The sequence below is a fragment of the Eptatretus burgeri genome, chromosome 9, assembly GCF_056783735.1.
Source record: "Eptatretus burgeri isolate ZD-2024b chromosome 9, Ebu_testis_v1, whole genome shotgun sequence".
In the NCBI taxonomy this organism is placed as follows: domain Eukaryota; kingdom Metazoa; phylum Chordata; class Myxini; order Myxiniformes; family Myxinidae; genus Eptatretus; species Eptatretus burgeri.
This window is the reverse complement of record NC_140969.1, coordinates 39749464-39821552: the sequence shown is the minus strand read 5'-3', so window position 1 is coordinate 39821552 and position 72089 is coordinate 39749464. Positions and strand designations below refer to the sequence as shown.

The 72089-nt window shown below is 43.3% G+C and overlaps 1 protein-coding gene across 1 annotated transcript; it reads right to left on the bottom strand.

The window, feature by feature from the left end:
* Nucleotides 1–18014: 18014 nt before the first annotated feature.
* Nucleotides 18015–60516, bottom strand: LOC147019956 (NF-kappa-B inhibitor epsilon-like). The gene is made up of 6 exons (XM_085894870.1): nt 60174–60516; nt 53992–54100; nt 39261–39474; nt 38661–38749; nt 30849–31097; nt 18015–19567 (listed from the first exon to the last, which is right to left on the bottom strand). Exons 1-6 carry the CDS (start codon nt 60371–60373, stop codon nt 19532–19534), a joined length of 897 nt encoding a protein of 298 aa, XP_085750996.1. The 5' UTR covers nt 60374–60516; the 3' UTR covers nt 18015–19531.
* Nucleotides 60517–72089: the final 11573 nt, after the last annotated feature.

Below are 72089 nucleotides of genomic sequence, written 5' to 3'. Positions count from 1 at the left end.
GTGTGGAGTAAAGGGGGCACATAAAAATTAAGAGGGAATAACAGAATCAAGGGGAGAGGAAAAGAGAATAGAGACAGAGAAAGGAATAGCAAACGGGGCAGAGGAAAATGAAGCGGATATTCAGAGCAGAGTAGAAATAGCGGCAGGACAGATAAAGTCTGTAAAAGAGGAGGTGCCAAGATGAGTTGGGGCGATAGGGTACGTGGAGTGTGCGGTCCCACAGGTGCAGCCATGCAGGACTCCATGTTGGGAGTGCCGGACGAGAGGCACGACCATCAAATGGAGCTGGCTGTTGCCATGGACAGGTGCGTGCACACACCCAGCCATCATATAAATGGCGAGCAGATACAGTTAATGAAGGTCTGGATGGGGAGTCTTCCCTTTGCGAGGAGAGGGGGAGGATACCTAACCTGAGTGGGTGCAGGGCAGGGTGAAGCCCGCACGTCAATTGCCTGTGCCAGGGCCTGATGCTGCACTTCAGGTGTGCATGGCTGAGATGAAATTGCCGGTATGCGAAGCGTGCACTTCAGTGCCCGGCAAGAGGGCAGCAAATATACAAGGGTGTGTTGGACTGAGAAATAATTCAACCACGGTCATTAACAACTAATAATTTCAATAAGGTATCAGCAATGGTACTAGCTTAGCCTGGTGTTGGCTTAACGGTTAAGTTGGTGGCTGGCTGAAGATCTTCAGGTCTTGAGTTTGAGGCCCCTGTGATGCTGTCAAAATAACACCTGGTGGGTTGACTCAGCCTGTCATTTTTTCAAGGTCGACAAAATGAGTACCAGCTTACTGGAAACGGGCACTGCATCAGTGAGTGGCACAGCCGTGCTTCCAGAAAATGATGCTCCCAGCAGCGACAGACTGCATTCAAAACAACAACAGCAGCACTAGCTTAGGCTATATCGTGGCCATCCCATGTCCTGGCTGTTGATTTCACAGCCCATAAAAGCCCATCAGGGTGCAATGTTTCTTGATTACTCAGTGTGTTTGATCATAGTGGTTTGTTTCAATCCAGACGCATTGTAAGTGCGGTGTACTGCTGATGAATCGGTGCTTGTGCATTTTATAATCATTAAGAAATCTTTTCAGGAATACAAAATTTCGTTACCAAGCTCACAGGGATGGAGGGTGTTCAAAAGTAGCAAAGGGTAATGTTTCAGAAATTATTTTTATTTTTTACAAAACTACTATGTCATAATTTTAATGTACACCCAAATAATTACCCAATTGGTAATAGATATTGGTTGGCAGATATTGTAAAGTTTTATTTTATTAAATGTATCACTTTTCAATGCAAAAAAAAAAGAGAATGCAACGATTTAAAAATGATCCCAGCTATAAGCCTGGCATTGGCTTAGCGTTTAAGCATGAGTCACATTTGCTCTACAGCGAGGATACGGCGGCCGTACCCCCTCTGAATTGACAGAAACGTGCGGCGGCTGCAGAGTTTCTGAGGTGGCCTCAGGGTGGCCCTACGCCGTATGGCTATCTTTTACAGGCCGTAGGGGTCTCTGGAATTATAGCGCGGAGTTATAACTTTTTTCATTTCGAGGTTGGCCGTAGCAATTCGACAAGCCAAGCTATGACGTAGATGTGTTCCACGTCGACCGTACGTAGGGCGTACGGTGGGCTTGCATTATTCGTGCGGCTGCCGTAGGCTCTTATCAATGAAAAATGAATTTTGCCAACCCCCAAAAAAATTACGGCGGCCACACTATTTCCACGGTCGCCGGAGGGTAGTCCTAAGGTGTCCCTGTGTTTAACGTACGGTGGCCTTGCAGTCTGTGTGACTACCTGCGGGCAACGCAGGGTCGACGCACGGTTCCCCTACGCCCGCCGTGCGTCCTACGTACGGCCTTCGTGGCAGTCTGCGTCGACCGTGCACTACCGCTAGAAATCGGAGTATAGGTGTTTGCCACCAGTGTTGGGCACAAAAGCGATAATCCGATAACAGATAATTATCTAAGTTTACTTTTTTATCGGAAGTTAACTTCCATCTATCGTTATCGGACCAGTTAACTTCCGATAACTCGATTTTTGTTTTTTCGTCCCATAATGTCCGTTAATTTTTTGTCCGATAACATTTTTATCGTTTCCGGGTCGCATTTCGCCGAACTAATTAATTATCAATGAGGAGAAAAATGTACATGATTATAGATTACTTGTTTTACAAGATAATGCTGAATCAGGCTGCCGCGTGAAGAAAAATGGAAGAAGAAGAGGAGGAGGAAGAAGAAGAAGAAGAAGCCTTGCAATGGCGACTTCCTCAGCCATGCGGCTGCTAGGCTCTGCAGGTATGGGTACGGTCAAGGTTGGGAAACCCGAAAAATAAAATCATGTGACTGCTACATTGTGTGACCGTGGAAATACTGTGGCCGCCCTAGAATTGCTAGTGGCCATAGATTTTTTTTAGACCCTATGGCCGCCTAGCCAAATGTGACTGAAGCATTAGCAGTGAGAGTGGCCGGCTTGGGATACTTGGGTCCGGAGTTCACGCCCTGTTGGCTGCTGAAGTAACACCAGGTGGGGTTGACTCAGCCTGTCATTCTTCTGAAGTTGGTGAAATGAGCACCAGTGTGCTCGTAATAGGGGCACTGCATCAGTGGCATAGCCTTGTCCATAACCAATGATGCAACCAACAGCCATAAGAGTGTGTGTGGCGTGTGTGTGTGTCTCAGCCTCAACCAACTTATAATATACTCCAATGATCTCTTCCCCTGTTGCCTCCTCCTGAATTAATATCCTTGCAACAGTGTCATGATACCAATCACGTGATCCGATCTGCATATTAAAATGTTGTGGACAACACAAATGTAAAGGCTTTCTACATTATTTGCATCTCCCACTTTCACATCACAGGCAGGTTGTTTACCACCTCTTCTCCAATCCAACACCCTCTGCTCTCAGCCCCACAAACCCTTCCCAGCAACTCCAGGATGTGCACATTCTTCCAGTAACCCTCCTCTTGGTTAAACTCCCAAAATCCAGGATTTCCACACATCTCGACTCTTTTGCTCTGAACTTCTCCCGTTTGTGGAACCACCTACCAGAGACTGTGCTATCTCATTGTTCTCTGTAGGACTTCAAGCAAGCGATTCACTGCCATCTCACATCATTCCCCATCCCTACTCATGTTCTTTTCTACCCCTATTACCTTTCTTCCTCTCCAACCCAATTCTTCTTTCAGGTTACTGTCTTTCCTTCCCTCCTTTCCTCTTTGCTTTTTCAATCATTCCTTTGCTTCTTGTGTGTGAATGTAGCCCCACCACTCCGCTGTTGGTCATGTGTTTCCTCTGTCCCCATCCCCTTGCATGACCTTAGATATTGCATAAAACAGGCATAACTGTGTATTGTATTCAATTATGTTTATGCGAAGAGAAGGATAAACTTATTGTAATGGTCAGCTGGTCAAACCCAGTTACCCAGTTCGAATCCAGTAAGTCGCTGAGTGACTACGTCAGTCCCCCAACTCAGAGACTTCCCGCCAGATCCTCATGTCCAAAGGCCACGTTACCGTGCGGATTGAAGTCTCTGCGCCGAGCGAGTGGCATGCCAACGGCAATCACAATGCAGATCTTACCTTTGGGTGCGCAACCAAATCCCACATGATGCTGGTAACTGCAGTGGTACAAGACCGCGACCAATCTCTATCTGAAACAGATTATATTCGAGCCATGAGATGAAACAGTCGAGGCAAGCAGGGTGAGCCATAAACCAAGTTAGGTTTATACATGTACTAGTTGGAGTACCCAACGTTACCCGGTGCTGTCGTCATCCTGTCGGCATTTTGAAGAATATTTTTTTGTGGGTGCCGAAAACATTTCCCTACACCGACTAAGAAATGTGTTCAGGGATCATTTAACATTACCTTTCACGTAGCTACAAAGGCTTTGGCACCATAGAGTGGTTTTAATAGAATCCAAAAATAGATCTTTTAATAGATCTCTCGGACTCTCTGGAAAATCCTCTATTTCTCTTTGCCGACGACTCCACCCTCTGCCGTACCATCTGTCATCCCTCAGACCGGCAAGCAGCAGCTTCTTCGCTCACTGCAGATCTGGATAAAATCACAAACTGGTCCAACACGTGGAACATGTCTTTCAATCCAGACAAATCTCACACTCTCACTATGTCTCTTCGAAAGGACCGTTTACAAAACCCCCCCATCCACTTTCTCAACAATCCTCTGGAAGAAGTCTTTTCTTTCAAGCTTCTGGGTCTCACTATCTGCCATGACCTTTCCTGGGAAAGTCACATTTCCAACCTCGCCTCAAAAGCCAGTCGCCGACTGGGAATCCTCCGTCGTGCTAAGTCCTTCCTCGGCCCTCTTGAGCTCCTGACCACTTACAAAGCTTTTGTCCGTAGCCTGATGGAGTACTGCTCTCCCCTCTGGGCTGGTGCTCCTGCCTCCCACCTTTCTCGGCTTCACGCTGTCGAAACCAGGGCATTTAAGATCATCGGCATCTCCCGCAATGAAGCTGAGTCTTTGGGCCTCTCACTCAATCACCGCAGGTTGGTCGGTGGTCTTTCTGTCTTCTACCGACTCCTCTCCAGCCTTGCCCCCCTGCTCTCTCTGCGATTTGTCCCAACCACATTTCCACAGGGCGCTCAAGGTCCGCCAACAACCCCCTTCTGGTAAAACTACCAAAATCACGAATCACTGCTCATCTTCACTCTTTCATTCCTCTTTTTTCCCGCCTTTGGAATAAACTTCCTCACTCTATTCTTTCCCATTCTTCCCTCCAAGCTTTCAAAACAGCTGTTCACCACCACCTCTTATCTTCCCCCATCCAAATCCTCGATCTTTTCTACCCCCGATAATCCACCCAAGCCCACTTCCTTCATTTCTCCTGCTTTCCTTCCTGAAAGTCCCTGAAATGTCCATCTTCTCCTCGCCATGTTCCCCGTCCCATCCCCATCCCTCCCCCTTCCACAGTTCACCTGTGTCTGTTCCCCACTGTTTTGTCCCTTCCACTCCCGCCCCTCTTGTCTCATGCCTCCTTGCTGTGAGTTGTGTGTTAGCTCTCATACGAGCCTCGACCAAGGTATACAAAAAAAAAAAAAACCCGCCTTTTTTCAAATTTTTTTTGCATCAACCACTCTGTGGCACTCAAACATGAACCTCTGAAGATCCGTTCAGCTATCTCTGAGAAAAATGGTGACACAGACAATGTTTAAGCAACATTCATAACCTATATTTATGCAACACATGTTAAAGCAACATTCATCGTCTATACTCTCTTATATTATAGATCATAAATAAATCAAACAAGAAACAGGATTTGTACATAAACAATCATTTCAACTCCCCTTACCCCAATGTGACACTCGCACCCACTGAACGGATCAGATTGTCCAGTCAACTTAATGAGATAATTATGGACCTGCATACGCTCAACAGAAAGAGAGGGATACAATTGGGGAAAGACAAGACGGCCCCATGACCTGGTGTAACTGGTTCTGAAGAACCTGCCACGTCCCTCTGGGAGGTAGCACAAGTTTGGAGGCCCGCTGCTCCTGGAGGGTGGTCGAGGTCTCCCTGCGAGGACCTGCATGGGCTCAACAGAAAGAGAGGGATACAATTGGGGATAGACAAGACTGCCCCATGACCTGGTGTAACTGGTTCTGAAGAGCCTGCCACTTCCCTCTTGGAGGTAGCACAAGTTTGGAGGCCCGCAGCTCCTGGAGGGTGGTCAAGGTCTCCCGGCAACTACGGTGAACAGTGCCCCCATGCGCTCTGTTCTTTGGCGCGTTGACACTCTTTCGTCGGGCACTATTCACCAATAGCCCCTATGTTCAGGCCAGCTCCCCTGTGGCACCGAGATGTTATCGGCTGCGCTGCTTTCCTCAATGTCCACACCAGGTCTGTCTCGGAACAACACGGCATGGCACAGCACAGGGACAGCACAGCGCCAAAGTCCAGCACAAACAAAGTCCACGAACAACGAACAAACACAAACAAATAAAAAGGACACAAACAACAAGCACGAAGAACCTTCGTGCTTGTTGTTTGTGTCCTTTTTGATGTCTTTAAAAACAGCAAGTTTCCTGTTTTGAATGATTTTCAATTTTGTTTGAGAGTAAAACTGTTATGGCACTTCTCTCTGCACATGTCCGATCGGGGATATTCATGTTCAAAATATAACAATCAATTTAAATAAGTTGCTCCTCGATCGTAAACTGATAAGATGAGCAGTATCATTTTTGGCCCCTGCCCCTCGGGCAGGGTCAAAAGGTCAAATCCCCCAAAAATGCAATTACGGCCACATTAAAAAAATATTTTAATGAAACTTTGTATATGCAATGAACATTGGGGGATGCATGAAATATGTTGCGATATTTTATTTTATTTTATTTTATTTTATTTTTTTTAGATATGACCCTCGGATCATGCCCCAAGGGGTGGGGACTTTGGGTCACAGGGGTCAAAATGGAAAATCGATTATATACTCAAAATTTGATATTGGGTCATTCCTGGTGGAACTTTTTACCATCTTTCAACTTTGATTTAAGTGGGAAGCTTGGGGGTTTGCGATGGTGTGCCATCGACTTTACTCGAGTTTGTTTTCTTGCATTTAAAGTTACCCCATGGTCAGGGATTCTTTGACCAGTATACAAGTACTGTAGTTTTGAAAGTTGCTTCGTAACTGATGATACATTTGAACATGATAATTTCTTTTTTAAGTTGTTTTTTTTAAAGTCTTCGTATGCGGATCCAGATCTGGATCTTCCCCAATATTGAATTGCTTCGTGCTTGTCACACACCCAACATTTCCACCAAGTTTCGTCCGAATCCGTCCATCACTTTTTGAGATACCCTGCTTAAAAACAGTACATCGTTTTGGTCCTTTCTATCAATGATGAAGAATCCCTTTTAAAAATCTTGAATCCAGATTCGGATCTTCACCAAAATCGAATCAATTATTCCTTCTTACACACCCAACCTGCTCACGAAGTTTTGGCCAAATCTGTCCATAACTTTGAGATATCCTGCTCATAGTCAGACGGAGATGAAAACAACCTCTGCTTACCTTAAGGCCCGGTCACACCTTGACGTTTTGGCCAGCGATGGCAACGTATTAAAATGTATGTAAAACGCTGGCTTACGTTGAACTTTTGATGTTTTTTTTTAAAGATTCGGACGTATTCATAGCGACTTGGTCTTATGTATAACGCATTGGTAACTACACAGAACGTTTCGTTGTGTTATAGATAACTTATACCAACGAATGCTGAACCTGTTGTTGGCCTACACAACCTATGCCCAACGATAGTCTAACTCAGGCATAGCGCGTTGCACGCATCGCCGACGATGTCGTGACGTAGCCTATTAAAAGGCTGACGCACAACGATTCGAATCATAACTGCCGTAGAAATGGAAGTGTCAACATCGCGGTCACACCTTGTAGTCCGGTGGTTGGGCCAGGGAACCTTGCAATGTTTGGTAACATTCATATTTTCAATTTTTTTGATAGATCTTGGGGTCGAGATGAAATTTAGGCTGAGTGGCCACTTGTCACTGTCTTGGCTTTTTCAGAATCCAAGATGGCCACCATATACAATCAAACTATAACTTCGGCTGCAACTCCTGTTCTAAGTACAGTAACATGATGAAATTGGTGTCTAACTATATGTTTTAGTTACCAAGGAAGTGGATTATGATGTTATTGGATAATTTGGTATCCATCTTGATGGCATAAATCCAATATGGCCACCAAAATTACCTGTAAAAATGTCAAAATCACACGCAATCTAATGTAATCGGTTGTAAATGCAGTTGAGTTAAGTTTCTGTACATATGTGTGCTTTGTGAAGCATAGACATGTATATTATGATTCTGAAGTCATTCGCCAATTTATAAGCAATATTTATTTTGATAGCAATGTCGATTTCAAGCAAAATATAAGAACAAAATGTAATTAGAATCGCACAATATTTATTGTATAATTCTCTCAGACATGACATTCACGTGACTCAAAAGTCGACATACATTTAAAGTATATGATACTCCCATTAATAATATTGATAATAATGATAATAATAATACAATAATTTGGCAGCTTCACATTGCTCAATGTTTCAACGCTATGTCAATACAAATTATACTAAAAAAAATTAAGCAAAATTAACACCCCACTGGACAAAATATCTTATATCTCGGAACTATTCATCGTCCTCATCCTCGACATCCATTGCTCGGTCATTTGTCTCATCGCTGTCATCAGGGATGTCGGCATGATCTGTTGCACTCTCATTGATGTTGAATGGATTGAAACAGGCAGTACCACCACCACAGGGGCAGAACATTGTGCACGGAAGTTGGCGCCCCATACATCCACATCTCCCACCTCTACATGCTTGCTCAGATGTGCAGCCACATCTGACCAGCTTCAGAATGTGCTCCGGGGCATAGGGTACCCCGTCCTCCATATTCCGAGGGAAGAGACACTTGTTAGTGTCATCAGCTTCCCATCCGTGTTCCACTGCAGCGAGAGTTGGTGGATCCCCACTCAGGGCACTGTACCAGTGAGCGACTTGATGGTGTGCTCTTCGAACGTTCTGCTCAAACGCTTCTGTAGTTGGGGGCAAACTACACAGCTTAGGTGCTGCTGTTGATTTTCCAGTCTTCTGTGCCCATAGTTTCTGGTGGATCTTGGTCATCGAAGAGGTGGGAGTTGTAATGCCATAGCACGCACCCATGAAAGCTGTTGCTTGTTCGGTGACTTCAACGATATTTGCCAAGGGTTTACCAAGTTGATCCAGAGAGTAGCCTTTTCGAGCGGCCGTGATTGCTTTTGTTTTCCAAATTCCATAAGTCGCAGCAACTGAATCGCAACCAGTCAAAGCATGAAGCGCTAAGAGCTCGGGTACGATTGCTGAATGTTTAAGAGCGGTTTCCTTCACGTCAATGCAAGACCGACCAATGATTGGAGACTGCATAGTTATTGAAGACTGGAGCTTCTCGCTCAAGTAGTAGTACACAAGTAACGCGAACACATCCGTGTCATCACACACCACCCGCACCCGTGATTCTGGATGGTATTTTTGCCAAATGGATGGCCTGTTGTGTCAGGAGGATGTCAGCTTCTTCATGCGTTGATGCTAGATCTAGACGAGGCGACTTATGACCCTTCGATACCTGCGTAGGTGTGTCGTTTTCCCCAGTAACCACCAACTGGTGGTCCTGTGTCGCATGCTGCAGGAAGTTGTCATCACTCAGGATTGATTCGCAAATCAGTGTGTTGAGTTGTTTTTTATTGGCTGAGTTCTTGAGTACTGCGTCCCGAGCCGGCAGTGGAGTTTTCCGTTCGAGCTGATGGACCCGGGTAGCGCTGGCTCGAGCTGATCTGGTGCTGCTTTTTGTAGAGTAGTCATAATAACGATCAAAACACAGGTGGACATCAGATTCAAGCAGCCGCGCGTTGACGCAGACCTTGAACACCGAAATGAACGCGTCAACGGTTCCTTGGGATGGCCATTCTAATGTCCACAAAAGAGCAGAAACATCAATCACCATAGATGTTGGCCTTGTGATAAGGCGTTGTGAAACTTCGACTTGGAGGTTCTTTTTCAGTGTGGATTTTCCCGTTGCCACTCGCATCTGGCCATCAGCTTGAAACATCGAGGGCGGATATGCAGTTAGCTCTGTGGAGAGGACTTGTTCCAGATCGAGATCGCGCTCGCTCACGAGAAGGCCAATCACCTGAGCGTATATAGCCTCTTGATCCATGACGGGATTATCATCGATTGTTAGACGTTTCTTCTTTGCGGCGAAGGTTGTCACCTGTTTTGCGAGTGAGCTGTAAAAGCACTCTGGCCATAATGCTTCAAACTGGATCAGCTGATCAGCTCCAATCTCCACTGCCTTGTCAACATTAACATTCCGTTGAGCTAGTTGACCATTTGAGATGTTGAGCAGACATCCTGCATCGTGGGTAGCTGGATCCAATGGGTCAATGCATGACTCTAGAGTAGCCTTCAGTGATTTACGATCATTGCCATCTCGACGAATGCGACTGGTAGATTCCTCCTTGTGGTTAAGCTGTACCTTCTCGTCAGCTCCAGACATCTTCTTAAGGTCACCAGTCAGGGTCATGGTCGCATCCATACTGTACACCCATGTCGCTATCGTTTGAGGATTTTCTGTGTTGCCAATGATGCCACCCGGCTCGTGCCCCTTCCTCATCCAGTTCGTTTCAATAAACATGTCGCTCCACTGTCCGTTGTAGACACCAGCAGTGTGGTGTAGTGACTGCTCTCCTCTGCAGAACTTGTCCAGAATATCTGGTCCCAACCAAGTCATGGAGCGTACGTAGTAGAGGCCATACCTTGCATAGTTGTACTTGTGGGCTGCGAACATGTATGGCAGCATTGATTCTGCTGTTTTGATGTGGAGTGGCCAGTCGCCTTCATGCATCGCCCGACAAAACATCATCATTAGAAATGTGGGTTTGATGACGTTGTACACCCACAGCTTTGTGGTACGACTTTGAGTGGCGATCTCATCAAGTAGTTTTTCCAAATCATCCATGCTGGTCAGGTGTAGATTCTCCCTCACAAACACTGGTCGAAGCAGCTCCTCTGTGAGCAATCTCAGTGCCCGAACATTCTGTGGATATTTCTTTCCTTGCAACATCTTATCGACGGAGCCGAAGGACGTCATCAGAATCTCTTTCAGGCCGCTGTCTGCCATGAGAGTGCCAACGCAACCCACAAAATCCATGAGGAAATGCATCCCACCAAGAACCACCACTATGTTGGTGAGCAGATCTGGTTGATGAAATGTGATGTCAACGGCGATCTTATATATGGCCTGATCGCAGGTGAGAGCGAGAATATCCTGGTTGGATGCTCGGGTGACTTCGAATCCTCGGGTGATGGAAGTTAGGACAGTAGTTGGGTCCCCTGGCTTCATGTTTATCATTCTTGTCATTTTTGTCATCTTTTCAATGTCATTCTTGACCATGTCCCTTGTCAGATGCAGAGCTTCGATGCAGCCGAAGCAGTTGCTCACCTTCAATCCTGGCCAAGCCTCCACTCAGACCCAGCAAGTCAGGACAGGAATTTGTAATTTGTTCAGGGTGCTGGCGATAGCTTGCCTTCTCTTCAAAAAAGTCTTTAATGCCCATCAACTAATGTCAGCAGACAGGATGCCCTGTTTAATGTCCATCCGAGGATGACGCACCCATTGATGAATAACCCCGCTGTGAAACATCAGGATGACAGTTTATATACTGTAGTTGGGTTGGGATTCGAACCAAGGCTAGATAGCTTTGAGGTAAGTGTGCATACCTGTCGGCCACCCTACCAGCCCTTGACTCAATAGGTTAACAACATAAAGTCACCTTCCAGCATTTACTGGAGTCCATGGCAAATTGAGTTCATGAAAGCTGCAATTAGAGCAAATTATGGGCAACCAGGGTTAGGTATTGCGGTGCAGCACTAAGGAGGCCGGTTCGGTACTCGGGTACGAATTGATGTTGGTATTAAGGAGGCAGTTGATATGCACCTTATTCCCTGTGATTGAGTAAAAAGGCATCACTCAGTGTGTACCCCCAAACAAGGTTCAATTAATACTTACCACTCCACAACCTTTCTCGTGCAACTTGTCTTATAACCATAGCATAGTACTGCAGCCTACTCATTCAATTAATAAATCAAACAAACCATAGGTAGCTCTTTACAGAGCGTCAGTACCACCAAAGGAGTTTCTTGGCTTATGTTGTGCTGGGTGGTAACTACCATTGACTTTCCAGGAGTCATTGACTGGAACTTGGCCAGGGTACCAGCGATTAATCCGACTTTACAATTGGGTCTGGAATCAAACCTACACTAGACGGCTTCAAGTTTGTGTGCTACATCTGTACTATGCTGTCGGACTCTCCAGCTCCCTGCATACGGAATACCAATTGTATTCCTTTGAATCCTTTCTTTACCCTCTTGCTAAGTCTCCTTCCCTCGGGAGCATACATACTTCCCCATGAGTTGTGTATCTTGGGTTTGATTCCCACCTATCACAAACGTCCGTTGGTATTAGTAGACAAGGCATTTTGGGGGAATATGTTCATTGGAGCGACTTTGACATCGACTCGCACTTCTTGCGCACTTTTAAGAACCTTTCCTGATTCATCAAGGTGTGTGCCGTCACTCGGAGGGACGATAAGCTGGCGTCCCCATCTGCAGGGATCAGTTGGTCGACGTTAAAAGATCCCACGGTGTCCTTTTGCGAAGAGTAGGTGAGCTATCGTCAGCACCTTGAACAAATTACAAATTCCTGCTTCAACCTAAAGGGGCACTGCATCAGCAACCAAATCCTGAGCAAATTATGCCACCCACAGCCAAGTGCTGTGTACGAAAGTAGGGGGACCTTGCATTACCTTTCAGAGTAGGCCATTAAGCGTGTTGTTATCCCTACCATCGTGTTTGTTGCATCACTTTCAACCCGTTATTTCCACTCGTTTCGTACATTTCATCCCCCCCACCCCCTGCACAATCCTGCGTGAACAGACTTCTCTGAAATCGTTTAAATCTTTAGATGAAACGTTCCGTTTCCAGAGACAGGTAATTGAGCCACTTTCAGTTTGAAAGAGAATTTCCCCAAAAATTCCCTCCAAGTGCATTTCCGGATGCGGACACAAGGAAACTACTTTGGTGGTAGTGCTTACCGATTCACCCTGGATGGACAAGCTGTTCAATCTTCAGCTGACAAAGCAAGACCCTTTTGACCATTCGGCATCCCATCCGATGTGCCGGACTCTGTTAGAGGGCGTTGGTTCTGCCGAAGCAGTTTCTTGGCCAACGGTGTTGCTGGGCAGTTTGCCATCCCTCTCCCAGTGGTAGTTAGGTCAGGAATTTGGAATTTGTTCAGCATGCCGGTGATAGCTCACCTACTCTTCGGGAAGGACACCGTGGGATCTTTCGCGTTCACTAACTGTCGGCAGATGGGACACACACATTGGTGAACCACCCTGACTGTGAAATCTTACCGCTTTAGGTGGTCGTACCGCTTTTACAAAATACGTCTCATCAAAGTTTTTGATAGATTTTCATGTTGTGACAAGGTTGATGTTTGCTTTGAGATGTAAATTCATCAAGAAAACATGATTATTCTCTTTAATTTTGCCAAAAAAGAGTCTTGGAATGTACAATTTTAAAGTTAAAATTACATTTCCCAACCATGAGATGAGAGGAGAGGGTGAGGTGGGGGGGGGGGACCCTTCTCCCAGACGCTTCCCACTCTCCCAGACGCTTCCCACTCTCCCAGATCCTCCACCCATCCAGTTAGGCCACAACTTGATGGATGGTGTTCCGTTTTGGGAACGAGAATGGTTCCAGGATTGTCGGTTCTTGGTTATGAGAAAAGATTGGAGTACCGGCTTGTTTGTATCGGAAGTGAGTTGCTAATTCAAGTATAAGATCGACGTTTTAACGACGTTCAGGAGGACTGACAATCGATGGAAGCACATTCATTGTGGTGGTGGTCGGGTGTAAGAATGGAGTGGCACAGCTTGAACGTGAAGCTAAACTCGATGGGGTATTTTTTTTACTCAGAAGGTGCTTAGTATGTGGAATAGCTTGGCAGAAATAGTGGAAAGACAGTTAACGAGTTAAACTAGAGCGAAATTGACGGCGCGCCATCGTAAATTGCCACGCTTCGCAAACAACACAAAGATGAAAGATGGAAACGAGTTCCACCAGGAATGAACAACCAGGAATTTCAGTTATGAGTTCAAATATCTTCTGTTTTGACCCCTGTGACCCAAAGTCTCCTTCCCCTGGGGCTTGACAGAGATCCAAATCCAAAACAACGTTTCATATTTCATGCATCCCCCAATTGTTGATTGCATTTTCAAAGTTTTATGAAAAAGAGTTTTAAAATGTGCCCGTAATTGCATTGTTACCTCCACCACCGAAACTGGAAGCAGGTTATGTTTTCACCCCTGTCTGTCTGTCTGTCTGTCTGTCTGTCTGTCTGTCTGTCTGTCTGTCTGTCTGTGTGCTTGCACGTTATCTCAAAAAGGTTGTGGACGGATTCGGACGAAACTTGGTGGACGCGTTGACTGTGTCGCAAGGAGGAATCGTTTCGATTTGGTGAAGATTCGAATCCGGATCCAGATATGAGAATTATTTAATTTTTAAAAAAGTGATTCTTCACCATTGAGAGATAAGGCAAAAAACGATATCGTACTGTATGGCATGATATTTCAAAAACGTATTGGGCTCGATATGTTCTTGTGAATCAGGTATTATGTGGTGGAGGTACGCGCTCTACCGAGTGCCCTTCTAGTTTGTTTCTGCTTCTCCCCCACCTTTGTATCACACGCATGCACACAATGGATATTCCAGGTAGCATGGTTGTTCGGTTGCCTCCTCCTATGTGGGTACAAATAACGACCGTACGTACATTGGTTGTTCGTGTCGGGAGCAGATACAACTCAAACTGAAAGTGCAGAATTGTCTTCTCTGTCTCACCTTCCTGCATTTCTCTGAAATGACACCTTTGTGGAAAATATATACCTGGCCATTAGATAAAGCTCCATTGAAGCAGGTTCTTCACATTATTTTAGGCAAAGAGAACAATAGTTACGTTTTACTGACGTATGATCCACATTGGCAGTTTTAAAATACTGCACTTCATCTGCATTAATTCATTACCTTAGAGCTTCATGTGAGCTGGCAGGATAGCTTTTGCCCTCGGCCTAGAGATACGTGTACTGACCTCTGAGCTCTCTAACCTGTGTTCGAATCTCGACACAGCTGTCACCTTGTCGTCCCGGTGTTTCGCATGAATGGGTATGCCGTCCCTCGGATGGACGTCAAGCTGGGGAGTCCCATTTGCTGGCATCACTTGGTACACCTTAAAGATCCCACAGTGTCCTTGGTGAAGAGTCGGCGAGCTATCGCCGGCACCCTGAACGAATTCAAAATTCATTCCTAGTCTTCCTGTGTCGAAGTGGCGACACGTCCAGGATTGTAATCCCAGCCAAGAAACTGCTTCTGACACTGTGTATCGAGCATGGTACACATGATTATGACGATGACTGATGATGATGATGATGATGATGATGATGATGATGATGATGATGATGATGATAAGAATGGAAAACCCAGACTTGAGGAAACCCTCTGAAATCCCGTTGCTGACATACGTAATGAGAAATTCTTGGAAGCAAGATAATAATCCGCTTTGGTCAACGAACCAAACGATTTCAGGCAGGATGGCTCCTGACGTTTTCAGTTGGACAGCACGGAGATTCCATCTTGAAATGTTGGTGTTTCTTTTTACAGGCAACTCACGTTTTAGAATCTTACAATCGATCATTTATTACCTCTGCATCCGAAGGTGAAGGAGGTTATGTTTTCACCCCCTTTCTGTCTGTTTGTGTGTTGGTTGCAAAATCGGAGATTTTTCAAGTATATTGGTTCATCGATTTTGTTATTCTGTCTGTCTGTCACCTGCAGGTCACAATTTTAAACCGATCTTCACGAAACTTCACCATGTGGTAGAGTTTGTCATAAGGAAGAAGCCTATTGTTTTTGAGGTCAAAAGGTCAACATAGGCCGAATTCTAAAATTGTCAATTTTCATCCGATTCACTTAAAGTTTGAAGAGGATTTACATTACAGGTCACTGAATTCAACGACGAATTATTTTTGAGGTCAAATTTGTTTTATGGATTTTGCAAGTATTGTGCTCTGCATGACGTCGTCTTGTTAATTGCCGGAATCCTTCGGATTTCGGCAATTATGTTGGTCGGTTCTGTGTGTCTGTCTGTTACTTATGAAATCTAAAGATATAATCATCTAAAGATTTCTTAAGTATATTGATGACTTCCATTTCTGTTTGTTTGTTTGTTTGTTTGTTTGTTTGTAGGCACGATAACTCGAGAACGGAAGAAGCTACCAATGTCAAATTACACCACGTGATTCACGAGGGTGTTGGCTAGTGCTGATTAGATTTTGGTCAAAATCTGTCAAAGGTCAAGGTCACAGTGAGGTCAAATATTCGATTTTTGATGGTTTGGTACAGATAACTCGAGAACGGAAGGAGCTACCAATGTCAAATTACACCACGTGATTCAGGAGGGTGATGGCTAGTGCTGATTAGGTTTTGGTCAAAATCGGTCAAAGGTCAAGGTCACAGTGAGGTCAAATATTCAATTTTTGATGGTTTGGTACAGAATCATGGTAGAAACTTCTGGTTTGCGTCGCTACCTTCTCCAGAGACATCTTTTATTAGACAAAGTCAGAGGTCAAGTTGACGATTTCGTAAGTACCAGTCTATGACTGCTTGTTATCTTGCCAAAAGGAAGTTTTTGCAAGATATGTTAGTCAGCTTGTATGTTTTTTTTTGTTTGTTTTTTATGTTTGTCTGTAATCACGGATAAAAAATTCTGCAGAGCACAGTTATCATTGGAAATTTTTGTAACTTCGCATATCAGAGGCCTATAGAGGTCCCTTTCAGTGCACAAAATTTTGAAGGTCAAAGGTCAAGGTCAATTTGTCGCAAATCAGGGGAGTCGACGAAACCCTTATTTTTTGAGTAATTTTGATCGGATCGTCTTCAAACTTCATGAGAATATAGTTCATGGTCTGTCGCTCAGCTGATTATTTTTTGGTGGCGATTGGCCTTGACCTTCGTATGTTTTTTTTTTGTTTCTTTGTTTGTTTGTTTTTGGTCTGTAATCACGTATAAATCACTCTGCAGAGCACAGTTATCATTGGAAATTTTTGTAACTTCGCATATCAGAGGCCTATAGAGGTCCCTTTCAGCGCATAAAATTTTGAAGGTCAAGGCCAAAGGTCAAGGTCACTTTGTCTCAAATCAGGGGAGTCGACGAACCCTTATTTTTTGAGTAATTTTGATTGGATCGTCTTCAAACTTCATGGGAATATAGGTCATGGTCTGGCGCTCGGCTGATTAATTTTTGGTGGTGATTGGCTTTGACCTTCATGGTTAGCGCCTCAGGTCAAACATATTTGACCCCAAGGTCAAATTTTCAAGTTTTAGGAACCATATCGTGTAGTACCTCAAATTGAACACCTCGATGAGTGCTCTCTAGATATGTCAAGCTTGAGACATTATGATGTCATTTGGTGACTTTATGAGGCAAACACATATTTTTCATGGTTACTCTGTAGAACGATTCTCATCGGAATCTCTCGTAGGCAGATATTCCTCAAGGAGTCGCTCCTGGTGGATAGCAGCTCTGTTCACCTCAGTGTGACCTTAAAGAAGTCACACGTGGTCACCTTTTGGCAAGATACGGGTCACCCTGCGGGTGACATTGGTTTTTATTTGTTTGTTTGTCGGCACGATAACTCGAGAATGGAAGAAGCTACCAATGTCAAATTACACCACGTGATTCAGGAGGGTGGTGGCTAGTGCTGATTAGATTTTGATCAAAATCGGTCAAAGGTCAAGGTCACAGTGAGGTCAAACATTCGATTTTTGATGGTTTGGTACAGAATCATCATAGAAACTTCTGGTTTGCGTCGCTACCTTCTCGAGAGACAGCTTTTATTAGACAAGGTCAGAGGTGAAGTTGACGATTTCATAAGTACCAGTCTATGACTGCTTGTTTGTTTGTTTGCAGGATATCTCAAAACGTTGTGTACAGATTCGCAAGAAATTTGGTAGACAGGTTTGGTGTGTGATGAGGAAGAATTGATTTGATTTTGGTGAAGATCCGGATCCGGATCTGGATACGACAATTATTTAAGTTTTTTTTTAAAGCAATTCTTCACCATTGAGAGATTGGGCCAAAAACAATATATAGCATGATATTATTTTCAGAAATGTATTGAGCCCGATATGTTCGCATGGATCAGGCATTGTGTGGCGGAGGTAAGCGCTCCACCGAGTGCCCTTCTCATTAAATGCAGAAAGGCTCCTCATAGAGAGAGAATTTTTTTTTTACCTCTGGCTTCTTATTTTAAAATTTAAAGTCTTACAATTCAGTCTGTGCCATGCTCCAACTGCATTGTTGCAAATCAAGTCCAAAATCAATATCAAAAAACAAAAACTTTATTTGGCATCAGTAATTTACATATATAATATCAACAAAGTGAATTGGCAGAACTGCAAAGTTAAAAGGTTTTTAATGAAATATATATATATATATATATATATATATATATATATATATATATATATATATATATATATATATATCCTGATGAACTTAACAGTCCACCTGCATCAAAGAAAGCATTTTCTATTTACATTATATTATAGGAGTGACCAGTTAGTTATGTGACAAAGCAATAAGTGCTTCTTCTTTCATATGCAGCATGCAAGGCTGCGGGGTGGCATCGTTGGTTGAGGGTGCAGTGTTCCACTGATGCAATGTCCTCTGCTGGTTCGGGCAGGAATTTGTCCATGGTGCTGGCGATAGCTCACTTACTCTTTGGGAAGGACACCATGGGATCTTTTAACATCCACCAACTCTTGCTGGCAGATGGGACGCCCGATTAACGTCCATCCGAGGGACGGCACACACACTGATGAATCACCCTGCCTGTGAAGCATCGGGATGACAGTTTGTAGCTGGGTCGGGATTCAAACCAATGCTCGACGGCTTAGAGGCAATTGTGCACACCTCTTGGCCATCCTGCCAGCTCATGTAAATTAACATCAAAACATGCGATTAATTTGATGATGAGTATGGGGCATACAGGGAAAGGAAGATAGGTGGTCGGGGCTTATATTGCTCGATTTTCACATCCACAATATTCAGATGGTCTCTTCCTTCACGTCCCAATCTATTCCCCAATTGCTACTTTCCTCAAATGGCCACCCACCTCAAACTTTCACCAGTTATCACGACAGGGTGAAGGGTGTAAGAGTTGTTTCACAGGCAATCATGCAAGCTAAGATTGCGGTGGGCTTGTTTAGCAATGCCTGTATCATCCCATGCAGTCATGGCATGGTGTGGTATTCCAGGGTGTGAATGATTGGAGGACCTGTTTGAACATACGAATCCATGGATAGAACGGAATGGCAGCTGGGTACCATTATGATCCAACTATGCCCTTTCTTCCTTTTCCACATCTCCCACACAGCTCTTATACAACTACTGTACTTTGTTCAGTTATTATAGCTTTGTCATGAATGGTATAAATTGATAAGAGTACCAGAAATGCTAATGAGCATGCCATTTTCGAATTGAAAGACAAGCCACACTGTTTGATATAACATCACAGTCCACAAAAAAACTTTGCAGATAATCTTTAGACAGACCTGCGTGGCTTGAAAATTCTCTTCGATGATGTCCACAAGTTTATATTTATTACGAGACAACGCTTGGTCTTAGTAAACCATCACGCTGCCACGAAGTTCAAGACCAAAATTATCAGGTACCGATTGAATCCGACACAAATGCTGTTTCACCGACACAGTCCTCCACGCCATCAGGTCAGGGGAGTATAAAATGAGGTTCCATTACACCTGACCGTTCAGTGACCATGTATTTCACGGTTATATTCATCCACTTCTGCTGTTTCAAGGTGGAAAAGGTGTCATGTCATCAGGAAATATCTTCCAAACACAAAACGGTCTTCAGCTGCAAAAAGAGAAAGAAGAAGAAAAGTTTTGACACAATTCTTGCAAAACATTACAACTGGATTTTTTTTCTACAGTAATGCAGGTAATGTCACAATCACTGCAACTCCTCATCTGACCAAAGCATGTGCATCTGAGATGTCTGTCTTCACGGTTATGTTTGTGATCTGAAGCTCTCAAATTCTCTTCCAGTAGTGTTATCACCTCCAACTTATTGTGTCAACTTTCAAATCAAAATAATAGAAATAAACAAGCCTTTCTTTAGGTTTTAACTTTTCTTTACCTTCTCTCACCAAATCTGTCTCCGATAAAGTGCCTTGAGGACTCTGTTCTGTGAAAGGTGCTAAGCTATATGTGGTAGAACGAAGTAGTGATAATAATCAGATTCCAAGTCTGAGCGTGTTAGACGTTGGCTCGTGCGGTGCTTCCTTCCAGTTCATCAAAGCCAAGTTCTCCGGAGCACATCCGTTGTGTCTTTCTGTTATTGTTTCGTTTCTGTGTTGGTTGTGTTTTCGTTAAATTTTCCGTGTTTAACCATCCCTTGTTGTGGTGTATTGTCGAATCTGTGTCCCTGCGAGAGTCTGGCCAACATGCCCAGCAAGTGCACCGATTCTGACTCGTCTCCGATGACGCTTGCCTCGTTCTGCTCTCTTTATCCCCATCGTTCTTTCACGCCCCTCTTCAGCACTACTTTCTTCATGCCTTCAACAACCATTAATTTCACTCCTCCCACGGCGTCTCTCTCCATATATCTCACTTGGGGATCATGAGAAGTCCAGTTTGCAGAGGTTGCTGCACACGACCATCAAAGTATTAAACTCCTCAATGTCAGTACCCTCCCCCTCCTAACAATCCCACTCCTTCTCTTTGCCACCCTTGTCAGCATCCATCCACCTTATGTCTCCAATCTTCCCCTCAACTAGAGTCCCTATATACTAGGAGTCGTAACAACTTGCAATTTGATGCCATTTTGTTTCCTTCGCGAACAGCACCGAGCCTCCGCCCATTGTGCCTGTGTCTCATCAAACTGTCTTTCTCTAACACCCAAAATGGGAGATTTATTACTTAATGCTTTGTTTTTAGCTCGCCTGTTCGAAGAACAGAGAGCTATAGCGATACCCCCGGCTTGAGCGTCGGCGTGAGTGTGAGCGTGAAAATGTTAAAGTTTTTGGTGCAAGTTATTTTTTCCTTTCTAATGTTTTTATCTACCACTATTTTTATATGCCCGATATATATATATATATATATATATATATATATATATATATATATATATGTATTATGTGATTCCGTCCGTCCGTCTGTCTGTCTGTCCGTCCGTCCATCCGTTCCTGTCCGCACTCTAACTCCCAAAGTTTTCAACTTTCACGTTTCATATTTGGTACATAGGTACAGACTGTGGAGACTGTGTGTCGCGACATACATTCGTCATCTAAAGTGGTTGCCATGGCAACCAGGATGCTGTTTTCCATGTAGTAGCACAATTCTGTATATATACCTTCTTGTTCGGGCGTATATGTGCTCACTTGCGCTCTTGTTACTGATTACAATATCCAAATACATATTGTTATGGCTGTGGAAATTTACAGATAAGAGCACCATATAGGTCCTTAGATCAGTTATGTCGATAAGTCTGTGTTCAGATAGATTTCCCCACCGATGACTAAGAGAATTATTCGTGTAACCGGGCTGTGATCTTTGAGTTAGCCGTTATTCTTTTGCTATAGTTATTTTGGACCAACCGCTTCACAACAACCACCTCCACCACCAACATCGCTCTCACAACTGCCTTCACACAACCACCTTCTCCACAACCGCCTTCAGAACAACCGCCCAACTACACCACCCTCATGACCACCACAAAACGCCAGCCACGCCACCATTACAACAACTGCCGTAACCACCACCGCCTTTCCACCTCGGCACACGGTTGCGGGAAGCCTAGCATTCATCAGGGGAGAACAGACGACGGCCTCACCCCTCCCCCCAACGACAAACCCTGCGAGTGGAACGTGAAGCAATGATGCCCTGGAAAAGGAAAAGAAAGGCCCCGATCGAAGAGAAAAAAACTCCCTGCTTCTGGAAGTTTCCCGCGCATGCTAGAAGAAGGGGCGGGAGAAATTGGGGCGAACGGAGCTCGAGAGAAAAGGGCGCGCTGAACGCAAGTTGCGGTTGTTGTATGTGGAGGAGAGGGAAGAGAGTTGTGTCAGAGTTGTGGGCAGTGTGTGGAGCCACGGTAGGGAGCTGGAGAGAGCAGAGCGCAGCGGAGCCAAGGCATGCGGCCTGCCGTACCGTGCCTTACCGTGGGTCGCTGGAGAGGGGACGTCGAGGGTTGCCCTAGCGAGTCACCACGAGGGTGAAGGTAACCAGCCCGGCCTCGTGGAGCCTTTGCGGTCTACACAGCTCCGTGCTTATAAAGATCCCAAGAGGTCCAGTCTACCCCTTGTCTGTCCTGGGGTTTTTCCTTGTTTCTTTCCGTGAACGTTGTGGTGCCATGTCCGTAAGTAAACCTGTTGTTAAGTGCATTGTGTACATAATAGATAGACAGTAGTAGCTCTTTTGCATTGCTTTTGTTGGTTGTATACTTGCGTGCGTGTTCGGCCTTGCATAATTGCATACCTGCATGACTGCATCACTGTTTACGTGTGCTTTGTAAATAAATGTGCTTGTTTGAATGTTGACCCGTTCGTCGCGTCCTCTTCCCTTAACTGAGCTGCCATTCTGTGTTCGGAATATAGTTGGTTTTTAAATAACCGATAATAGAATCGGGTCCAATGGGGCCTCGTGATAATACCCTGCTCGGTTATCCCAAAACGAAGCGAGCTGCTTAAGCGGCTCGTTTCAAGCGGGCCCCGTTGAGGTACAGTCTCTCGGTGGTCTGCCTGCGCGATTAATTAGGTATATCGACAATTCGGCGATTGACCCTGTAGCGCGGGTCGAGTGTTGACTAGGCTGTGGTGTGCACCCAAAACACACCCGTAGCAGGATTCCGGCGTTTGATCCGGAAGGCTGCGACTAGATTGTCCGTTCGGTGGGCGAGAGCGGCCGCCATTGGCTAGAAGCGGTCATCCGCATGCTGGCGGGCGGAAATCAACAACAATATTGCTTTAAAATTATACTTCACTGCAATGCTTTATAAAAAATATTAATTATTAGACGTCTTTTAAAAACGATGAATGTATAAACAGGCGAGCATTGGGTGGCTTTGACACTAACTCTGGTTCATTCTTCCAACATGTCTAAATAAGCATACAATCAGTTAGGATTGATTTAACCTTAAACATATTGCAGAAACCACAGCAAAATGCAGTGTAATGCAAGAGTAAAGGTGGATGCTGATGAGAATTTTTTTTTTGAGATGTACAGAGTGAGTGAGTCAAAGATACACACAAGTCGTGAACGAATGCAGAAATTTGAAAGAAGTGCAAGAAGGAAAGTGAAAGAGAGAAATGGAGGGATACCATCCACGCCAGATGCGCATACCATCAAGAGAGGAGAGAATGAGAAAAGATAACAATTGTGAATGAAAAAAACAACAGTGTGTGAGAAGGTTAACTGATTGCTCTGACTGAAGTCAAGTCTTTGGCTGCTTGGCAAGGCTGGTCTGACATTGCCTTCCCAGAAGTTAGTCAGGGCAGGAATTTGGAATTTGTTCATGGTGCCAGGGATAGCTCGCCTCCTCTTCACGAAGGACACCGTGGGATGTTTAATGTCCACCAACAAATGTGAGCAGATGCGATACCTGGCTTAACATCCATCCGACGGACAACACAAACATTGATGAATCACCCTGCCTGAGAAACACCGGGATGACAGTTTATAGATGGGCTGAGATTCACACACAGGCTAGACGTCTAAGAGATGAGTGTGTGTGTAGGTTTCGGACATCCTACCAGCCCCTTGAGGATATATGCATTGGGAAAGTTTTTCTTTGCAAGGAAAAGGAACAGGAAAGAAGAAATTTAGAAAGAACAAAAAAGGAATAAAAGAGGGCTGAATTAAAATGGAGATGAGCCATAAGTGAAGGGTGTTTTTAATTTCCAACTCTTCATTTCTTTTAGCATACGTAGTGCTACTGAAAACATGCATGTGCATGTAATCCTTCACATGTGCTGAAAACATGCATGTGCATGTAATCCTTCACATGTGCTGAAAACATGCATGTGCGTGCGAGCCTTCATTATTTTCTATTTTCATTCAATCTCTCATCTTCCATGGCTTCCCTTTTCCCACAGTTCATCAATATGCTCTATCACTCTCTTCCCGTTTTCTCCCTTTTTCTCACACTCTTCTGATTCCCCTTCCTCTCTTGTAAATTCTCCCAGTGCCCCAGTAGAGGTTTACATAGGGGTTTTATATGCACAATTCCCTTTACCATCATCCCAAATTATTACCATGCACCACCCCCTGTATGGCGAACCTTCAAACAAGATGATCCTTAAACTGACGTGTCCCTACTTATTACATCAAAATGGGTGAACTACTCGTACACGTACCATGCTACTTTATACATTCCTATCTGTTCTAAGGTGATATTTAACTGCCCCCCACCCACCCCACTCCCACAAATGTCACAATACATATATACTTTCTCTCTACGATAAATAGACGGTGCTTCGTTTAACTTGCAGAAATTTGTGTTGATAATAGATAATTATTTTCAGGTGCTCTTGTAACTGCATGCAATGGCAACAGGTGCTTGATTCACCACTCAAATTGTCTGTGTACAGTGCCTATAGAAAGTGTACACCCGCTTTCAAAATTTTTACCTTTTGTTGCCTTATAGTCTGTAATTAAATTGCATTAAATCAGACTTTTCCCCCCTTTATTAACACATCGTAACCCCCAACTTCCAAGTGAAAACTAAATTCCACAAATTAATTTCAGAAAATTAATTAAAAATACAAAATTAAAATATCTTTGTTGGATAAGTGTCCACCTCCCTGAGTTAATACTTGGTGGAAGCAACTTTGATAGCAATTACAGCTGTGAGTCTGTTGGGATAGGTCTCCACCAACTATGCACACCTTGATTGGGCAATATTTGCCCATTCTTCTGTACAAAACTGTTCAAGTTCAGTCAAGTTGAATGGGGACCATTGATGGACAGCAATCTTCAAGTCATGCCACAGATTTTTGATTGGATTTAGGTCGGGGCTCTGACTGGGCCACTCAAGGACATTTATCTTTTTGTTCCTTAGCCACTCCTGTGTAGCTTTGGTTGTGTGCTTCCGGTCGTTGTCATGTTGAAAGGTGAACTTCCGTCCCAATTTCAGCTTTATTGCAGATGGCAGCAGGTTTTCCTCTCGGATTTTTCTGCATTTGTCTCCATCCATTTTCCCTTCTATCCTGACAAGTGCCCGTCCCTGCTGATGAGAAACATCCCCATAAAATGATGCTGCCACCACCATGCTTCACAATAGGGATGGTGTTCTTTGGGTGATGTGCTGTGTTGGGTTTGCGCAAAACGTAACGTTTTGCATTTCGGCCAAAATCGTCATTTAGGCTGATTAGTTGTGCGTATCCGCCCACCTAAATGGCCTATTAGTTGTGCGTGCTCGCTCGCTTAAACAGCTGATTAGTTGTGCGTGCTTGCTCGCTTAAACAGCCGATTAGTTATGCCTGCCTGCTTAAACAGCTGAATAGTTGTGCCTGCCCACCTAAGCAGCTGATTAATTAGTTGTGCCCACCCTCTTAAATAGCCGATTTGTTGTGCCCGCCCGCCAAAACGGCCGATTAGTTGTGCCCACCCACCTAAACAGCACATTAGTTGTGTGTGTCCGCCAGCTTAAACAGCCGATTAGTTGTGCGTGCCAGCCCGCTTAAACAGTAGATTAGTTGTGTGTGCCCACCCTCCTAAACAGCCGATTAGTTGTGCCTGCCCGCCCAGACAGCCGATTAGTTGTGCGTGCCAGCCTGCTTAAACAGTAGATTAGTTGTGTATGCCCACCCTCCTAAACAGCCGATTAGTTGTGCCTGCCCGCCCAGACAGCCGATTAGTTGTGCCCGCCTGCCTAAGTTATGACTCAATGCCTTTTAAACATTTATTTTATTCAGCGCCACATAAGAGGTTGCCTAACCAATAAATCGAAATGACTCCGCATTGGCCTCAAAACATCAATTTTTAGTTTGTGTGTTCCAACAATGACAACATGTCGGGAAAGAAAAGAAGGGACAATTATTCATGAGAGCAACGAATGGGTTTAATGAAAGTCATCAAGGTTCCCCAAAGAACAATCCAAGACAGGAGAAGTGATGTTGGCACAAATAAGAAAAAGCATCTCGCATGGGAGGATATTTCAAAAGCAGATGGTGGCCCATTTCCCAGAGTGCCCAAAATCCTCTACCAGGGACCTTCGAGAACTCTGGAGAAGGATAAAGATGAAGGCAAATGCACACAAATTTGAAACCGTCATACTTTTCCAGAGGATTGCATCTATCCTTGAAAATTCTCAATGCACGTTGGCGAACAGCCCTATTTCTATCCTCTTCTGCCTCTTCTTGAGCTAATTCAAGCACTCTTAATGCATCCATATTCACTGTCCGATGTAAACTACCAATTATAAGCCATGCAATGCTTGCTTCAAGGCCTTAAACACACTCTTAAGTATGCCCTCGTCAACGGGTAGAAGTTTCTTTGTTATTTAAATGCTTGTGAATAAGTTTTGATCTCAACCACATTGGATAATCTCTCTTCGGTGATTGATTGGCGGTTAACTTTGAAGGGTGATCATCACACGATTAGCGATTCTACAGGCGTCTAACTCTTGAACACCTTTCATAAATTCAGCCCTCAGTGTCTATTCCCAACGATTCTCCCCTCCGTGTCAATAGGCCTGAACCTTGTCCCAGCGGCGGAGTTGCACTTCATATCAAGAACTCCATTTCTTATTGTCCGTGCACTGCTCTTGCACCTCCAAACCCTCTTACACTGTCTGTGTGCTGAACCGTGCTTCTAACACTGACAACTCCATTTACATCTCTCTCAGCCAACATGTACCATCTTTTAACCATCCATTACAACTTTCTCTTCCTCATATTGAGTGATTTCAACTGTCACCATGCCAATTAGTTAAGTGTCGGTTCCTCTCTGACAAGCCATGGGACTGGAGCAAAGGATATGACTCCATGGGCCTGACGCAATCTGTGAACTTTTCGACCCAGATTTCTGCCAATGGCAACTCCTTTCTAAATTTGGTAATGACCAACGTTCTGCTCATGCCTCCTGTTCTTCCTCTGCTCTAATTAGTTCATCTGGTCAGCCAGAGAGATGTGAGGTTCAACATCTCTCTGGCTATTCTCAGAAAACTGCCTCAGCGCCAGCGAGTCTGGCAGTTCACTTAAGGCTGACTGGTTGGGACTACAAGTCACCATCTTACTTCAGATCTGGTCTCCGACATCTGCCGCCCCTGATATTAACTCGGTCTGGGAATTCTTCTCCAGAAACCTGCTTTCGCTTCTGCGCAGATTCATCCCAAGTTGTGTTCAATTATCATATCCTTCCTTCTTCCCATGGTACACTGAATCCCATGGAGAGGTAGTTGCCTTGAAACACTTGCTTTCTCTTTCTGGAAGGAAAATCTGACCTAACGTAACTTCAGATCACTCCACAAAGCTCACAATCACTCTCTGTCCACTCTCATGTGAACCAGAAAACAACATCTGGCCATTCCCAAGATTGAACTGTCAAACTTGTTTCCTTCCTCAAAAACCTGGTGGTATCTTAAGTCAATCTCTGGAGTATGCTCCCCTTCCATCCCTTCCGACACTTCAAATGGCACATCAGTCGACTTTGCTCGCAAGAAGGCCGAATGATTCTATTTTGTGTTTGCTTCCAAATCTTGTGTCCCCAACCCGTCGCTGTCTGTAACCACCTTACCCAGTCACACCCAACTGCTCTTGGACTGTGTCTGTTGCATCTCAGAAGGTGTTGAAGTATCTGCAAACCCTCGACCCTGATTTTGCAACTGGCCCGGACGGCATCAGCACACTTGTCCTAAAAACCTGCACCGCTGCTCTTGCACATAGATTTTCTGCTCTTTTCATTCTATCAATTATCCTCTAGGTCATCATCCATCTACTTGCAAGTCAGCTAACATCACTGCCTTAAATAAAATGGTATAAAAGCCAATCAACTCAACTACAGACCTAACACCTTCCAATCATCAGCAACGTCATGTAATCCATTGCAGTTGACATAAAATCCTTCCATTTTTCCAAAAGCCTGATCTCAGACCATCAGTTTAAATTCAGACATGGCCACTCTATCCTGGAAATGCTGTTTTTACTTTCTCAAGAATGTATGGGGTCCCTCAATGTCATAAATGAGATCAGGGCCACCTCTCCTCTCTGAACATATCTTGAGCATTTGATACAATATGGCATCCCACCTTGCTCTCCAAACTCTATGCCTATACCATCCAAGGCCAACTCCACACATGGCTTACTGCCTTCCTCCACTCTCTTAGTAAACAGGTAGCTCTCAATGGGATCCTCTCATCTCTTCCAATCAAGTCAAGGCAGTGTTTTGGACCCAGTCCAATTTCTGATCTTCATCAACGCTCTCTCTGAATCTCTGGAAAATCTTTGTTATTTCTTTGCTGATGACTCCACCCTCTGCCGTAATATCCCTCATCCTTTGCAGCAGCATCTTCCCTCTCTGCAGACATTGACAGAATCACGAACTGATCAAACACTTGGAATATGTCTTTCAATCATGAGATATCTCACACACCCACTCTGTCTCAGCAAAAAGACCGTCTGGCAAACCCTCCCATCTCGGGGGCACAGCTGTTCTGCTGATGCACAATCCTCCTGCAGATGTTCAGTTACTCAAATTTCTGGGCCTCACTTGCATCCATGATCTTTCTTGGGCAAACCATATTATTATTATTATTATTATTATTATTATTATTATTATTATTATTATTCTTCTTCTTCTTCTTCTTCTTCTTATTCTTCTTATTCTTCTTATTCTTCTTATTATTCTTATTATTCTTATTCTTATTCTTATTCTTATTCTTATTCTTCTTCTCCTCCTGAACCTTTATCTACCCACAAAGGTTGCATCCAATGGTTTGGGTACAACCCCTCTCATCCCCCAAGGTTCCTGTAGGGCGCACATCGTCCACCTGCAACCCCCTTCTCGTGAAATTCCCCAAATCCAGAATCACTGCTCACCTCCACTCATTCGTTCCCCTTTTCTCCCACCTGTGGAGTGACCTTTCTGAGTCTCTTCAATGCAACTGTTCACCACCATCTCCGATCATCCCACACCCACAACCATGATCTTTTCTACCCCCATTAACCCTCCCTAATCCCACCTCTTTCTGTGTTTCCAGATTCTTCTTCCACTTCTGTGACTGAGAGTTTGAGCCTGTCTCCATATTGTTCATCCCCTGGGTCCTCACCTTGCCTTCATTTTTTTCCATTCCCATATTTCTCCAAGTCTCCCTTGATGTTTGTCCTTCAACACTGCTGTTGATGTGCTCCCTCACCGCCCCCCCCACCCCTTATATTGTTTCTTCCGTCTTGTTATGTCCTGATCCATTCTGTGTTCTAGCCCTTCCATGAGCCTTGACACGATACCAAAAAACCCCCCAAAAATATCAGGCATAACAACAAAAGAAGAAGAAAAAAAGCAATCATTTCTCAACACGTTGCACAAATGAAACAAAGAAATACCCCAGAATGTATTCCCTTCAAAATGACATCATACTCAATACCATGTAACTGTTTATCTGTGAGATGACTTCTGCAATCTTTGACGCAATGACACAGGAAATGCATGAATCCATCCATCCATTGGGACCATACCCTGTGCAGGGTGTCGGTGCTGCCGAAGCAGTCTCCTGGGCTCTTGGGCACAATCCTGGATGGGTCACCACTCTGACGCAGGATACTCGAGTGGCTCAATCATCCCAGCAAGCTGGTACTCATTTTGCCAACCTCGGAAGGATGACAGGCTGAGTCAACCCCACTTGGTATTAGCTCAATGGCCGAGCAGGATTTGAACTGAGGACCCTGGGATCCAAAGCCCACCACCCTACCATTAAGTCAACACCAGGCATAATGCGTGAATGGTGAGGGATTTAGATTTGCAAGCCTTATGAGAAGACTTCAACCCACACCGACACGTCTGATTTAAAACTAGAAGGGCACTCGGTAGAGCGCATACCTCCGCCACGTAATGCCTGATCCACGAGAACATATTGGGCCCATTACATGTTTGAAATGTCATGCTGTACAGTACTATATCGTTTTGGCCTGATCTCTCAATGGTGAAGAATTACTGAAAAAAAAATTCTCGTATCCAGATCCGGATTCGGATTCGGATCTTCACCAAAATCGAATCAATTCGTCCTTGTCACACACCCAACGTGTCCACCAAGTTTCATCTAAATCCGTCCCCAACTTTTTGAGATATCGTGCTATATATCGTTTTTGGCCCTATCTCTCAATGGTGAAGAATCACTTAAATAATTCTAGTCGTCGGATCCGGATCCGGATCTGGATCTTCACCAAAATTGAAGCAGTTCGTCCTTGTCACACACCGAACCTGTCCACAAAGTTTTGTCCGGATCTGTCAACTTTTTGAGATCCTGCACCACAAACAAAAGGCAACCATTTTGTACAACTGGAAATGAGATGGGGTGTGAGAGAAGACTGGATTCCAGGAGGGGGCTTGTGTGAGTAAGAGAGGATTGGGATCGTTTATCGATACCTTGCGGGTGGGAAAGCAGTTGGGGCAGTTTGAGGAATAATTGGAGACACTACCATAACGGGTTGACAAAACCATGTTGGAAAAGTTTGAAAAACGAATATGACTCATAATGACAGCTCAGCTATGAGGGTGGGAGTTTGGGGGGGGGGGGGGTGAGGGGAGAGAATAAAAAAAAAAAAAACTTCACATTGCAGGACATCATGAAGAACTCGGTTAAAATGGAAGGCTACTGGAAAAGGAAGGTGTTGAGCTTTAAAATTTCAAGAAGAGATCACAAACCATTGGGCACAGGAGGGGTACAACAGAAAAGATTTGTGAGCAGGGAGATTGACGGATGAAAATAAATATTTAATCGCTTGATTATCCAGCATATTACATTGTCCAACTAACAACGTCAGGGTTAGCTCGTATGATTGTGAAAGCAGACGGAAATACGCTTGCTTTGCCAATCAATGTGGCAACACAGGTTGGGGAAATTCCCAAGAGGCAGGGACAAACGAGGCCTGTGCAGCTAAAGCAATGGGTCAGAGGCCGTCTTGGTATATTGCAACAGCACCCACCAGTTTTGCACACATGGGGAGGTCCGAGGGACAGTCGTGCTCCAGGTTTTCCAAGCTGTAGTCGGCACCGTGTTTGTAAAGCAGCTTCACCAATGGCTCATGGCCCCTTCCCACGGCAAGGTGCAGTGGTGTGCAGCCGTCCCACATGCGGCTGTTGACACACGCGCCGTGGGACAGCAGACAGTCCACCATGGCAGTGCTGCTAATTTCCACTGCCAGATGTAGGGCAGCTCGGCCACTGCAAGGTTCCTGACATACAAAACGATAAATATGGGATTAATGTTCATGTATTGCTTTTACTGATATCATATTTTTATATTATTAACCTCCGCCACCTAAGGTGGACGGAGGTTGTTTTCACCCTTTTGTTTGTCTGTCTGTCTGTCTGTCTGTGAGCAGGATATATCTGAGAGTTATGGATGGATTCGGATGAAACTTGGTGGATAGTATGGGTGTGTGATCAACATAAAGACCAATTACTGCACCATAGTCCCAAGAAGGAAGCCAGACATAACAACACACACATACACACATGGACACACGCACACAATAGCTCCATTATAGTACGATGATGATGGTACATGTGCAGCACACAAAAAATAATTTTATTTGAAACCAATTGATTAATACAACGATCACAGCACATGGTTAAATGAGCCGTTTGAGAATGTGGTATTTACGGGGACCCATCGCAGACGGGCACTTCAGCTAGTTGTGTAAATGCTACCTTTACCGTATAGCCCATTTGAATTGATCACTTTGTGCCTTGTGCAACTTTACAGTTAATTTACCGAAACGAAAGGAGAGTCACTGCGTTGTTTTTTTAAAATAAACGTCCTGTGCATGTCTCGAGACGATGCGTCATGAACACGTTTTCAATAATTTCCTGACATAAGGAGTTCTTCGAAATAATATTGATCTAAGGACTGATCAAGGTATTTCTAAATGTGTAACCATTACCCGTATGTTCTCAATTCTGGTTTAAAATTAAAACTTTTTCTTGTTCTTTTAAATTGCCATTCAGTGCCACGGTGAGCAGTGGCTTTTCCGTCCACGTTTTGTTGTTTCTGAACTCTCGTTCAGAAGGTGGTGGTTATCTCGCGTTTTATGCCTCTGTCATCCGTACTGTAATCGTGAAGCACTTGTGGTGCGAGTAAACATTCGGAAGTGATACGTTCATTATGAATCGGCTTCACACATGCACGGCATTTCTATCAGGGTTGCTTTTAGGTTTCGTTCAGGTTTGCTCGTTTTCTCATCCCATCCAAGAACATAGTTCATGACCTTTGGGCCTCGGGTCCAGATCTCATGTGCTGTTTATTTTTCCATCACTTCTTAATATCCTTGTAATTCATGTACAAGTACGCTGATGTCCCTTCATGTCCTTGTCTGACACATTCTCTGGTTCTCAAGCTCCTCCATGAACCTTGGATCACTGTATTACAAAAGCAAGTTTCTGCATCACTTTGTTTGCCTCTGCCCAAGTGGTCCTGAATTTTCTGTCATCGTCATCGTCATCGTCATCATCATCGTATGATCTACTCCTCTGAGAAGTTTTGACCGAGGAAGCTGAAACTTTCAGGGACTAATGAGGGCACCCTGAAGTTGTGCATGTCAAAGTTTTGTTTATTATTATTTGGGGGGAGGGGGGGTGGGATGGATGGGGGAGGGGAGTCACAAATTTTTATGATGAGGACTAATTCAAGAAAACATAAGCAGTATGCATGTTTTTGCTTCTTGTACGTAACCTGGGTTATTTTTATTTTTGGGAGTGATTGAGGCAACAATCTGTTGCCTATACACCGCCCATATAAAGGGATGTGTCAGACAAATGCATTGCATGCTTGGAACAAGATCGCCCAAAGGGTGGGTACTCTCCTCGTAATAATAATAATAATTGTATTCATATTGTGACTTTTGCGAGTGGATGCAAAGGCCATAGTAATTTTCTCCAAATCTTGTTTTGCACCGACGTTTCAGTTACCAAATGGCATATCTGACAGAAGCACTGATTAATGGAACGGCACTCGATGGAGATGGAGAACGGTATACCTCTGCCAGGCTGAACAGTTTACGTTTTGTATCCCACTGATAGGTCGGATCTGCATCCAGACCTCCAAAATCTGATCAGCTTGTTCTTGTCACCAACCAAACTCATTCACCAAGTTTTGTCATAATCCATCCACAACTTTTGTAAATAACATACCACATATCGTTTTTGGCCCAATCTCTCAATTATGAAGAATCACTTTATGAATGTAAAAAAAATACTCGTATCCATATCCGGAATGTCAGCAAAATCGAATCGATTCATCCTTGTCAAAGCTGATAGTAAATGGGCAACGGGTTGTGGATCTGCCGTTTGGAGAGGTTTTGAGCTGAAAGGATGGAAACCTCGATAAAAATCGGTGCTCAGCTGATGATCCGGGCAGTTGGGAAATCAGCCAATTGCTAATAAGTTAAGGTTATAACTTCAAACAAAATAACTTTTGTAAGTACAGTGTGTGTGTGTGTGTGTGTGTGTGTGTGTGTGTGTGTGTGTGTGTGTGTGTGTGTGTGTGTGTGTGTGTGTGTGTGTGTGTGTGTGTGTGTGTGTGTGTGTGTGTGTGTGTGTGTGTGTGTGTGTGTGTGTGTGTGTGTGTGTGTGTGTGTGTGTGTGTGTGTCCACGATTGCATTTTTCATAAATTAAAATGAGTACTGCACGTACATGACTTTTTTGGGGAAACTCGAGCTAAAATTAAATTGTAAAGGTATATGTGCAAACAAAATAATTTAATTTCAAGACTAATTAAGTAATGCAACTATCACAGTACATGGTTATATGTAGCTGTTTGAGAACATTTATGATATTTATGGGGACTTTCTATGACGGGCACTTCAACTACTCGTTACAGTTGAATTCTCGCTTGTGTTTTCCAAAAACAATTGTACTCATTTTAATTTATGAAAAATGAAATACCAGGAGTTTCAGACACACACACACACACACACATACACGATGGAGGAATTAATCCAACCATGAACACCTGAATCGCACACTCCCAAACTCAAACTCTAACCACCCTCATGTGCGTGGTACTTAAGCATGTCTCGAGCACAGTGTTTCCGATCTCATCTTCATTACAACTTTATAATCGCCTGCGTTGTATCTTTTGCACATTAACGTGATGGAATGTTACAAAAAACACGATTGTGTGTGTCATACAGATGATTGTACAAAATGATGGCAAGTAAGACATACTTCAAATGTGTCACAACCTCATTATCCTGGTGACATGCCACTGGGCTTTCCCCAATACCTGCTGCTTAACCGACACCAAATTCTGCAGCATTTTCCCTGACGTTTTAAACATTCCAATCATCTCATTCCACATTCTGATACTGAACAATGCAAAACCTTAAAAAAAAACATCCATGCATAAAAAACATAAATGCACATGCCAGTGGAGGCTTCAAATAATGAGGGATATATAATTAAATATTACCATGCATGATGATGTGAACAATGACAACTGCATCAAAAGTTTCCTTAATTTGAATGTTAATAGAAACAGTATATAGAACAGCACAGTTGGAACAGTTAAAAAGTTGGTGAATTAAACTACTTTTCAAAAAATATGACGGAACATTTGAGGTTCGGATTGGTCCAGCCCCATGCTCGACTCTTGCATTCTTTGTCTTATGGGGTAAATGCCTCAGCTGTCACGTAAACCACACGCACACATGCGGACAGACAGACATATCAGACAACACTGGACTCCACTTTTAAACATCAGACGAACACAGCCGGTGACCCTGGGGGGAAGTGACAACTTCCTGGTGCACTCTGGGTGCTGGCGATGCCATCTTGCAACGTCACTTTCCTCTCCATGGTCAGAGGGGCAATTAAGGAGAAATATATCCATCCCTCCCTCCACCAAACATATGGGGTGCCAATTCATGGGGTTTCTTGATGATATGTCCTTTAAATGCTCAGCATCAAGTGAAGCAGCATGTAAAACTTTTTAAATCTTTGGTACGACTCGGCCTGGGTCACAGTCGAACTGCCGACCTCCCAGACTCCGAGCGGACATTCTAACCACAATGCCACCATGTCTGGTGACTGCCAATGCCATTAACTACCATCAATGCCGTCGGTATCTAAAATGTTTGTATCTATAAGCTGGTACGTGCTTGATAGCATTTACAACATTTGTGCACAGTGCAAAAGGAATAATCAAAATACCAAAACAAGAAAAAGCATCAAAATCACTTTTTAAACACCAGGCAAGCAGTTCACCTTTCTCAGCTTCCTGTTACGATAGAAAACAGTGAATCATCTTTAGCCACACAAAATATGGAGAACCTTTTTTAAAATGGGGAAAGTGTCTGCAGCTACTTTCATCCCATAGTGCTGCCACTGTCAAAACGAAGGATGACATTTGTTACAAAGTTTACTCTGACGTTGACTCCACCAAAATTGCTCAGTTAGTCAGTGACGAAAGGTTTAAAACTTTTATATTTCAATCATTTTTCTTCCCTTTGTTTGAAGGCTTTATGTGGAGAGAAGATTGCATTCAGACTTCTGAAAACAATGATTTCCTGACTATTTAAATATCACAAGTACTTACATTTTGGTTCAGTTCAACATGACCATGGACCGATATTCAGGTGGATCATATGAGGCCGGATCCAAATCACATCTTGATTAAATTTATATTAAAGCACTTGAAGATCTTGCGTGATTAAAGAAAGACAACTTAGACAGGAATAAAACAGCAAAATACAATGGCGGATCAAACAAAACAATGACGGGTGAAATACATTACCAAACACAAGTTTGTGCAATAAGTGCATCCTTTGTGTGCATACGAAAGGAGTTTATAAAGTGTCGCAGGTTCAGGTAGCGATGTCTACGTACTGTATATCACATGTAAGAAGAAGGATAAATTTGGATAAATAAGGACTGTACACTTTTAATTAAGAGTAACGGGCCATGGGGTCCAAGTTAATCATTTAAGTGGTACTTGGTTCACTTGCCTCCTCATTCAAATCTTACACAAAAATGGGGGCCAAGTTCATGTGGTGTAACCTGGCATGTAATATATATATATATATATATATATGTATATATATATGTATATATATATATATATATATATATATATATATATATATATATATATATATATATGTATATATATATGTATATATATATATATATATATATATTTTCCAGGTGAGATTTTCCCATATTAATGAAAATATATTGGCTGTTTTTCCAATTTCTTGTTCTGAATACAAGAATATTGGACAATGGAAGAGTCAACATAGTATATTGGATTTGAACCTGAGATTCCAGCATCATATGAGCTGTGTTCACATGGAAACAATAAACAGGCCAACCAGCAGACAAATCTCGAAGCAGGGTATTTTGACCGTGATAGTAGCCGAAGGCCAAGTATTCATAATAATCATACGAGCTAAAGGTGCCTCGGCTTTACGGAGAGATGTTTACCTACAGTTTCAGAACAAGAAATTCTGAAACTGAAAGTATGTCACAAGAAAGCAAATCACATAAGGAGGATGATAAAGCAAATGGCACAGTAAGATTTCCTTTGAAAGCATCTTCTATGATGCAACAGGGAGGCGATTCGTTCTGAAGCACTAAAACAAAATCTTGTGGTTGAGTTTCATTTCTTTAAAACTAACAATAGAGAAGACAAGCCAGACACAAGCAGATTGACATTTGAGACATTATAACTTGCGTACATTTGCCTTGTGGGATGGTGGGATGTCCTAGACCCTAGAGGTACGCACACTCGCCTCTGAGCTATCGAGCTTGGGTATGAATCCTCACCCAGCTAAAAACTGTCATATTTTCGTTTCCAGGCATGTGATTTGGATCAAAAGAAATTATCTGAAGATTGACTTCTTGCAAGCCAACGGCCTATACTACCCAAAGTGCCAAAAGCACTGTAGGGGAGAGTATGGGGGGAGGGGGGGATTTGGGGGATCTCTCCGAGGAAAATTTTGAATTACCCATTGCAAATAAAGCAACTTCCTGGAAAACTGAACTTAATTTTGAGGTTTTGAGGAAAGAATAGTAGAAGATGGTGCATGCTTCAAACAGTCTCAGATTTGACAATGACACATCATAGTTGGATAGCCATCTGTGTGAAACAAATCTCTCGGGCATTGTGAAACCAATTCCAATCAATTCACATATCTCTTGGAGAAAGTCTCGCAAGTCGGTGGACCACTTGATGATATTGAAGATGTCGGAATGAAGTTTCTCAATTCTACAGTGAAACAGCTGACAAAATTGTTGAGTGGCATTATGGACAGGATGACATGCGTCTCCATCCACAAAAAAAATCGGAAAAATCACATCCATGCGTTTCACAGGAAAGGCGATGCATCAATGTGTGTGCCATTCCGAAGATGGACGATAAATTAGGCGTCCCGTCAGCCAGCGTCGGTTGGTGGACGTCAAAAATCCCACGGTGTCCTTCACAAAGAGTAGGCAAGCTATCTCTGGCACCCTGAACAAATTCCTGCCGTCACCTACAGAGGGTATTGCATCTGTAGCACAGCTGTGCTCCCAGCAATGATTCAAGCAGCAGCCATTGGCTGCATACAAAAAGAATGCATTAATTTGCCAAGTGTAAGCGATGAGCATTTTTTTTCCTGAAGAACATAAACGAGTCAGAAACCCTTTTTTCTATAATGTTGCTTAATGGAAATTTCAATCAAAGCTCTTACTTTTTGGATATGCAAGAAACTTTAATTTGCATGTTCACAAATAGCACAGAAGGGGGAACCACAGCCAAGCTCGAGCATAAACCATGAGTACACTCATGTAACCAATAAGTGCTCCCATAACACCATCAATATCTCGAGTGAACAGTAGAATAGGAGTAAATGATGTACAACTGCCAAAGGAAAGAAAAGAGAAGCGAATGACAAGATAGATGGAGGTTGACAAGAAAATTGGAAAAGTCGATGGTAAATGGTAAAATATAGAATAACAAGCTTGAATGAGCTAAGATCCTCGTCCTCTCAATGATGACGTCATAAAAACGAATATGACGTCATTGTAATGTATCAGGTTTGCGATAAATTATCTGTGCTAATGCCGGGCTTGATTACCGCAAACAAAATTCAGACAGCTTGCCTAGTTTCGGAGATAATGGTATAGGCGATTTCCATTAGCGGCGATATTATGACGTCATAACTTTTTTTTCTAGGAAGAATTTCCAAAATCGGAGATGGTTATTGTCTGCGTGTGAGGAATGACGTCATAAAAATTGATATGACGTTATAGTGATGTATCATATGTGCTATCATATGTATCATATTCATCTCTGCTAATGCCCTGTTTGATTCCCGCAAACAGAATTCAAAAAGCTTGCCTAGTTTCGGAGATAATTTTTTAGGCCATTTCCATTAGCGGAGATATTTTGACGTCATAACTTTTTTTCTAGGAGGAATTTTCAACATCGGAAACGGTTATTGTCCGCGCAGGGGTATTTTTACATATATATGCCAACTTTCAGGAAGTTTCGATGAAAACTGAAGGCTGTGAAACAAAAAAGTCCACAAGAACAACAACGTGAGTAAGATTTAGAGATCCTCCACGAGGATCTAAAAATATTTTTGAGTTCATTGAAGGTGCCGCTGAAGGTGAGGTTGGAACGGTGCAGCAATGCATTTAAATAGTAGGAAGAGCTGGGATTAAACAACAATGATTATAATGGTCTTTGAATATGAATAAAAGCAATCGCCACATTTTGGGATGCTTTAAATGGAGGCAATGGCTCAAAACATACCCATGCATCAATATCTCCACCAAGCTGTAGAAGATCTTCCACCATGCTGAGGTCCTGTTTCATGATTGCCACATGCAGGCATGTCAACCCTGAAAAACAACAACACCATAACTACTGCATGCAATCGCAGTGATAAATTTCGCTGTCCTCACAAATGGAACTTTTTTTTTTTTTAATGAGATTTTGCCCACCACAAAGCCAAAGGCCACTCAAGGTGGAGACTACAGTCAACATCAATGAGGGATTCCAGCAGTTGGCTAAGGCAGCTCAAGGCTTTGAATTCATAAAATACATCAGATTGAACCGAAATGTAAACTATCTCTTGATGTTCAAGCCAAAAATTCTAGCAGGTTGACCTTTCAGTGGCTCACATTGCTTAAGCTTCCTCCCATCCTCCCACACTAACAGAACAGTAACAATGATTACATTTTATACGTCCGACATCAGCTTTGGGACACGAACCACATACCCTGGGAAATTTTCATGAGACGTTTCCGTCCAAAGTACAGTGAGTCCTTCCATCTAACGTCAGTAGAACGAAACAAACGAATAAACAAAAGATTAATGGAAACCGGTCTGACAAGGAGTGTGCGTGCTGACCTTTGGGATAGTTTTGCACTCGTAGAGCAGTGGCAAGGGCAGTGGGCGGTACTGAGTGCATGATTGCGTGTAAACAGGCTCTCGTCGTCAAATCACAAGCCAGGTGGAGCGGGGTATTTCCTTGCATGTCTTGTATCCATGGTGCCGATCCTGATTCCACCAGTTTCTGCACCACAACTGGACGTTCTGTTACCACCGCAAGATGTAAAGGAGTCTGCGATACATATAAATATCAGAAGCAGAGAAAAATAAACCAGACCTCCAGAAACATGTCAAAAAAAGAAAATTCACCTCTTCACAAGAAACTCATTGCATGCAAAACAAATCGTGATTACACTTCAACAATCAACATGATTTATATTCTCAAGTGAGTAGTGAAGCTTGTGGAAAGTTTTAATACAGGATTACATCACTGGACATTTTATGGATGTACTTGCAAAATGCATTTCTTTCCTATGTTTTTGAATACATAATATTGCAAATAACTTGGTTGATTGATCAAGTGTTCCTCAAGACATAATTATCCCAATGCTTTTCGAAAAAACAAAAGGGGGGGTGGGGGATATTGTAATACAGTTGTGCAGAAATTTACAAAACTTTGTAGTTATGATCACCAGATGGCAAGAAGGTGCGAGAGCGGTATCATTTTTGGCGCGGTCAAAAGGTCAAATACGAGAAAATACAATTACGGGCACATTGCAATCAACATTAGGCCTTAGTTATTTCATAACTTGGTTTACGCAGTTCTTCAGCCAAAATGTAGGGTCGGTAAGTCGAAATATAAATATAATTTCAATTTTTAGAAATTATATATTTTTATGATTTTTTTCGGATGTTCCATGAAAAGACGAGGGTAGGTGGGGGGGGGGGGATAAATATAAATCCCGGACCAGGAGGATCTAAGAAAACATTGAAGATGGAAAACCATTCAAATGCAGGATGCCATTGTTCACTGTATCATCTGATGTGAACAACAATAAAGAAGGATTAAAACTTGTTTTTACAATATAGTCTGGCATGTTTTTCTTATAGGAACCTGTTGGATCATCAAACAAATGGAAACAATGGTGAGAAAATTACTGTCCAAGTCGTAGATGTGTGCGTGCACACCAGTGCATAGTGCTGGATATGATTAAAAAAGGTGTCTACTCGGAGTCAACACGCTCAAAAGGATCAATCAGAGCCATAACCAGCTTAGTTTTCAGTGGGCATCTGATCGTACCCTCTCCCCATCCCCATGAGCACATCAAAGGCTGATTTCTGGTCCGTTGAAGGCTGAATATCAGCATCTCACAGGGAAACTTTGACGTACTTGGCACCAAAATCTTTCAATACGAACAGCGGTGTACAACTTTTGATGGAAACAAAATCGGCACGATCGAGAGTAGCGTGCGAATCATCCCTGCTGCTGCACTGAATTGATGCAATAGTTCGGCCAGAATATTAGTCGTCAAGATGTTGCGTGATTAAATCACCAATACAGTCACTCAAATTTATACCGCTGACATACTTCTTAACAACTCATGGCTCGCAGACTTCCTCTCCTGTCGCAGTCACCATGTGGCACTAAATGGAGTTCTTTCATCCCCTCTTCCTGTCCAGGCTGGAGTTCCTCAAGGTAGCGTTCTGGGCCCTGTTCTTTTTCTGGTTTTCATCAATGATCTCTCCGACTCTCTGGAAAATCCTCTATATCTGTTTGCTGATGACTCCACCCTCTGCCGTACCATCTGTCATCCCTCAGACCGACAAGCAGCAGCTTCTTCGCTCACTGCAGATCTGGATAAAATCACAAACTGGTCCAACACGTGGAATATGTCTTTCAATCCGGACAAATCTCACACTCTCACTATGTCTCTTCGAAAGGACCGTTTAGAAAATCCCCCCATCCACTTTCTCAACAATCCTCTGGAAGAAGTCCTTTCTTTCAAGCTTCTGGGTCTCACTATCTGCCATGACCTTTCCTGGGAAAACCACATTTCAAACCTCGCCTCCAAAGCCAGTCGCCGATTAGGAATCCTCCGTCGTGCAAAGTCCTTCCTTGGCCCACCTGAGCTCCTGACCACTTACAAAGCTTTTGTCCGCAGCCTGATGGAGTACTGCTCTCCCCTTTGGGCTGGTGCTCCTGCCTCCCACCTTTCTCGGCTTCACGCTGAAGAAACCAGGGCATTTTGGAGCATTGGCATCTCCCGCAATGAGGCCGAGTCTTTGGGCCTCTCACTCTCTCACAGCAGGTTGGTCGGTTGTCTTTCTGTCTTCCACCGTCTCCTCTCCAGCCTCGCCCCCCCCCCCCTCCAGCTCTCTCTGCGATTTGTCCCCACCACATTTCCGCAGGGCGCTCAAGGTCCGCCAACAACGCCCTTCTGGTAAAACTACCAAAATCACGAATCACTGCTCACCTTCACTCTTTCATTCCTCTTTTTTCCCGCCTTTGGAATAAACTCCCTCACTCTATTCATTCCCATTCTTCCCTCCAGGCCCTCAAAACAGCTGTTCTCCACCACCTCTTATCATCCCCCATCCAAATCCTCGATCTTTTCTACCCGTGATAATCCACCCAAGCCCACCTCCTTCAAATTCCCTGCTTTCCTTCTTGAAAGTCCCTGTAATGTCCATCTTGTTTACCCCGTGTTCCCCGTCCCATCACTCTCCCTTCCACAGATCTCCTAATGTCTCTGTTCCCCACTGTTTTGTCCTTCCCACTCCCTCCTCTCTTGTCTCATGTTCCCCATGATGTGCGTTTTGTGTTAGCTCTCACACGAGCCTCGACAAGGTATACAAAAAAAAAAACAGCAATCACTTTCGCCCCAGAAACAACAGTCAATCTAAACCACGCAGGCCACTGCTCAGACGCCATGACTGAAGACGACTGCGCAGCTTGGTTAAAGGCGACTCGGCATTTTGGCGCGCACGCACAAAATTATATTTTGAAAATAAATGCCGACGTTTACATTTCGGGTTTTGAAACTTTTGCACCTTTGGTGGAAAATGTATAAATATAAAAGGCTAAAAATGTGTTTTATATTTATATTTCATTTCGGCAAATATACTGTCCGCGGATCCGTAAACCAAGTTATAAAATAACTAAGGCCTTCGGGGAGGCATGAAATATGGAATGATTTTCTGGATTTGACCCCCGGTTCTTTACCCAGGTGTGAGGTCTTGGGTCACAGGGGTCAAAACAGAAAAATAACAACTCAGAACTTGACATTGGGTCATTCCTGGTGGAACCTTTTGCCATTTTTCAACTTTGCTTTGATGGCACACCATTGACTTCACTCTAGTTTCATTAATTTTGGAGGAAGATTTCACCATTGTTTGCTTCCATTTCTTTTCAGGGAAACTGAAGTACAAAGGAAAAGTACACTGTAGTTCCTTTAAAAAAAAACAGAGAAAATAAGGAAGTATCGATTGATATTTACTTAATGCTTATCCAGAAGTACAAATGTGTATATATATATATATATATATATATATATATATATATATATATATATATATATATATATATATATATATATATATATATATATATATATATATATATATATATATATATGTATATGGTGTGTCAATAGTACACACAATTTTTGTTTCTATACGTGGTCGAGGCTGGTGGAAGAGCAAGCACACTGAGTGAATCAGTACGTAGCATAACAAAAGAAACGGCGGGGGGTGGGGGGGCACCAACAGCAGAGTTGAAGGCCAAGATAGAGGGAGACCTGGACAAATAATGAGTGTGGGGAGGAATGAGGGGCAGGAAAGGACAAGATGGATATATAGAAGGAAACTCACAGGAGGGGAAAAATGGAAATTTGAAGGAGGAGGGGTTGGGGAGGGGAGTTGGGTTATGGAGGGTAGAACATAGTGTTGTGGTTGACGAAATTCGCAAACCACCATTCAGGTCCCTTAGGTGAGATATCTCTGTAAGTATATGTGTAGTTAGGCCCAAACCCGTTGTTTCGAGGGAATAAATGTCATTCAGTCGGGCTGCGACTCTTCAGGATAGCCGTTTTTCTTTTACTATCTTTATTTTGGACCAGCCGCCATTACTACCACCACCAACCACGTCTCAACAGCCATCACACAACAACCACCAACCACAACGCCGCTTCACAACAACAGCCACGACCTTTACCGTCACAACTCGCCACCATCGCATCACCACCATTCTTGCGCCACTTGTGGGCACCGATACTGGACTCGTGCAGGGCGCGCACCGAGCAGCGTTTTCAGAAACATCACAGACTTTCCGAAGAAAACGGATCAAAAACGACTCACGCCCACTTCTGTTCCGTCCTATCGGTGAGCGTGGGGCGATTTGGCCCCGCCTCCAGGGCGTTGGAGTGTGGTCGCTATATGCAAATTCATGGATCAAAAAGCATTCACGCCCACTTTTCCTCGGTCCCATGAGGAGCCAGTTAGAGGTGAAGGGTCGGAGGTAAAGGGTCAAAGGTGAAGGGGCGAAGCCACGGGGATATAAACGGCTGCGTTCGTCAGTCAAAGCAGTTGGCAGTTGGGAGTTCGCAGTTGGGAGTTCGCGGAGCCAGTGAAGAGTTGGGACGAGTCAAGAGAGGAGACGGAGAGGGCGATCGGACGAAGCTGTGGAGAGGCGGCGAAGGCGGTTGAGGGGGTGCTCGCGTCGGATTCGGGGAACTGCGGAGGGAGAGGCCGGCGGCGCGACCGAGGTCGTGGTGGAGACGCTCGTCGCGGGACCCGAGACAGGGAGATATCCTCCATCCCCCGAGCATCAACAACCCCCTCCTGTTTCCCCCCGCACTGAGATAGTGCGACAAGGGGGCCCCTTTCCCACCCCCTACCAGACACTGTCCGCGAGGCCCGCGGAGTTGGGGCGCCACCGCCACTTTGCGTCTCATCATCAGACGGGTAGGCCCGACGCGGTCTCGGCCCCAGGCCCGCCTACCCCCCTCATCCTTGAGGGTGGTCCTTTTCTTTTGCTTTGGGTATATGTGTTGTCGGCGCCGTCTGTGAAGTAAAATTGTATAAGTGTTGCCATGTGCTCGGTAGTCAGATAGCTCTGCATTGTCTTCTTCTTTTATATTTGCTTTTTGTGTAATATTGTGTTTCTTCTCCTTTTACATTTGCTTTTGGTGTAATTGTATATGTGTGCTTTCCGTTCATCGCGAAATAAATGTGCTTATTGTTGAACTGTTTTCCCGCTTTGCTTCGTCATTTCTTTCATTGAATCTCCATCTTACTTCACGTAAAGGGTTGGTAGTGGGCTGAATACGCCCGATAATTAATCGAACCGTCGAGGCCGACGATAACACCGCTCGGTTATCCCGATAGTATGGAACGGGTCGCTTAAAGTGGCCCGTGTCCGAAGTCGACCTGCGGCGAGGTGCGATCGCCCGGTCTACCCTCCGTGTGGGTACTTAGGTAGGTCGAATTTGGCGAGCAACCCTATCCCATGCGGGGGGCCGATTGGCACGATCGTGGTGAGGCCGAAAGGTCCACCCGTGACTGGTTCCCGGCGTTAGTCCGAGAGGGTCACGACTGGATTGTCCGTCCGGTGGGCGACGTGCCGCGATTCGAGTTACGTAGCCGTTCACACGCCGGCGGGCGCGAATCCGCAACAATATCATGGTTTTGGATGGGAGACGATCTGAGTTAGTGGTGAACAGCTGAAGAGAATGTGTAAGTTTGTTCTACAGGTGGAAAATAAACAGAGGAACGAATGAATGGAGGTGAGTAGTGATGTTAGATTTAGATAATTTCACCAGAAGGGTGTTGATTTACTATTTCAGAAAAAAAATGACTAAGCAGCAGAGAGAGAGAGAGAAAGGGGCAATGTTGAGTGTTACTAATGCCTAACAGATGGTGTTAATATGTGATGGAAAGATTGCACGTAATCAGTTGGCTTTTACTTTTTAAGGCAGTGCAGAATGACAAGACATTGGCGCTCGTTTGTCCTCAGAGCAACGCAAGCCGATTTTGAAGTGGATTCGGAAATTCGAGAACATTAACAATTTTTTCGACAACGCGATTAACCATCTTGAGAATCCGGAACAAGTTTGAAGCTGATGGTACAGTGCAAGACGTGCCCAAACAACGTGCTGGGACATCTGTGCAAGTGAGTTCGTTGATGTAACCAATAGTTTCTCCACACACTGAACATCGATCTTCTTTGTGCTGTTTAAATATTATTTTTCGATACCTAAAGGGATGTAGTGTGTATATATATATATATATATATATATATATATATATATATATATATATATATATATATATATATATATATATATATATATATATATATATATGCCTGGTATTGCCTTAATGGCTAGAGTGGTGGGCTTGGGATCCAAGGATCCTGAGTTCAAATGCTGCTTTGCTGTTGAATTAATACCAGGTGGGGTTGACTCTACCTGTCATCCTTCTGAGGTCGCCAAAATGAGTGCCAGTTTGCTGGTATCCTGTGTCGGAGTAGCGGCCCGTCCAGGATTGTGCCCCATAGCCAAGGAGACTGCTTAGGCAGCATCAACGCTCTGGACAGAGTATGGTCCCAATGGATGGATGGTTTATATATAGTGTAGTTTTCAATTTATAATGTCTGTAAACATTTTATTGAGACACCCTGTATATCAGTATTGGAAAGAATTTAGAAAACAGACACAAGATATGCACAAATTCTGAGTAACTGAAACTGAGAAGTGTATCAAATACATACTCAATACTTTATAGAGCATATCACAACTTTTTTCATGTTCCCATAGAGTTTAATCAATGTATTACCATGGAATGTTGTCCCAAATGTTCTGTAGCACCTTCCACAGTTCATCCAAGGTGTTTAGTTGTCATTTGACATTTTCTGTATCCAATAACCATATATAGCCTCAATAATGTTCATATCAGGATTTTTTGTCGGCCAAGGCATTCAAGGTGTTTGGTTGCTGTTTGTTGTTTTGAGTGTTCAATCAACCTCCTTTAATTCCAGATAGTTTGTTTTTTTTCCATTCCATTTTTGTTGTATGCTTGTGGGAGTCCTTGTCATGTTGGAAGGTGAATCTCAACCCGATGAGACGTGTTCCTGAGGGAATAGTATGATGGATCAAAACCTGCCTGTAGTTGGTGTAACTTCAATCTTATGCACATTTCCGACACCCTTAGCTGAGATGCAGCCTCGAACTTGTGTTGATATGACCAGTGGGAAGACCCCAATGTTGATTGCACATGCTTCACTGTAGCTGTTGTGCATTGACTGTTATTCTGCTCCCCAGTCTGCTCTCAAAACAAAATGCTATTGATTATTACCAAACAATTCAAACTTATAGTAGATTCGTCTGTAAAGAGCACTTTCTTCCACATTTGGAACTCCCACAGTGTGATGAGCGACAGACGGAACCAATAACAATATCCCCCAGTTTTTTTCATAAAGCGTGTGGATAAACACGCATGCACGCACACACACACACACACACACACACCATTGGGAGGACATTAAGCCAAAGGACCTGTCGGTCAGCAATGATTATTGGTGGACTTTAAAGGTTCCATGGTGTCTTTCGAGAAAAGTAGGAGCGTTATCACCGGTACCCTGTAACAAATTGCAAAGTCCTGCCTAAAACTGCGGGTCACAAATAGTCTGGTCTTCTTGGATATCCTTTGACACCAGATCACATTGTTATCTTAGAGTGTGGGTGGCTGGGCAGCAGCTCCTATACTATGAACAAATTCACATTCTGAGTTCGTTCGCATGTCTCATGTGAACAGCAGTCTTTGACGACAAAAGGCAACCAATTGATGACATCAAAATGTGTTGGAGAATTCAGACCAGTGAACAGATTAAATTTTAGATTAAATTTGTAGATTAAATTTTAAGATAAATTTTTTTTTTTTACCACTTCGTCATAAAGTATGAAGGATGGCAGATTGATATGGGTAGATGAGTTGGGGATAAAAGAGAATAACCCAGAATAGAATAATAGGCCATATATAATTGTATATGCACCAAGGAAGTGAAATGAGAAAAGAAAAAAGGAAAAGGCTGAGAAAAAAAAAGAAAGAGGACAGCAGGTGCGGTTGGAGAAAATGGAAAGAAGGTTAGATGGAGAATGTATGTATATGGAATGGGAGGAAGAATGGGGTGTAAAAAATTCTGCTTTTAAAATATGTGGTACGACGTACGTAGATATCTTGTCATGTGATGAATATTTTTATCACGACTTCAGGCTCGGCCGAGTCTGGTCTTAATTCCAACTACAGCGAAGTTGATGGCACACCATCACAAACCCCCATGCTTCACATCAAAAGCAAAGTTGAAAGATGTCAAAAAGTGACCCAATATCAAATTTTGAGATAAATCTTCTGTTTTGACCCACGTGACCTGACCCTAAGTCCCCCACCCCCTGTAGCAGAAACTCGGGGTCAAATCCAATAAATCGTTAAATATTTCCTGTGGCCCCATTGTTGATTGCATATACAAAGTTTAATGAAATAAATGCTTTAAAATGTGCCCAGAATTGCAATTTTGGTGTTAGACCTTTGACCCTGCCCCATGACCCCAGGGAACAGGGTCAAAAATGACACTGCTTCCACACCTTCTTGACATGTGGTGATAATAACTACTAAGTTTGGTGAATTTCAGCACAACTGTTTAGGAGGAGATAAGTGTGACAGACAGACAGACAAACAACAATATTCCCCTGGTTTTTTCCCCCAAAAAGCTTGGGGATAATCAAAGAAGTAAAAGGGAATGACTTCCACTCCCCCCCCTCCCCCCACAAAAAGTGAAATTTCAATCTCTTCAAATGAAGATCTGCTTATCATTTTCAATCTCACTTCACATCATTCAAATATATCCAACCAGCAAGCCACTGAAGATTGAGCTCAAAGGAATCCAAAGTGTTTGCCATGTTTTAATCTGCTACAACTGAGAATGAATTAAATAAGCCCTGTGCTTCACCTTGACTTTGGCACAAGATGGACTACCATCACAAACACATTACATTGAGAAGCAAATGTGTGCAATTAGCTGCTTGGAAATTTATTTTCATCACTTGAAAGATTAAGATCGAGTGAACAATACTGCTGACTTGTGCTGCCCTGAAGCTTGATGCAGATGGCTTTCAGAATCGGCCACAGGGCTCAAAATGCAGCATTTGAGGGGAAACATCAAAACACATCGTGGTTTCTTCAGTGATGTCGGACATCAAGGTTGCTTTTACCAATTATTTAGACTATAGATGGTCAGGTCAGATATTGGAGCATGCACCAGAGCAGCGCGTCGCTGCGTCCACTTTCCGCCGGTACACCAGGGGCCTTCTTCTGGCCATCTCCCAGGCAGATGCCTGGCCCATCCCCATCTCCTTGAGATGCTGATCAACCTGCTGCAACCACGAGGCACGGGGTCGGTCCATTGGCCTCCTCCACTCACGAGACTCTCTCGTTGAGAGAATATGGTGAGCAGGATCAGCGTCAGGAAAACGAGCCACATGTCCATACAGCCGCAGCTGACGCTCACAGACTGTGCAGGCAACAAATCTCATTTGAGTCTCTCTCAGCAACCACTCGTTGGACACAAAGTCTGACCAGCGATAGCCAAAGATTCTCCGAAGAGACCTGGTACCAAAGAAATTAAGTCTCCATCTCAGATCCCTGGTCAGAGTCCAAGTCTCGCATCCATAGAGCAACACTGAAAGCACCAAGGACCTGAAGACTTGAACTTTCGTCCTCCCGCACAGGTCCCGGCAGCGCCTCACCCCATGATCCAGTGAGTCCATGACTCCCCAGGCCTGACCTTGACATCTGATGACCTCTGGCTCACAGCCAGCAGAGACATGACAATCACTGCCAAGGTAAGTGAATCTCTCCATGACCTCAACATCCTCACCACAAACAGGTACAGACAGGATAGCAGCATCCAGCATGTCATTGAAAGCCTGGATCTAAGTTTTGACCCAGGAAACCTGTAATCCCAGTGGCTGCGACTCCTCAATCAGCCCCTCAAGTGCCCCCAAAAGGATATATATCGTCTCCGCAAAGATGACTGCATCATCTGCGAAATCAAGGACAGAGATCTTGACATTCCCAAACTATGCACCGCAGCTTGATCTCTCTGACATCCTCCCCAGAATTCAGTCCATACAAGTGCTGAAAAGTGTGAGGGCCAGTACACACCCCTGACAAACTCCAAAAACAACTGGAAATAAATCAGAGATGGTACCACCACAACTCACAGCACTCTCAGTACCAGAGTATAGTTCAGACATCCGATCGATCAGTTTTGGTGGCACCCCATGAAGACCAAGAATCCTCGAGAGGGCATCCTGATTCACTGAATCAAACACTTTTCAGAGATCGACATAGGCTGCAAGCAGCCCCTGCCGAAACTCTCGTCTGCATTCGGTGAGGACCCGAAGAGCAAGGATACGGTCAATTGTTGACCTCTTTTTTATTTATTTATTTTTTGTATACCTTGTCGAGGCTCATATGAGAGCTAACAAACAACGCACAGCAAGGGGGGCTTGAGACAAGAGGGGCAGGAGTGGGAAGGACAAAACTGGGGAACAGAGACATTAGGAGATCTGTGGAAGGGAGAGGGATGGGGTGGGGAACATGGGGAATACAAGATGGACATTACAGGGACTTTCAGGAAAGAAAGCAGGGAATTTGAAGGAGTAAAGCCTCTGATGTAAAGCCTGACTGCTCTAGCCTTGGTGCTCAAGCAGATGGTGGTGAACCCTATCAATAATTATCTGAGCAAAGACCTTTCCCGGCACTGCGAGCAGTCACCCCTCGGTCGTTGTTGCATTCTTGGCAATCCCCTTTCCCTTTCCAGAGAGGGACAACAAGGCCCCTCTTCCAGTCAATTGGGATGATGCCTGTGTTCCAAACAGAACACAGAACTGCATGCAATGACATGAGTACAGCATTTCCACTAGCCTTGAGAAGTTCAGCATGGATGCCACAGATCCCTGTAGCTTTACCCCATTTCAACTGGTTGAACCGGTGGCGATGATTTAGATGGTACCAAGGCGTTTTCCAACATTGTGTATAGGCCCAAATATATGCATTCCGGCAGCATCTTATAAAAGTGAATTTAGCAACTATACTACAATTGTTGTCGTTGCTGCTGTAGCCTCAGTCCATAGCCCTAATCCTGCTGTCACCCTAGTGAAGCAAAAATACCAGCAGAACTCAAGTATCCAGCAGCGTCCACTGGATGCTCCCAAAGATCTAATGTACAAGAGATATTGAAGAGGTGTCTGTGTTGAACCAGGGAGGGGCAGTTATTCATAATACATGTGGTGGTTTTGTGGGGTGGATAGACAGAGGGGACACGTTGGATTTAGTGTAGGTTGGAGCGTATGTTGATATTGCACAAAGGGTGGGTGGTGTCCATACCGGGGTCGAGCCAAATGGAATCTCAGTTCACAACTAAATGATGTTTCAGAAAGAGTGAATTTCAGGGGGAGGGTGGTTCTTCTTCTTACGTGTGACAGCTATCATTTTGTTGGGGCGTGACTGTGCCACTGATGCTGTGACCCATACCAGTACAATGGTACTCATTTTGCCAACCTCGGAAGGATGACAGGCTGAGTCAACCCCACCTGGTGTTAATTCAGCGGAAAACAGGGCTGGAACTCAAGACCCTATGATCCCAAGCCTGCCACCCGAATAACCAAGCAAACACCAGGCTTACGGATATTGGTTGAGGAAGGATGCTGTTCTACGGACTGTGATGATAGATAGTTGTGAATGTGAGCGCATGGAGGTATAGTATTAAAGATATGAGAGCAATGACGAGCAGTTGTACATTTGCACTACATCACAGTGAGACGAGGAGAAGAGTGATTCAACTCCAATTAATCCTACCAAACATAACCTGAGGTAACCCTCTTACTTGTAGGTTACTGTGTTTTTTCTCTCTCTTTCTCTCTTTCTCTCTTTCTCTCTTTCTCTCTTTCTCTCTTTCTCTCTTTTTCTCTTCTTCCAACTAACTACACTGCTCCACCATCAGTTTGTTGCCCTTTCACCCTCTGTCATCTCACTGGCATCTGGATCACGAAATAAACTTTAAAAACAAAGATGCCTTGTGGGTTGTTAGTCGTCCTCTCACATTGTCAAACAGAGAAGATGCGTGCAGACAAATATTCAGAAAGACAGATTTAAAAAGCCAAATAAATAGCGAATCTTGCCGCAAAACTTAGAGTCTGAATGAGGCAAGGCGATCAAGACTGCAGAAATGGACAGAAAGTGCTCAACACACAGGATTTTTAATGACTAGGTTTGTTGAATCTGCAAATATGAAAAATATTTGTGGATAAGCTTCTGCTGCATTTGACAAAACATGCTTCAGCCATCGTCTGTGCACCGATCTTGAAATATATTGTGAGAAAAAGCTTCTTGGTTGGTTGTACTTGTTGGTTGTAGCTCGAGAAGAAACGTTTGATATATTACGGAGTATGGTAATACTCCATATAGAGGGATGATGCGGGGAAAAAATGGCCACCCATTCAAATGTGTACACAATGATACACTTATATCCTACTATAGAGTGAAGTCATAAGAATTTAAAAGCCATACATTTTATTGTCGAGCATTTTCTGAACTTCCAAGACTTAAAAAGATGCCAGAATACATTGTTAAAATACCACATCAGGAAATCGCAAAAACGCCAATTTGTACTTCTGCTTGTTCCCCTCTAAAAACAATGTAAAACTGTAGCCCGACCGAACTCAATAACTGCTGATGCTATGATGGTGATTCCAACGCGAGGAAGTTACTTTATCTCTGGGCTCGTGCACGCAACCCCAAATTAAAAAATATATAAAACATTCATTGTTTTATAAGAAAAAAAAACAACCAGGCCAAGATTGTGGGAGGGGGAAATGGACAGAACCATTACAAACTCGATACATATCCAAAGTATCACCCAAATCAACTGAAACACGTATTAAAACAATTTAATAACATAGATGGATTTAATCCATACCAAAATAACAAAATATATAAAACATTAGGGGCATTTTATTATTATTTTTTTTTCATGGTAATCGCATCATTTCACAAATGTGGTAATCTATATTGTGGAATGAACCAAAAGCCAGGATTCGGAGGGGGGATATAATGTATCATAAGCCAAATTTAATAACAGATGGATTTAATCCATGCCAAAATAATAATAATATATAAAAATATTAAGCATTTTATTATTTTTTAAAAATTGCAGAAAAAAAAAATGTAAAAACACAGTGATGAAATCCCCAAAAAACAACCAAACAAGGTAGGAATGACACCACAATCTTATTTTGGATTATCATCACGACATCTTTCAACATTTTACTTTTGTTGTGGGATTGTGATGGAACATCAAAAGATGTTGTGATGCTAATCCATGAGGATTGTGATGTCATATTGTGGCATCGTAATGTGGTGTCATTCCGACCTCGTTTGGTTGTTTTTTTTGAGATTTCATCACTCTTTGTTTATATATATATATATATATATATATATATATATATATATATATATATATATATATATATATATATATATATTAGATCAAATGCTCATAAACACGTGCTGGAGCCAGAGGTAAAGGTCAAATTCATTTCGTGCCATGGCTATCGTTGACCTTGAGCATATATCATTATTTTCATGGCAAGGAAGGCAAGTTTGATGCGGCAAATGGAACCCGACTCGTGGGGGGAAATTACATCACATCATTTGATATTCCCATGGAGTTTCCCCACCTTACCTGCAGGTGCAGTGCAAAATTACATTTTCCAGCGACTCAGAAAAAATGTCTTTGAAAATGATATTGATGTAAAGGAAAACAACTGCATTACTTGTTTGAATGAGAGTTCGTGCGACTTGTCATAATGTCTTTATAATGGGTGTCCAGTACAGTACATTTGATTTCAACGATGTCGGCTTTAATCAAACTGGTATCAGAGTCACTACTGAATATGCAGATAATAATCGATGTTACGACCTTGTTACAAAAATGGGTGATCATTTTGTATGCAGCCTATGCTTGCTGGTTGCATCATTGTGGGGAGTGTGGCTGTGACACTGATGCAGTGCCCCCTATTGCCAGTAAACTTGTACTCATTTAGCAGGTGTCGGAAGGATGTCAGGGTGAGTCAACTCACCAGTGCTATTTAATGGCACGACAGGCACTAAAACTCAAGAATGTAAGATCTTAAGCCAGCTCCCTTAACCGTTAAGTCAACACCAGGCTTGGTGAAGGGATGAAGGGGAGAGAGAGGAAGGATGGGGGTGGTGGTATTGATAATCTCATGTCCATGCATCAGACTCCACACAATTTATTGATATTTGGATCCAGTACTAAACACTTACAGATGATGCATGTTTGTTACATCAAATAAAGTTTTCAACAAAAGCTTTTGTACCGACCTTCAAGTAAGAATAAGGTTTCCAAAATAAGTCTGTTTGTTGTTGAATATAATTCGAAGCTGATGCAATGCTTGCTTTGTTATTGATAACAAAACTTTTCTGCTTGGGCAAAGCTTTCATAAATGCAAAGGATGCTTTGGTAGTGGTGTATTAAATTGTGGAGACGGAATTATAGCGTACACCTCGATATGGGTGGGAGAACATCAAGATTTCTGTTACATTTGTCCATGTGAAAAAAAAACGACTACACTATATGGACATGAACATTGGACAAGCAGTGCAAAGATCCTGGCTTAAACCCCAAGTAAATGATACTCTATTTCCTGGTTAACAGAAATATGTTTACCTGGAGAAGGTCGTTTTGGAGGTTGAGAATGCCGATATCATCAGCAAGTTGGATGAGGGCCAATGGCACAGCATCTGGTACTTTCATTATGATGGCCAGGTGAAGTATCCTAAAGGAACAGGCATACATCTAGGATGAGGTCAGTCGCTTGCACATATCAATGCTTGACGTAAAGTTTCACGTCACTTGTGGAATCAAAGCAGATATGGTTGGATTTTTTCGTCACATTTTCTGCCACCCACAATGGGTTATACATGAAAATGTGTCAATGGCGTCAAACCGTTCCAATTGGGATCCATCAATCAATCTCTTGTATTTGGCCTCATCACCTTCCACAGTATCTGTGATGCACAGGTTAACGTGCATACCACATAAGGTAATGACTGAGCTTTAGTTCAGCTGTCCACAACCATCTCAGATCATCCCCCATCCAAAAACATGCTCTTTTATACCCTGTTAACCTACCTACCCTCCCCCCACACACACAACCCCAAGCCCACCTCTGAAATTTTCAGTTTATCCTTCCTGAAATTTGCTTCTGTATCCCTCTTGTGCATCCGTCCCCATTCGTCATTCCTCCCCACACCCTTTATTACCTCCACCACCGAAGGTGGAAGGAGGTTACATTTTCATCCCTCTCTGTTCTCTCTGTAAGCACAATATCTCAAAAGGTTATGGACGGATTTGGACAAAACTTGGTGGACAGGTTGGGTGTGTGACTTGGAGAATTGATTTGATTTTGGTGAAAATCCAAATCCGGATCTGGATAAGAAACACTTTTAATTTTTTTAAGTGATTCTTCACCATTGAGAGATGGGGCCAAAATTATACATATATTAGATAGCACGATGTTTCAAAAAGTTGTGGACGAGTTATGCCAAAACTATGTGGATGAGTTTGTTAGGTAACAAGAACAAGCCGATTAGATTTTGATTCAGGCCCGGATCCAGATCCGGCCTATCAATGGGAAACGAAACATAAGCTGTTTAGCCTGGCGGAGGTATGTGCTCCACTGAGTGCCGTTCCAGTTTGTCGAAGTCTCCCTCCTTCTTGTCCTTCAACCCTGCTGTTGGTGTTTGCCCCCCCCCCCTCTACTGTTCCTTTTATTATGTTACGTCTTGATCCGTTCAGTGTTCTAGCTCTTCCACGAGCTTTGACTCTGTATACAAAAAAAAAAGTTTGACTTGTTAGCAAAAAGTGGGGTGAAGCAATTGCTTCACTTTGTCTGTCTGTCTGTCTACAAATGTCAGTCTAAGATCGAGGAACAACATAATTTCAATTGAATGTTTAATTTTGAACACTGTGGAATACGAATCGGAAAGGAATTGGAACATGAACCTGCAGTTTAGCAGTACTTTGGCTCTGAATTTGGAAAATTGTACGGAATCTAGTCCTGAACGCAAATGTGCAGATGTTTGAATTAAAACGCATGCGCAGATCAAACAAAATTGAAAATCATTGCAAACAGGAAACTTACTGATTTTAGTTAGGGACGTCATAACGGACACGAAGAACTAATTTAACTTGTTAAATAAGGTGGTGTGAAAGATGGTGCATCAACCGCAGAAAACTTCTGCAATTTTTTTTTTTTAATACAACCTTTTAAACTTTTATTTTATTTCAACAAATTATATACTTGAATACTTTAGATCACAGATTGCCTTCTTGACACTTTTAAAAACATTCTGTTTAGCAGTACTATACTTTTTTTAGCAGTTCAGCAGTTTAGCAGTACAACAAATATTTACTTTCTCACACACCGAGGGAAGAGGAGGAGAAGGAGATTGGGTCCATACTCTGTGCAGAGTGTCGGTGCTGCCTAAGCAGTCTCCTTGGCTATTGGGCACAATCCTGGACGGGTCGCCACTCCTACACAGTATACCAGCATGCTGGCACTCATTTTGCCGACCTCGGAAGGATGACAGGACGAGTTAACCCCACCTGGTATTAATTCAACAGCTGAGCAGGATTTGAACTCAGGATCATCAGATCCCAAGCTCGCCACCATACCCATTAAGCCAACACCAGGCATGTCATAACTCATCCATAACTTTTTGATGTGTCATAATATATATCATGTTTGGTCTTATCTCACAATATATAACTTTAAAAAATTAGCAGACCTGGATCTGGATCCAGATCTTCACCAAAAATCGAATAAATTTGTCCTTGTCACACGCCCACCAAGTTTTGTCTGAATGCAGTTACTACTTTTGGAGATATCCTGCTCACAGACAGACTGACAGGAATGAACGCATAACCTTTGGTAGTGGAGGTAATTCACAGCTGGTTAGGAAAAAAGTACAAACTTTTCAAAACTAGACACTTCATAGAAAACATGACACCGCACAGTCTTGAGAAATAAGGACATGGGTGGGGTACGTGATTGGAAAACTTGATTGGTTGTGATATAAAATGCTGCAATATTTTTGTCCAAGTATTGCTGGAAGGGTTTTGAAAGTGCCAAAAAGGTGATTTGTATCCTACAGTGTTCAAACATATAATTAAATCAAAAGGTTGTTGGAAAAAAGAAATTGATTGGAACCCACATGGAATCATACAGGAACCTATTAGATTGTATCAAATGCCCTTTTTGAATCCAGCAGACGGGCCTAACCAGTCTTGGTCATTCTACTCGCCCTTTGTTGGTTTGTGTGTCTTCCCAATGGGCCAATTACAAGGCACTTCACTGAAGGAGGAGGCCAGAAGACATCTCAAGCCTGTGCAATGATTGTTTGTCCGTGCTTCATGCTTATTAAATGCTGAGCATCAAGCAAGGAAGCAGCACGTACCATTTTCACTCTCGCCGAAGGAGATGGTGTTGCATTTGGGTCCGTTTGTTTGTTTAAAAAAAAAATTGTATACCTTGTCGAGGCTCGTATGAGAGCGAACACACAATGCACAGCAAGGGGGACATGAGAAAAGAGGGGAGGGAGTGGGAAGGACAAAACAGTGGGGAACAGAGACATTAGGAGATCTGTGGAAGGGAGAGGGATGGGGCGGAGAACATGGGGTATACAAGATGGATATTACAGGGACTTTCAGGAAGGAAAGCAGGAAATTTAAAGGAGGTGGGCTTGGGGTGGATTAACGGAGGTAGAAAATATCGTGGTTTTGGATGGGGGAAGTTAAGAGGTGGTGGTGAACTTCTGTTTTGAAGAATGGGATTGAAGAGAGTGAGGGAGTTTATTCCAAAGGCGGGAAAAGAGGAAGGAAAGAGTGAAGGTGAGCAGTGATTCGTGATTTTGGTAGTTCTACCAGAAGGGGGTTGTTGGCGGACCTTGAACACCCTGCAGAAATATGGGGTGGGGGGGCATATCGTCGACAGAGCAGGGGGGTGAGACTGGAGAACAGACGGTAGAAGACAGAAAGACCACCGACCTACCTGTGGTGAGAGAGAGGCCCAAAGACTCAGCCTCATCCTGGGAGATACCAATGATCCTAAATTCCTTGGTTTCCACAGCGTGAAGCTAAGAAAGATGAGAGGCAAGAGCACCAGCCCAGAGGGGAGAGCAGTACATCAGTTTGTTTGTTTGTCTGTTTGTTTGTTTGTTTGTCTGCACAGAACTTTCATATTTTTCTCGACAACCGCTTGTCGGATTGAGACAAAATGTTCACCATAGCTGCGACTATTCATGTTGAATGTTTTAATCATTATTATGATGTCACAGATCACGTGGTGTGGCAGCCATGTTGGAAAAACAGCAAAACTTTGGACCTTTGTGTGTTTGAAACCACACCAAGGAAAAAATCGAAACTTAGCACAGGGTAAACACTCCTCATTTGGAATAAGTGTGATTTCTTTTGATGACATCATAGGTGCCTTCGTTATGACGTCATAATTTCATATGTAGAATGCTACATCTGATCATTATGAAAAATTTTGAGGGTCATCTCAGGCTAAAATGGCCCACAGGAGAAAAAAAATTGTGACGTCATCGGTCACGTGATTTGGCAGCCATATTGTTAAAAAAAATCCTTCAAGAATCTTCTTCTCTGAAGTGATGATCAGATTGAGGCGAAACTTTACACGTGTGACCGACTATCCATGAGGATAGCAAAGGATGGTGTCATAGATCACATGCTTGGGCAGCCATATTGGATTTACCCTAAATCCTTCAAAAATCTTCTTTTCCAGAACAACTGGACAAATTGAGGGGAAACTTCACACAAATGTTCCCCAAGCCATGGGTGTACAAGTTGGTTAAAGTACAATTGATAGGTCACATGGTTTGGCAGCCATATTGGATTTAATAATTTAAAAAATAATGTTTTCTCTGGAACCGCTTAATCAATCGACATGAAACTTCACAGTTATGATAGTCGTGGGGAATACATGCTTTAAATTTCAACTTGATCAGACACATGGTTTGGCAGCCAGAATATATATTTATATAAATATATATATATATATATATATATATATATATATATATATATATATGTACAGTATATGTGATGTGTGATATTTATATGTGATATTTATATATATTGATCTAGGTTCTTTTTCATTTTAATACATACATATATATATATATATATATATATATATATATATATATATATATATATATATATATATATATTGAATAAGGCTCATTTGGCTGTGCCTGGATGGATTTGAGGGTGGAAGAGGGGTAGCAGCTGAAATGTGAATCCTATCCAGGTTACTCCTGATGACTTCATCTTTGCTTTTTGCTTGTTTGAGTTCCTTCTGATGACTGCAATGCAGGACTGTACCTATTTGTTCTTCCATTTGATTTGAATTGAATTAATTTTAATCCCATTCTAAATTCAATTAAATAAAAATTTAAAATATCATGGGTCAGGGTCAGGTGTCAAAACAAAGTGGGGTTGCATCAAAGCGGAACGTCTTGGTACCCGTTCATCACTGCCAGCAGTTATAAAGTGGCAATTTTAATTTTGTCCCTTATTAATTATGTAACACACCAGTACACAAACACTACACAAAACAAGTCCTGGCGAGGGTCTGCAATCTCAGATTGTTCTTTTTCTTGTTTTTAAAGTTTTTGCTACGAGGGTCGGGGTCGGTACCCCAGACACAGAGCCGACGCTCTAACCATTATCCCATCGAGTCCTGAACTATAAAGACAAGAAAGAAAGAAAAAGGACACGTAGAAGCAAACACAAAGGTCCGAAGAGGTTGTTCAGCAAGCATAGGATGGTGTTGGACAAATTAAACTTGGCATGGAGAAACAGCAAGGGATTTTGGCAACGTAACGTCAACCTGAGAAAGACAACAAATTTATTTTCTCAACACAATGTGAAGAGAGAGCCATTTTAACTGCCGTGGGAAAACATATGGAGCGGCGTTTCAGGTGCGAGCCCTTTGTTGAAGCCACATCTTGTTTTGAGGAAGAGGGGCTCACATCCGAAACGACGTTTGGCTTCTCCCTCACCCCCAACTCGAAGGTGGTTCTACCTCTAGCTCTCTCTCTAGAATACCTCTCTACCTCTCTCTCTACCTCTCCAAATAAAATACCTCCCTCCCTCTAAAATAAATAATAATAAAAAATAAAATACCTAAATAAATAAAATAGGTAAAAATACCTCTCTCTCTACATTTGGTTAAGAAAATCAATTTGTTCTTATTTTTCCTCCAACACAAACAAAGTTTCGTCTTTCTAAAGACCAGTTGTCCACAAACAGCGGTAAAATGTACACGATAGTTGAATTTTTGAAATGTTATACCTTAAATAATCTCGCGATGGGGAGATATTTTCCATAAGAGGCCGGTCTTACCCAACTTTTCCCAGTAGGGTATCAAGCATTCAGACCTTGGAGGGAAACACCATTTTGTTGGGTTCTCTCCAAGATGACGCAGCAGGTCTCCAAGACCTTACAACAGCAATCATACACAGGGGCAACACTGGTAAAGGAATAACATGAACACGAACTCCAGCACAGAACACGGGTTGACCTCATGCCACCGAAGGCCATGATAGGATACGGTGTCGTCGGTGGACCGAACCGGTGAAGAGGAGAAAGAATTGGCTGCTCGGTGTTTGCCTCGAATAACGAGCGCAACGACCAGTGAGCATTGTCAATGGAACCGTCTCGAGAAACGTGAACCGGTGTGGACCTTGAACGAAGACCAATCATCGTGGTGATTAATGGTTTCATCGTTTAATGTGCTCGACATTCCGCCGTTATCAACTCACGTGTCTCCGTCGAGTCCTCGCTCTCGCAGTGCATCGGACATGGTCGGCTCACGGGGAAACTCCTCGGGTAGCGACGCGATGCCCGAATCGAAACGCTCGTCCTTGGCCGTCGAGTCCCCCCCGCGTTTGCCGAAGTCTCCGAACTCCTCGTCGGCGGTCGCGCCGCACGAGTCTCTGCCCTGGTCACGACCATCGCTCATGATGTACAAGTTGGAAGGGAACACTCGGGAAACCGAGACCGTTTACTGGGCAATGGGACGTGGAGCCTCCTGCTTCCACGGATCCTCTGCTCCTGTCAATGACTTCCGCCTTGTCGTGGAGACGGCGAACTGCGATTGGCGTCCAATGGCACAGAGCGAGCTCGGGAAAGCACGCCACCAGGAGCCGCTGTTATTCACGGGAAATTCCCGCAACGCTCACTGTCACACTCACTGTCACACTCACATTCACATTCACTGTCACACTCACTGTCACACTGTCACATTCACTGTCACATTCACTGCTCACCGTCACACTCACTGTCACACTCACTGTCACACTGTCACATTCACTGCTCACCGTCACACTCACTGTTCACTGTCACCCTCACCGTCACACTCACTGTCACACTCACTGTCACACTGTCACATTCACTGCTCACCGTCACACTCACTATTCACTGTCACACTCACTGCTCACCGTCACACTCGCTGCTCACCGTCACACTCACTGTCACACTCACTGCTCATTGTCACACTCACTGCCACACTCACTGCTCACTGTCACACTCACTTTGAACACCTTTTGGGGCAACGTTGAACACCTTTTGGGGCAACGTTGAACACCTTTTGGAACAACTTTGAACACCTTTTGGGGCAACCTTGAACACCTTTTGAGGCAACTTTGAACACCTTTTGGAACAACTTTGTACACCTTTTGGAGCAACCTTGAACACCTTTTGGGGCAACGTTGAACACCTTTTTGGGGCAACGTTGAACACCTTTTGGGGCAACGTTGAACACCTTTTGGAACAACTTTGAACACCTTTTGGGGCAACGTTGAACACCTTTTGAGGAAACTTTGAACACCTTTTGAGGCAACGTTGAACACCTTTTGGAGCAACTTTGAACACCTTTTCGGGCAACTTTGAACACCTTTTGGGGCAACGTTGAACACCTTTTGGGGCAACGTTGAACACCTTTTGGGGAAACGTTGAACACCTTTTGGAGCAACTTTGAACACCTTTTGGGGGCAACGTTGAACACCTTTTGGAGAAACTTTGAACACCTTTTGAGGCAACTTTGAACACCTTTTGGGGCAACGTTGAACACCTTTTGGAGCAACTTTGAACACCTTTTGGAGCAACTTTGAACACCTTTTGGGGCAACTTTGAACACCTTTTGGGGCAACGTTGAACACCTTTTGGAGCAACTTTGTACACCTTTTGGAGCAACCTTGAACACCTTTTGGGGCAACGTTGAACACCTTTTTGGGGCAACGTTGAACACCTTTTGGGGCAACGTTGAACACCTTTTGGAACAACTTTGAACACCTTTTGGGGCAACGTTGAACACCTTTTGAGGAAACTTTGAACACCTTTTGAGGCAACGTTGAACACCTTTTGGAGCAACTTTGAACACCTTTTCGGGCAACTTTGAACACCTTTTGGGGCAACGTTGAACACCTTTTGGGGCAACGTTGAACACCTTTTGGAGCAACTTTGAACACCTTTTCGGGCAACTTTGAACACCTTTTGGGGCAACGTTGAACACCTTTTGGGGCAACGTTGAACACCTTTTGGGGAAACGTTGAACACCTTTTGGAGCAACTTTGAACACCTTTTGGGGGCAACGTTGAACACCTTTTGGAGAAACTTTGAACACCTTTTGAGGCAACTTTGAACACCTTTTGGGGCAACGTTGAACACCTTTTGGAGCAACTTTGAACACCTTTTGGAGCAACTTTGAACACCTTTTGGGGCAACTTTGAACACCTTTTGGGGCAACGTTGAACACCTTTTGGAGCAACTTTGTACACCTTTTGGAGCAACCTTGAACACCTTTTGGGGCAACGTTGAACACCTTTTTGGGGCAACGTTGAACACCTTTTGGGGCAACGTTGAACACCTTTTGGAACAACTTTGAACACCTTTTGGGGCAACGTTGAACACCTTTTGAGGAAACTTTGAACACCTTTTGAGGCAACGTTGAACACCTTTTGGAGCAACTTTGAACACCTTTTGGAGCAACTTTGAACACCTTTTGGAGCAACTTTGAACACCTTTTGGAGCAACTTTGAACACCTTTTCGGGCAACTTTGAACACCTTTTGGGGCAACGTTGAACACCTTTTGGAGAAACTTTGAACACCTTTTGGGGCAACTTTGAACACATTTTCGGTTGCTTGTACATTAAATGGAAGATTTGAAACTTATTTGAAGTATGCTCAAATATTATATACTTGTACGGTCAAACAAGAAATTGAATTAATATAAAGTACTGTACTTTTAATTTCAGGTGAAAAGACCTTGCCCAGAAAGATGGTTGCAATATGTACAAATGACCCCTAAGTATGTAAGCTTCTCTGAAGACCACAAGCAGTGAGTGGCTGAGGGCAGGGAAATCCGGTGATCTCAGCTTAAGGAAAGCAGGTAAGAAATATCACATAGCATTGGGGACGTTGTCACACAAAATGAATGGGGAAACACCACAGCAAACCGGTTTGTCCACAAGTGCTTAGTGAGCGAGAGGAAGTGGTAGGCTTACTCGTGGAGCATATGAATGCTGTTTCAGCTTGGGGGTTTCCCTTGGACATGACTGATTTACAGATGCTTGTTCGATCATACTTATCGAAAGCTGGTCTAACTGTGCTGCAGTTCTCCAAAAAATTTATCCAGACAATGCAGATGCATTAAATCGGTGGACGGAGGTTATGTTTTCACCCCTGTCCTTTTTGTCTGTCTGTCTGTGAGCAAGAGATTTTGGACAATTTGGACGATTTGGATGAAACGTGATGGAGAGGTTGGGTGTGTGACAAGGACGAATTGATTCGATTTTGGTGAAGATCCAGATACTAGAATTTTTTAATTTAAAAGTGATTATTCATAATTGATAGATAAAAGTCAAAAATGACATATAACATGATATTTCAAAAAGTTATGGACTGATTATGACAAAACATGGTGGATGGGATTGGTAGGTGACAAAAACAAGCCGATTCGATATTCATTCAGGTCTGGATGCTGATCCCACCTATTAGTGGGTTCCAAAACTAAAACCGTTCAGCCTGGCAGAGGTATGCGCTCTACCGAGCACCGTTCTACTTTTTAAGTCATAGTTAAAAGGATGTGTTTAATCAAGTGTGGTGAATAAACTTAAAAAAAAATTATCATGTTCAAAGTATCACCAGTTACGAAGCAACTTTGAAAACTACAGTGCTTTTATACTGGTCAAAGAATCCCTGACCATGGGGTAACTTCAAATGCAAGAAAACAAACTAGAGCAAAGTCGATGGTGCACCATCGCAAACCCCCAAGCTTCCCACCTAAATCAAAGTTGAAAGATGGTAAAAAGTTCCACCAGGAATGACCCAATATCAAATATTGAGTTTATTATTGATTTTCTATTTTGACCCCTGTGACCCAAAGTCCCCACCCCTTGGGGCATGATCCGAGGGTCAAATTCAAAAAAATCGTTTCATATTTCATGCATCCCCCAATGTTCATTGCATATACAAAGTTTCATTGAAATATATATTTTTTTATTTGGCCGTAATTGCATTTTTTGGAATTTGACCTTTTAACGGTGTTCGTCTCGGGATGGTGTTTGTCTCCGGACGTGTCCGGACAGTGTTTTTCTCCGGGCGGTATTTATAGTATGACCGCTAGAAAATGTATTTCAGACATTATTTTGTTTCCATCTTCAGTATTATTTTATGCAGAATCATTTTGATGAAACAGTCGTTTGAATCATATAATTAATGCTCCACCGCATGTCGACCTTCCCTTCCTCTCACCTCATGCTTAAATAGCAAAGCATTTAGAGTTGGCTGGTGAAGCGTGCTGATTGCTTTGCTGACTGACGGCTAGGTATAATACATCGACTGATAAAGTTTTGACATGTCGTTCAAAAGGTCCACAAGTGCAGTTTGGAACTATTTTGGGAAGGTGAAAGCAGACAGTCTGAAAGTTGCATCCTCACTTTGTTCAATAGAAACTGCTCATCACTGTAATACATCCAATATGCCAAAACATTTGAAAACCAATCACTAGTGTACCGATAAGTGATGGTGGAGAATGTGGATTTTAAGAAACCAAAGTCTGCAAAGCACCAAGTTTGCTTTTGCAATCAACCAATGAAAGCACTTTCACCCCAGTAATGCCCCAGTACGCTGTCTTCCCTTCCCCCACCTGCCTCGCTCCCCCACCCCTCCTTGCTCTCCCCCCTCCTCTCTCTTTTCCCTCCCCCTCCTCACTCTTTTCCCTCCCCCTCCTCACTCTCTCCTCCCTCCTCCACTCCCCTTCACTCTCTCCCCCTCCTCTCTTTACCCTCTTCCCCTCTCTCCCCTCACTACCCTCACACCTCTTCCTCCTCCACTCTTCTCCCCCTCCACTCCCCCCATCCTCTCTTCCCTCACTCCTCTCTCTCCTCACTCTCTCCTCACTCTCTCCTCACTACTCTTTCTCTCTCTCCCCCATTCCTCACCCCTCCCGCCCTCCTCACCCCTCCCGCCCTCCTCACCACCTCCTCTCTCACTCCTCCCTTCTCTCTTTTCTCTCTCACCTCATCTCTCTCTTTCCGCCCTTACTCACCTCCTCCCTCTCTCCTCACCCCCTCCTCTCTCATTTCAATCTCTCCCCCTCTCCCCCCTCCCTCTCCTCCCCCTTTAGTATCCCCGTCAGCAAAGTGACAGGTGGTATTTGCTGGCATATCACACACGCACACACACACCTCCATGGACTGTTATGCCATGCCCTGGAGTGACATTGAGAATAAGCTCTCAATGTCTATAAAATACTCCAATGGCGCAGCATCTCAAACAACCTTTAACAGTCTGGCCTCACATCCACTTTCTTGTGACGGGCTTGTTTTTACTAACAGCTAGGTGTTGAGGTGAAAGGCGAATTGAAAGTACATCCACTGACCACCATGACCATCATTTAGTTAGATATATGCTCCAACTTCTGCAGCAGATCAAGAAAATGTGGATGAAGCAAATATTGTACACCAGACTCTGTTGTGTAATGGTTAGAGCATGCACTCCGAGTGTAGAAGGTTGGCTGGTCAAACCCCTGCCAAGTCATATGAAAATCCTTTTTAAAAATGTGTATGTGTTGTTTCCTTGCTTTACATTCAGCATTTAAAAGGATAAGTGCATTGACAATCTCAAGAGTTTGGCATCAATGGGAAAGAGGAAATGCACCACTGAGTGCGGTGAGAAATGCGGAACCATTGTTGTGGTGAGAAAGGTGGCACCGTCGACGTTAACAAAAGTGCCCTGGAAAGTGCCAGCATTTCCCACAAGCTCAGTGGATGTTTGTCTCACCCTTGTCATGTATTTCATCTCGTGTATTCGTCTGTATGTCCGTGTGTGTGTGTGTGTGTGTGTGTGTGTGTGTGTCCGTGTGTGGCAGGTCCACCAAGAGCCCTTAGATCCTGTAAAAAAAAAATAAAGTTTCATGCAAATTTGTAGGAGCTGATAGAACAGGTGCCTAAAGGAGATGTTTTCATTATTATAGGAGAATGGAATGCAAAAATTGGAGAAACAGGAGCACCAGGTATTTCATGAAAGAATAAACTTTGTATCCAAGATGAGCCAGGGGAATGAATGCTTGAATTGTGTTTGGCGAATGAGCTTATAATTGTAATCACATGGTTCAAGTCGCTTCAAAAAATCACTTAAAACATTCTGGTGAAGAATCACTTGAAAAATTCGAGTAGCCGGATCGGGATATTCACCAAAACCTAATCAGTTCATCATTGTCACACACCCAACCTGCCCACCAAATTTAATCCGGATCCGTCCACAACTTTTTGAGATATCCTGCACATAAACAAACAGACAAACAATAAGGACAGGGACAGACCTGAGGGACAGACCATAAACTCCTTGTGTCAAAGCGATGAGTCATATTGAGAAAGGTGAAAAAAAACAAAGACTCCAAACAGATATGACCTTGAAAACATATCGAAACAATATGCAATAAAGGTTAAAAAAAAAAAACATAAACCCTTTTTGCAGAGCTTGACTTCGTTGATAGAATGCCAGACAAATTATGGCAAGAGGTTGCAGACATTGTAAAAGAACAGGCCAAAAAGAACATCCCAAAAGCAAGCATAAAAAAGGCAGAATGGTTGTCAGAAGAGGCAATAAATATTCAGACACATGCACACTGCCAATATTAGAGGTGAGCCACTATTTTTGTAGTAATCCGGGCGTAGTGGCGTGCACCTGTAATCCGGCTACTCGGAGGATTGGGTTGGAGGATCGCTTGAGGACGGGGTCTCTGCACTGGGCAGGGTGTAGAGTAGCCTGGAATCATGGCGAAACCCAAATCCTGATCCCTGTGTCGTAAGAGGCGACCACGGTTGCGTCAGGAAGGGCATCCGGCGTAAAACCTGTGCCAAATCAGTATGCGGATCATAACGGATGATCCGCTGTGGCGACCCCAAACGGGAGCAGCCGAAAGATGAACACAACTATTTTTGTAGTCCTGGTCAGTCTGGTTCCAATCCAGTTACGACGGGGAGGAACACCAGGTGAGACATCCTTACCCCATCTAGCACTATTTTTGGCCAAGCCCATCCTCCCAAGACGGCTATGCATCAGCGAACTTCTCTAAACACTTCCTTACTTGGTTCTTGGCACACCTTCCTTCACACTCCTGAGCTTCTGACCACGGACAAAGCTTTCATCCACAGCCTGATGGAGTGCTGCTCTCCCCTCTGGGCTGATGCTCCTGCCTCTCACCTTGCTCGGCTTCATGCTGTGGATGAGGCTGTCTTGGGGTCTCTCGCTCTCTCACTGCACGTAGGTCGGTGGTCTTTCTGCCTTCTACCATCTCCTCTCCAGTCTTGTCCCCCCTGCTCTGTCTGTGATCTGTCCCCCCCCCCACCCCCACCATATTTCCTAAGGACGCTCAAGGTCTGCCAGAAACCCCCTTCTGGTAAAACTACCAAAATGATGAATCACTGCTCACTTTCACTCTCTGGTGTTGGCTTTGCGGTTAGGGTGGTGGCTTGGGATCCTATAGGGTCCTGAGTTTGATCCCCGTTGGCCACTGAATTAACACCAGGGGGTTGACTCAGCCTGTCATCCTTCCAAGGTCAGCGAAATGAGTACCAGTATACTGGTAATTGGGGCACTGCATCAGTGGCATAGCTGTGCCCCCAACCAATGATGCAACCAGCAGTCAAAAAGGCAGCACACGTTAGGAACCTTCACTCTTTCATTCCTCTTTTTTTACCACCTTTGGAACAAACTCCCCCACTCTCTTCAATCCCATTCTTCCCTCAAGGTCTTCAAAACAACTGTTCACCACCATCTATTATCTTCCCCCATCCAAAACCTCGATCTTTTCTACCCCCGTTAATCCACCCCAAACCCAACTCCTTCAAATTCCGTGCTTTCCTTCCTGAAAGTCCCTGCTGTGTTAGCACATGAAAGTCCCTGTCGTGTCCATGTTGTTTACCCGTGTACCCCACCCCATCCCTCTCCCTTCCACAGATCTCCTCATGTCTGTTCCCTTCCGCTTTGTGCTTCCCTCTCCCGCCCATCTTATCTCCTGCTCCCGTTGTTGTACGTTCTGTGTGTTAGCTCTCATACGAGCCTCGACATTGTATTTATGGAAAAAAAAACATACAGGAAATGAAATTAAACCCAGCTTGAGCACACAGACCATACTTAACCTTGTTTCTAACTATGATTGCCCCCATCCCCCATGAATGTAACGACATATATATATATATATATATATATATATATATATATATATATATATATATATATATATATATATATATATATATATATATACATATATATATATATATATATATATATATATATATATATATATATATATATATATATATATATATATATATACAGTGGGGAGAACAAGTATTTGATACACTGCCGATTTTGCAGGTTTTCCCACTTACAAAGCACGTAGAGGTCTGTAATTTTTATCATAGGTACACTTCAACTGTGAAAGACGGAATCTAAAACAAAAATCCTGCAAATCACATTGTATGATTTTCAAACAATTAATTTGCATTTTATTGCATGAAATAAGTATTTGATACATCAGAAAAACAGAACTTAATATTTGGTACAAAAACCTTTGTTTGCAATTACAGAGATCAGACGTTTCCTGTAGTACTTAACCAGGTTTGCACAGACTGCAGCAGGGATTTTGGCCCACTCCTGCTTACAGATCTTCTCCAGATCATTCAGGTTTTGGGGCTGTAGCTGGGCAACACAGACTTTCAGCTCCCTCCAAAGATTTTCTATTGGGTTCAGGTCTGGAGACTGGCGAGGCCACTCCAGGACCTTGAGATGCTTCTTACGGAGCCACTCCTTAGTTGCCCTGGCTGTGTGTTTCGGGTCGTTGTCATGCTGGAAGACCCAGCCACGCCCCATCTTCAATGCTCTTGTTGAGGGAAGGAGGTTGTTGGCCAAGATCTCGTGATACATGGCCCCATTCATCCTCCCCTCAATACGGTGTAGTCGTCCTGTCCCCTTTGCAGAAAAGCATCCCCAAAGAATGATGTTTCCACCTCCATGCTTCACGGTTGGGATGGTGTTCTTGGGGTTGTACTCATCCTTCTTCTTCCTCCAAACACGGCGAGTGGAGTTTAAACCAAAAAGCTCTGTTTTGGTCTTATCAGACCACATGACCTTCTCCCATTCCTCCTCTGGATCATCCAGATGGTCATTGGCAAACTTCAGACGGGCCTGGACTTGCGCTGGCTTGAGCAGAGGGACCTTGCGTGCGCTGCAGGATTTTAATCCATGATGGTGTAGTGTGTTACTTATGGTTTTCTTTGATACTGTGGTCCCAGCTCTCTTCAGGTCATTGACCAGGTCCTGTCGTGTCGTTCTGGGCTGATCCCTCACCTTTCTCATGATCATTGAGGCTCCACGAGGTGAGATCTTGCATGGAGCCCCAGACCGAGGAAGATTGCCTGTTATCTTGAACTTCTTGCATTTTCTAATAATTGCGCCAACACTTGTTGCCTTCTCACCAAGCTGCTTGCCTATTGTCCTGTAGCCCATCCCAGCCTTGTGCAAGTCTACAATTTTGTCCCTGATGTCCTTAGACAGCTCTCTGGTCTTGCCCATTGTGGAGAGGTTGGAGTCTGATTGATTGAGTGTGGACAGCTGTCTTTTATGCAGATAACGAGTTCAAACAGGTGCAGTTAATACAGGTAATGAGGGGAGAATGGGAGGGCTTCTTAAAGACAAAACTAACAGGTCTGTGAGAGCCGGAATTCTTACTGGTTGGGAGGTGATCAAATACTTATTTCATGCAATAAAATGCAAATTAATTATTTAAAAATCAAACAATGTGATTTTCAGGATTTTTGTTTTAGATTCCGTCTTTCACAGTTGAAGTGTACCTATGATAAAAATTACAGACCTCTACGTGCTTTGTAAGTATGAAAACCTGCAAAATCGGCAGTGTATCAAATACTTGTTCTCCCCACTGTATATATATATATATATATATATATATATATATATATATATATATATATATATATATATATATATATATATATATATATATATATATATATATATATATATATATATATATATATATACATACATACATATACATACATATGCAAATAAACATATACATACTCTACCAGTAAAAATTTTTAGAACACCCCCATTTTTCAGTTTTTACTGAAATTTAAGCAGTTTAAGTCCAGTGAATATCCTGAAATGGTACAAAGCTAAGCGGTAAACTGCCAGAGGTTAAAAAAAGTTTTGGTTACCAAAAACTGAAAAATAATGTAAATTTTAGAGTTGTTAAAAAAGGCCCTTTTCAGGGAACAAGTAATGGGTTAGCAACTGCAGCTGTTCTGCAGCAATGGAAGTAAATTAAGCCTTGAAAGTTGATGCAAACAATTCCTACGGGTGTCCCAACTTTTGTTGATTAGTTACAAACCCTCTGTTTGTATAAGAGCAGTGTTGGAACAGACTGTGTTGCTACGCCCTCTGAAGCATTATTTGGACAATATTACACTGCAGGAAGTAGTATATTGCTATCATAATGGTGAGAAAAAGACAATTACCAAAGGAAGACAGACAGATCATAACTCTTAAAAGTGTAGGTCATTCCTTCAGAGAAATTGCAAAGAAGCCAAGGTGTCAGTGAGTACAGTTTCTTACACCATCAAAAGGCACTTGGAACCTAGAGGAATCTCTGACAGGAAGACACAACCAGAAGACAAGTTTCTGAGAGTCAACAGCTTGCGGGAAAAGCGGTTCATGGGACAGCAGCTGCAAGCACAGCTTAACACTGGTTGAAGTAAGGAAGTCTCAGTTTCAACTGTGAAGAGAAGACTTCGAGTTGCAGGTTTGACAGGTTGAGTGGCAGTAAGAAAGCCATTGCTAAGATGGCAAAATAAGAAAAAGAGGCTTGCCTGTACCATGAAGCACCGCCAGTGGACTACTGAAAACTGGAAGAAGGTCTTATGGACCGATGAATCAAAATTTGAAATCTTCGGTTCATCACGCAGGGTTTTTGTACGCCATCGAGTAGGCGAAAGGATGGTTCCTCAGTGTGTGACACCAACTGTCAAACATTGAGGAGGAAGTGTGATGATCTGGGGCTCTTTTGCTGGATCCAGAGTCAGCGACTTGCACAGAGTGACTGGCACACTGAACCAAAAGGGCTACCATAGCATTTTGCAGCGCCATGCAATACCCTCTGGTCTATGCCTAGTTGGTCAGGGGTTCATCCCACAGCAAGATAAGGACTCAAAACATACTTCCAGGCTATGTCAGAACTACCTTAGAAGAAAAGAACAAGACGGTAGGCTTCAAATCATGGAATGGCCAGCACAGTCTCCAGACTTAAACCCCATCGAGCTGGTTTGGGATGAACTGGACAGAAGGGTGAAAGCAAAGCAACCTACAAGTGAAACACATTTGTGGGAACTTCTGCAACAGTGTTGGGAAGATCTTTCCGAACAATATTTGATTTCCATTGTAGAAAGAATGCCACGAGCATGTTCCGCTGTTATATCTGCAAAAGGTGGCTACTTTGATGAGTCAAAAATTTAGATGAAATCTTGGTCAACAAAACGATTCCATGATTTATTTTTTATCTGCAATTGTTTATTTGTTCTCTGCTTTAATTGCAGAGTACATTGAAACAGTAAACTGCTTAAATTTCAGTAAAAAGTGGAAAAATTGGGGTGTTCTAAAACTTCTGATCAGTCGAGTAGATCTGGGGAAGGGTATGAAACAATTTCTAGAGTTCTGAAGGTTCCCAAGAGCACAGTGACCTCCATCATCAGGAAAGGGAAAGAACATGGAACTACTCAGACCCTTCCTAGAGCTGGTCGTCCGACCAAACTAAGCAACTGAGCAAGAGGGTCCTTGGTCAGAGATTGAGAATCGGTGAAAAGACTTGAAGATTGCTGTTCACCGACACTCCCCATCCAACTTGACAGAGCTTGAGCAAATCTGCAAGGAAGGATGGGAGATAATCCCCAAATCCAGATGTGCAAAGCTGATACAGACACAACCAAGAGTTGAAGCTGTAATCGCTGCCAAAGACGCTTCTGCAAAGTATTCACTCAGGGGGTTGAATACTTATTGACGCAAGACATTCCAGCTTTTCATTTTTAATAAATTAATAATAATTTCTAAAAACACATTTCACTTTGTCATTATGGGATATTTTGTGTAGATT

Excerpts from the sequence above, each read along its gene's own strand:
- LOC147019956 (XM_085894870.1), bottom strand. The coding sequence starts at position 60,373 with ATGAGCGATGGTCGTGACCAGGGCAGAGACTCGTGCGGCGCGACCGCC. Across the intron at positions 54,101-60,173 it reads CGAGGACTCGACGGAGACAC|GATACTTCACCTGGCCATCA; the intron begins GTGAGTTGATAA and ends CTGTTCCTTTAG. Across the intron at positions 19,568-30,848 it reads TCCCCATGTGTGCAAAACTG|CTGAAGACCGTTTTGTGTTT; the intron begins GTGGGTGCTGTT and ends CTCTTTTTGCAG.